This window comes from Impatiens glandulifera, chromosome 2, assembly GCF_907164915.1.
Source record: "Impatiens glandulifera chromosome 2, dImpGla2.1, whole genome shotgun sequence".
In the NCBI taxonomy this organism is placed as follows: Eukaryota; Viridiplantae; Streptophyta; class Magnoliopsida; order Ericales; family Balsaminaceae; genus Impatiens; species Impatiens glandulifera.
Genome location: NC_061863.1, coordinates 54,196,407 through 54,257,387, shown reverse-complemented (window position 1 = coordinate 54,257,387; position 60,981 = coordinate 54,196,407). Strand labels below are relative to the sequence as shown.

General features: G+C 25.1%; 1 protein-coding gene across 1 annotated transcript; it reads right to left on the bottom strand.

The window, feature by feature from the left end:
- Positions 1-21,443: 21,443 nt before the first annotated feature.
- On the bottom strand, positions 21,444-25,928 carry LOC124923740 (nitrate reductase [NADH]-like). Its single transcript, XM_047463704.1, has 4 exons — positions 24,923-25,928; positions 24,653-24,793; positions 23,895-24,127; positions 21,444-22,967 (listed from the first exon to the last, which is right to left on the bottom strand). Exons 1-4 carry the CDS (start codon positions 25,926-25,928, stop codon positions 21,630-21,632), a joined length of 2,718 nt encoding a protein of 905 aa, XP_047319660.1. The 3' UTR covers positions 21,444-21,629.
- Positions 25,929-60,981: the final 35,053 nt, after the last annotated feature.

Genomic DNA, 60,981 nt, shown 5'->3' with positions numbered 1-60,981 from the left:
ACAATTTTTTTTTATGTATTTACGTGTTTTTTAATTAATTATTATAATACCCTATTTTGTTTTGAGTTAATATTTATTTTATTGTATTTAATTAGGTATTTTATTATATTTTCAGAAATTTTGAATATTCAATTTTAATTGGTTAATATAATTGTTGTTGTTTTTTATGTTGTTAAGAATATCTGATATTTAATTTAAATTTTAATTGGTAAAATATCTCATGTTACTATGCCATATCTTTATTTCATATATAATCTATTAATTTTGTTTGTTTAACTATAAGGATGAACTGTAAATAAAAACACATTCATTTTTTAATTTTAAATTTTCATCATTTTTGTTTATTAATAAAATTTAATTTCAAATACTAATTAATAAATAAATCATAAAACTAATTTAAAATTAAAAAATTAATATATACATTTTTTTAATATCCATAACTTACATTTTATTTTTTTCATAATCAATTATTATATAACTTAAAGTTTGAAAACATCTTGTTTGAAGACGAGAGATGTATATTTAATTATAAGGATTAAATATAAATAAATAAAAATATTTTTAAAATTTTAAATTTATGTCAATTTTGTTTATTAATAAAATTTAAATTCAAATACTCAAAAATAAATAAATCATAAAAATAATTTAAAAAATAATAAATATTTTTTTAATAAATATAATTTGTTTATTTTATATTTATATATAGTTAAAATAACTTTATATATATATATAAATAAATAATTATTTATTTATCGATGTATTTTTAACTAATTATTATAATATCATATTTGCCTGGAATTAATATTTATTTTATTTTATTGTTAGAAATTTTTGATATTCAATTATAATTGGTCAATTATATTTTTTTATCTTATTTTTTCAAAATTAATATTCAATTTTAAAAATAGTTATTAATACTTAGTTCTAATTTGTATTGACATAATTATATAAGGATAATTTATATTTTATTTTTTTAATACTAAAATGATTATTATATTTAAATTTGAAAACCTCTTGTTTACAGACAAAAACAAGAGGTATATTTAATTTTAAGGCTGAACTATAAAAGAACAAAATAATTCTTTAATTTTAAATTTACTTCATTTTTGTTTATTAATAAAATTTAATTTTAAATACTCAATAATAAATAAATCATAAAAACTAGTTTAAAAGATAATAAATATAATTTGTTTATTATATATATATATATATATATTTAAATTAACTTAATATGTATATATAAGTAAATGATTTATAATAAAATATATAATTATTTATTTATCTATGTGTTTTTACCTAAATATCATATTTATTTTATTGTATTTTAATTAAGTATTTTATCTTACTGTCAGACATTTCGATTTTAATTGACCAAGATGACTATATTTTTTTATTCTGTTTTATCAGAAATATCTAATATTCAATTTTAATTAGTTAATAAAACTATTCATTATTTTATTCTATTATCAGAAATCATTCTAATCATTCTAATTTGTCTTCACATAAATATACAAAGCTAGTTTATATTTTATTTTTTTCATAATCAATAATTGTACTTATATTTTATTTTTTTCATAATCAATTATTATATAACTTAAGTTAAGTTTGAAAACATCTTTGTTTAAAGACTACCAAGTTATATTTAATTATAAGAATGAATTATAAATAAATAAAAAAGTTAATTTTAAATTTAAATTATTTTTGTTTATTAATAAAATTTAATTTTAAATACTAACTAATAAATAAATCATAAAACTAATTTAAAAAATAATAAATACATTTCTTTTAATAAATATAATTGGTTTATTTTATATTTATATATATATATATATTTAAAATAACTTTATATGTATATATAAATAAATGATTTATAATAAATATATATAATTATTTATTTATCTATGTGTTTTTTAACTAATCATTATAATATCATATTTATTTGGAATTAATATTTATTTTATTATATTTTAATTAAGTATTTTATTTTATTTCAAAAAATTTTGATATTCAATTTAATTGACTAATATAACTATATTTTTTTTATCATGTTTTATCAAAATTTCTGATATTTAAAATTTAATTGGTATTGGTTATTTGTTATTTTATTCTAGTGTAAAAATCTCTTACCCTTAGTTTTAATTTGTCTTGATATATTATATAACCAGTTTAAAAACGAATATAGGTATATTTAATTATAAGGATGAACTATAAATAATAATTTATTTTTTTAATTTTAAATTTAATTTATTTTTGTTTATTAATAAAATTTAATTTCAAATACTCAATAATAAATAAGTCATAAAACTAATTTAAAATTAAAAAAATAATAAATACATTTTTTCATATATATAATTTGTTTATTTTATATATATATATATATATATATATATATATATATAGTTAAAATAACTTTATATGTATATATAAGAAATGATTTAAAATAAAAATATATAATTATTTATTTATTTATGTATTTTTAACTAATCATTATAATATTATATTTATTTGAAATTAATATTATTTTATTCAATTTTAATTGGCCAATATAACTATATTTTTTTATTATATTTGATCTGAAATTTATCTGATATTCCATTTTAATTGGTGAATATAATTTTTCGTTATTCTGTTGTCAATTCTAATTTATCTCGATATAAATTTGTAACGATAACTTATATTCATTTTTTTAATATCAAAATGATTATAATATTTTTATTTTATATATAATCTAAATGATTTATAATAAAACTATATAATTATTTATTTATCTATGTGTTTTTAATTAATCATTATTATATTATATTTATTTGAAATTAATATTTATTATATTATATTTTAATTAAATAATTTATTTAGTTGTAAGAAATGTTAGATATTCAATTTTAATTGGCCAACATAATTATATTTTTTATTATATTTTGTCAAAAATATATGATATTCAATTTTAGTTAGTAAATATAACTTTTTGGTTATTTTATTATATTTCTGAAATATCTTATTTTGTCAACACTTAGTTTTAATTTGTCTGTATATAAATTTATAACAGTAACTTATATTTAATTTTTTTTAATACTAAAATGATTATAATATTTTTATTTTATATATAATCTAAATGATTTATAATAAAAATATATAATTATTTATTTATCTATGTGTTTTTAAGTAATCATTATAATACTATATTTGTTTGGAATTAATATATATTTTATTGTATTTTAATTAAATATTTTATTTAGTTGTCAAAAATGTCGAATATTCAATTTTAATTGGCTAATATAATTATAGTTTTTTATTTTATTTTATCAGAAATATCTTATATTCAATTTTAATTGATGAATATAACTTTTCGTTATTTTATTTTATTGTCAGAATATCTGACTTTATAATTTGTCTTGAGATAAATTTATAACGATAACTTATATTTTATTTTTTTAATACTAAAATAATTATAATATTTTTATTTTATATATAATCTAAATGATTTATAATAAAACTATATAATTATTTATTTATCTATGTGTTTTTAACTAATCGTTATAATATTATATTTATTTGGAATTAATATTCATTTTGTTGTATTTTAATTAAGTATTTTATTTAGTTATCAAAAATATCGGATATTCAATTTTAATTGACGAATATAACTATAGTTTTTTAATTTTATTTTGTCAGAAATATTTGATATTTAATTTTAATTAATTAATATAATTTTTCGTTATTTTATTCTATTGTCAAAATTCATGCTGTCAAAAATATTGACTCTCAGTTATACTTTGTCTTGATATAAATTTATAACAGTAACTAATATTTTATTTTTTTAATACTAAAATGATTATAATATTTTTATTTTATATACAATCTAAATAATTTATAATAAAACTATATAATTATTTATTTATCTATGTGTTTTTAACTTATCATTATAATATCATATTTATTTTATAATATTTTAATTAACAAATTTATTTAGTTGTAAGAAATATTGGATATTCAATTTTAATTGACCAATATAACTATATTTTTTTTTATTATATTTTGTCAGAAATTTATGATATTCAATTTTAATTAATAAATATAACTTTTTGGTTATTTTATTATATTTAGTTTTAATTTTTCTTGGCTAAATTTATAACGGTAACTTATATATATATATTTTTTTAATAATACTAAAATGATTATAATATTTTTATTTTATATATAATCTAAATGATTTATAATAAAAATATATAATTATTTATTTATCTATGTGTTTTTAACTAATCATTATAATATTATATTTGTTTGGAATTAATATTCATTTTATTTTATTCTTATTAAGTATTTTATTTAGTTGTAAAAAATGTCGATATTCAATTTTAATTGGCCAATAAAACTATAGTTTTTTTATTCTGATTTTGATTTGTCAGAAATATTTGATATTCAATTTTAATTTAATTGGTGAATATAATTTTTCGTTGTTTTATTTTGAAATCCCTGTTGTGTTGTCTGAAATCTGCGACACTTAGTTATTATTTGTCTTGACATAACGGTAATTTATATTTTATTTTTTTAATACTAAAATGATTATAATAATTTTATTTTATATATAATCTAAATGATTTATAATAAAAATATTAAATTATTTATTTATCTATGTGATTTTAAGTAATTATTATAATATTATATTTGTTTGGAATTAATATTCATTTTATTGTATTTTAATTAAGTATTATATTTAATTGTCAAAAATGTCGGATATTCAATTTTAATTGGTCAATATAACTAAAATTTTTTATTTTATTTTGACAGGAATATCTGATATTCAATTTTAATTGGTGAATATAACTTTTCGTTATTTTATTCTATGTTGTTTAAATATCATACACTTAGTTATAATTTATCTTGACATAAATTTATAATGTAATTTATATTTTATTTTTTTAATACTAAAATAATTATAATAGTTTTATTTTATATGTAATCTAAATGATTTATAATAAAACTATATAATTATTTATTTATCTATGTGTTTTTAACTAATCGTTATAATATCATATTTATTTTATTATAATTTAATTAATTAATTTATTTAGTCGTAAAAAATGTCGGATATTCAATTTTTATTGACCAATATAACTATATTTTTTTATTATATTTTGTTAGAAATGTATGATATTCAATTTTAGTTATTAAATATAATTTTTTTGGTTATTTTATTATACTTAGTTTTAATTTGTCTTGACATTAATTTATAACGGTAATATATATATATATATTTTTTTTTTTGAGAAAACAGCTTAGTGCCATTTCATTAAAAAAACCCAAAAGAGGGAAAAAAATACAAAATTTAAGATCAGATCTAGACAATTTCTAGATTTGACAATGAAACAATAATTGAATTACAGACAATAACAATAATCAATTAGCGCCTACAACGTTTTTACTTTTATTCTACTTGTGATCTTCTCAAACGAAATATCCCATATATGGCAGAGCTTTCTATTCTCTTCATTCATTTCGATTCCTCTCCAGGATTGAATGAGTGCATTTCCATCTGAAGTTATATCTCTCCAAATATCTTCAGCGGTTCTACTTCTTCCACTGTGAGTTCTTGAATTTCTTTCTTTCCAGATATTGTAGATTACTGCTCCAAAGTAGCATTTCAACATACTTACATAGAAGGATCTTCCTTTTGCTTTATTCTTCATCCACTCTTGGATTTCTTCCCATATTCTTGGAAAGTTGATGATGTTCATGTTTGCAGCATACATCCTCCAGATTTGTATTACAAAAGAGCATTCCCCAAATAAATGGTTTATGCTTTCCTCAACTCCCAAACATAGGACACAGTTGATATCAGGAATGTTTATATATTTTCGAATTCTGTCTTTTGTTGTCAACCTTTTCCTGTATACCAGCCAGAGAATAAATTGGTGACGAGGAATAATCTTTGGAGACCATACCACATTATGCCAATCTACCTCCTGTCCTCTTGTTCTAACAATTTCCCACGCCTTTCCTGTAATAAACTTCTCATTGCTTTCTGTTTTCCAGCTTATTTCATCATTATTTTCATTGAGTTTCTTCTGCCTCATTAGGTTTAAGATTCTATCACCTTCTGGAATATGCCTCAAAAGTGAATCACATCTACCTTCATATACGTCTCTAAATGAGTACTTGATGTATTCTCTTCTAACTCTGTTTCCTTGCATTTCTTCTTTGAATATAATGGGAATATTATCCAACCAAGGATCATGCCAGAATAGTACCCCTCTTCCATTTCCAATTGTGGTTTTCACCATTTGAAAGGCATCTTTTCTTGTTTTTAGGATTTTCTTCAATGACCATGCCATTCTTTCGTTGATGCTTAGTGTCCAGATACTCTGCTCTTCTTTCATAAATCTTGTATGCACCCATTTGACCCATAGGGAGTCCGCTTTTTGCTCCAACTCCCATAAGCTCTTGATGGTGAGGGCTTTGTTCCATTCAACACAACTTTTTATTCCTAGTCCTCCTTCTTCTATGGGAGTGCAAACATCCTCCCATTTGACTTTTTTTCCTCCTCTGCCTTGTGTTCCCCATATGTAGTCTCTCATGATTCTATCGAGTTCAGCCATTACTTTCTTTGGGATGACTATCTGTTGTGCCCAGTAGCCAATAATTCCAAAAATGACTCTTTTAACGAGCTCGATTCTACCTGCATAAGACAGTTTTTTCGTAGCCCAACCCAAAACAGAATTTCTAACCTTTTCTACCAGTTGTCTAAAGTGATTGTATCGGAGTTGTTTTGATGACAGGGGTACTCCAAGGTATTTCACTGGTAGTTCACCTTCCTTGATTCCCATAATATTGAAAATGTTTTCTTTCCTTTCTTCATTAACCCCTCCATAGAAAGCCTGACTTTTGTCCTCATTGATGTATAGGCCTGTAATACTCGAAAAGATTGTTAGAGCTTCTTTGATTATACTAACAGATTCAACATCCGCATAAGCCACAAAAAATAGATCATCTGCAAAACATATATGGGTTATTGCTTCTTCTTTGCAGTACGGGTGAAATTTGAAATGATGACTTCTCAGAAGCATTTTTAAAATGCAGTCAAGAATTTCCATTATTAAGACGAATAAGTAAGGAGATATAGGGTCTCCTTGCCTTACTCCCCTTTCACCCTTGAAAAAGCCTCCATGAATACCATTCACGCTCACAACAAAGTGAGGAGTGGAAACACATTGCATAATCCAATCAATGAAAATAATTGGAAAACCTGCAGCAAGGAGGAATTCGTGGATTGATCCCCATCTGATCGAGTCAAAAACTTTTTTAATGTCAATTTTGAAAGCCACATGTGGCGATATGTTTTTCTTTCCATATCCATTCAATAAGCTCTGCATGAGTAGGATGTTATGGGAAATAGAGCGTTTGGGAATAAATGCTGATTGCCCTAATCCTACAAGTTTATCAATAACTGTTTTCAAACGTTGCGAAATAATTTTTGAAATAATTTTATAAATAACATTGCAACATGAAATAGGACGAAAGTCCTGAATTTTTTCCGGAATTGAATTCTTAGGAATCAAATTCAACACTGTGACGTTCCATTGCTTCAACATTTTCCTGTTTTGGAAGAATTCTAAAACCCCTTCGCTTACATCTTTACCCACTATTTCCCAGTTTTCTTTGAAGAAGTTCGCGTTGAAACCATCTGGCCCTGGGCTTTTATCCCCTTTCATCGAAAACACAGCTTTTCTAACTTCTTCCATACTAACTATTGTAATCAATTTGTTACCACTTTCTTCACTGATTTTCCTTTGCACAATCTGTTGAAGCAATCTTCGGTTGTCCTCTATTGTTGTGCTAGTTTCTGTTCCAATCAGCTCTTTGTAGAAACTTATTGCTTCCTCATGAACTGCTTTTTGTCCCTGTAAAACATCTCCATTTGAGTTTGTGAGCCTTAGGACCTGATTTCTGAAATTCCTTGATGAACATTTTTTATAGAAGAAAGAAGTATTCTTGTCTCCTAATGAAAGCCAATTTTCTCTAGATTTTTGCTTAGCAAAACTTTCCTCTTTAGAACAGAGGTCTCTGAATCGCGTAAGAGCCTCTTTTTCCTCTTCCCTGTTATAAGGTAGATTTGGGGCTCTTAGTGCTTTGCTTTGTATTTCCTCTAGTTTCATTCTGGCTTCCTCTACTCTTTTAGGAATCCCACTATATTTTTTCCGGTCTAGTTTATTCAGCTTCCCTTTAAGTAATCTTAGTTTCTCACAAACTCTAAACATCTTTGTTCCATTAATTCTGATGTTCCAAGTTTCATTAAGGATTTTATTAAATTCTTCATCTTTCATCCAGAAGTTGAAGAACTTAAAGGGTCTTTTCTGTTTTTTCTCCTTTTCCCAAAAGAATTTCAAAGGGCAATGATCAGATATACCTGGTTGCAAAACCTGTATTTGGCTTCTTGGGTAAAATTCCACCCATTTTTCATTCACTAGGCCTCTATCAATTCTGCTCTTTCTCATGTTGTCCGCCCCTCTTGTAGTTGACCATGAAAATAGATTACCTGAGAAAGACGGTTCAATGCAGTTTATGTCTCGAATGCATTCGTTGAAATCTTGCATGTCTTGTGTTATGTCTGTCTCAGGCTCTCTTTCATTCCTGAATCTTGTAACGTTAAAATCTCCCATAATAACCCATGGTTCGTCGTCCGTAATGCTTCTTCTTAAATCATTCCAAAGTGTCTTCCTCTCTGTCCCAGAGTTGCTTGCATAAACTACCGCAAAAAATATTTTTACCCTTGTCATCAGATTGATAACCTCTGTCAAAATAACTTGCTTGCTTTCAAAAATTTTCTTGATTTCAACCCTTCTTTTATCCCATCCTACCCAGATTCTACTTTTAATCCCATCAGAGTTATGAATAAATTCCCATTCTTCTTTAAAGCAACTTTGGGCAACATTCTCTATTTGACTTTGTCTGACTTTTGTTTCAATAATTCTAAATACTGTGATTTCATTCTTCTCTGCTATTCTTCTAACTTCTCTTCTTTTTATGGGGTCATTTAACCCTCTAATATTCCATGTCATTAAGTTCATTAATGAAAAGAAGATGTTCCAGCTTTACTTCCCCTTCCTTTACTTTTTCTTCCTTTCTATTTTTCCCATATAGCAGGGCTATAAGGAATTGTATTTTCCTTAATTTTCTTACCTTCTTGTTTTGGGATTTTTGTGTTTCTCTGGTCAACTTTTTTTTGAATTGGAGATTGTACAGTTTCAATCGATTCAGCTTCCTCTTCTTTATCTTTCCCATTTCCTTCACCCACTTCCCCTTTCTTGCTTTCTCCCACACTTTCCCTTTCCACAACCTCTTCGTTATTGATTCTTGTTTCCAATTCAAGTTTCTTTGTTACCTCTTCATTCTCAGCCTTTGATTCTGAATCTCTTACCACTCTGTCTTCCTTCCCCTGTTCTTCAAAACCATGTTCTGAATTTCCTTCCTTATCTTGATCCTTCTGTTTACTCAATACTAACTCTTTAGTAACCATTTTCTGTCTTTCATTCTCAACCTTTTCCTTTTCCAACATTTCTTGTTCTTCTTTCTGTTTCTTTTCTGTCTCTATCTTTGTCTCTTTCTCGATCTTCTTCTTCCTTTCTTCTTCAATTATTTTCGGGCACTTGTAACAGACATGTTCGAATGTATTACAGTCAAAGCATCTATTCGGCCTCCACTCATATGAGATTCTCATAATTGTGGGTTCACCTTTTCTGTCTGTTACCGTCATCTGGTATGGAAGATTTGATCTCGGGTGTATCTCAATACACATCCTAGCATAAGTCATATGCTCACCTTTTTCTGTAGTTGGGTCCATGTAGAGTGGACTCCCCAATAGACTCGCAAAGTGACTTAATGCTTCAGGGTTATACATGTGGGGAGGGATGTTGCGCAATTGGAACCAGATTTGCGCAGTTTCTTTCGGCTTGCTGAAGAGGTTCATACCTTCTGTCCATTTTTCGAGTTTCATGTAGTTTTTTCTAACAAATGTGTGTCCATTGATCAGAATACTTTCGAGATCTGATCCTTCTTTGAATTTGAGAAAGTACAAGTCATGAATGTTTGATGTTACCTTTTCTAGAATGATTATATATATTCTTTAATAATACTAAAATGATTATAATATTTTTATTTTATATATAATCTAAATGATTTATAATAAAAATATATAATTATTTATTTATCTATGTGTTTTTAACTAATCATTATAATATTATATTTGTGTGGAATTAATATTCATTTTATTTTATTTTAATTAAGTATTTTATTTAGTTGTCAAAAATGTAAGATATTCAATTTTAATTGGCCAATAAAACTATAGTTTTTTATTCTATTTTGTCAGAAATATCGGATATTCAATTTTAATTGGTGAATATAACTTTATGTTATTTTATTCCGTTGTCAGAAATCTGTGAAACTAAGTTATAATTTGTCTTGACATAAATTTATAACGGTAACTTATATTTTAGTTTTTTTAATACTAAAATGATTATAATATTTTTATTTTATATATAATCTAAATTATTTATAATAAAAATATATAATTATTTATTTATCTATGTGCGTTTAAGAAATTATTATAATATTATATTTGTTTGGAATTAATATTCATTTTATTGTATTTGAATTAAATATTTTATTTAGTTGTCAGAAATGTCGGATATTCAATTTTAATTGGCCAAAATAACTATAGTTATTTTATTTTATTTTGTCAGAAATATCATTTTAATCGGTGAATATAACTTTTCGTTATTTTATTTTATTGTCACACATCATATGACACGTAGTTATAATTTGTCTGGCTGTTATAACGGTAACTTATATTTTATTTTTTAATACTAAAATGATTATAATATTTTTATTTTATATATAATCTAAATGATTTATAATAAAATTATATCATTATTTATTTATATATGTGTTTTTAACTAATAGTTATAATATCATATTTATTTAAAATTAATATTTATTTGATTATATTTTAATTAACTAATTTATTTAGTTGTAAGAAATGTTGGATATTTAATTTTAATTGATCAATATAATTAAATTTTTTTATTATATTATGTAAAAAATATATGATATTCAATTTTAGTTAATAAATATAACTTTTTGGTTATTGTATTATACTTAGTTTTAATTTGTCTTGGCATAAATTTATAACTGTAACTTATATATATATATATATTTTAATAATACTAAAATGATTATAATATTTTTATTTTATATATAATCTAAATGATTTAGAATAAAAATATATAATTATTTATTTATCTATGTGTTTTTAACTAATCATTATAATATTATATTTGTTTGGAATTAATATTCATTTTATTTTATTTTAATTAAATATTTTATTTAGTTGTCAAAAATGTCGGATATTCAATTTTAATTGCCCAATAAAACTATAGTTTTTTTATTCTATTTTGTCGGAAGTATCTGATATTCAATTTTAATTGGTGAATATAACTTTTAGTTATTTTATTTTGTTGTCAGAATGTCTGAAATATTCTGTTGTCAGAATGTCAGAAATCTGTGACACTTATAATTTGTCTTGATATAAATTTATAACGGTAACTTATATTTTATTTTTTTAATACTAAAATGATTATAATATTTTTATTTTATATATAATCTAAATGATTTATAATAAAACTATATCATTATTTATTTATATATGTGTTTTTAACTAATAGTTATAATATCATATTTATTTGAAATTAATATTTATTTTATTATATTTTAATTAATTAATTTATTTAGGTGTAAGAAAGGTTGGATATTCAATTTTAATTGACCAAAATAACTATATTTTTTTATTATATTTTGTCAGAAATCTATGATATTCAATTTTAGTTAATAAATATAACTTTTTAGTTATATTATTATACTTATTTTTAATTTGTTTTGGCATAAATTTATAACGGTAACTTATATATATATTATTTAATAATACTAAAATGATTATAATATTTTTATTTTATATATAATTTAAATGAGTTATAATAAAAATATATAATTATTTATTTATCTATTTGTTTTTAACTAATCATTATAATATTATATTTGTTTGGAATTAATATTCATTTTATTTTATTTTAATTAAGTATTTTATTTAGTTGTCAAAAATATCGGATATTCAATTTTAATTGGCCAATAAAACTATATTTTTTTTATTCTATTTTGTCAGAAATATCTGATATTCAATTTTAATTGGTGAATATAAGTTTTCGTTATTTTATTCTGTTGGCAGAATGTCAAAAATATTCTGTTGTCAGAATGTCAGAAATCTGTGACACTTATAATTTGTCTTGACATAAATTTATAACGGTAACTTATATTTTATTTTTTTAATACTAAAATGATTATAATATTTTTATTTTATATATAATCTAAATGATTTATAATAAAACTATATCATTATTTATTTATATATGTGTTTTTAACTAATAGTTATAATATCATATTTATTTGAAATTAATATTTATTTTATTATATTTTAATTAATTTATTTATTTAGGGGTAAAAAATGTTGGATATTCAATTTTAATTGACCAAAATAACTATATTTTTTTATTATATTTTGTCAGAAATCTATGATATTCAATTTTAGTTAATAAATATAACTTTTTAGTTATTTTATTATACTTATTTTTAATTTGTTTTGGCATAAATTTATAACGGTAACTTATATATATATTATTTAATAATACTAAAATGATTATAATATTTTTATTTTATATATAATCTAAATGATTTAGAATAAAAATATATAATTATTTATTTATCTATGTGTTTTTAACTAATCATTATAATATTATATTTGTTTGGAATTAATATTCATTTTATTTTATTTTAATTAAATATTTTATTTAGTTGTCAAAAATGTCGGATATTCAATTTTAATTGCCCAATAAAACTATAGTTTTTTTATTCTATTTTGTCGGAAGTATCTGATATTCAATTTTAATTGGTGAATATAACTTTTAGTTATTTTATTTTGTTGTCAGAATGTCAGAAATATTCTGTTGTCAGAATGTCAGAAATCTGTGACACTTATAATTTGTCTTGATATAAATTTATAACGGTAACTTATATTTTATTTTTTTAATACTAAAATGATTATAATATTTTTATTTTATATATAATCTAAATGATTTATAATAAAACTATATCATTATTTATTTATATATGTGTTTTTAACTAATAGTTATAATATCATATTTATTTGAAATTAATATTTATTTTATTATATTTTAATTAATTAATTTATTTAGGTGTAAGAAAGGTTGGATATTCAATTTTAATTGACCAAAATAACTATATTTTTTTATTATATTTTGTCAGAAATTTATGATATTCAATTTTAGTTAGTAAATATAACTTTTTAGTTATTTTATTATACTTATTTTTAATTTGTTTTGGCATAAATTTATAACGGTAACTTATATATATATTATTTAATAATACTAAAATGATTATAATATTTTTATTTTATATATAATTTAAATGAGTTATAATAAAAATATATAATTATTTATTTATCTATTTGTTTTTAACTAATCATTATAATATTATATTTGTTTGGAATTAATATTCATTTTATTTTATTTTAATTAAGTATTTTATTTAGTTGTCAAAAATATCGGATATTCAATTTTAATTGGCCAATAAAACTATATTTTTTTTATTCTATTTTGTCAGAAATATCTGATATTCAATTTTAATTGGTGAATATAAGTTTTCGTTATTTTATTCTGTTGGCAGAATGTCAAAAATATTCTGTTGTCAGAATGTCAGAAATCTGTGACACTTATAATTTGTCTTGACATAAATTTATAACGGTAACTTATATTTTATTTTTTTAATACTAAAATGATTATAATATTTTTATTTTATATATAATCTAAATGATTTATAATAAAACTATATCATTATTTATTTATATATGTGTTTTTAACTAATAGTTATAATATCATATTTATTTGAAATTAATATTTATTTTATTATATTTTAATTAATTAATTTATTTAGGGGTAAAAAATGTTGGATATTCAATTTTAATTGACCAAAATAACTATATTTTTTTATTATATTTTGTCAGAAATCTATGATATTCAATTTTAGTTAATAAATATAACTTTTTAGTTATTTTATTATACTTATTTTTAATTTGTTTTGGCATAAATTTATAACGGTAACTTATATATATATTATTTAATAATACTAAAATGATTATAATATTTTTATTTTATATATAATTTAAATGAGTTATAATAAAAATATATAATTAGTTATTTATCTATTTGTTTTTAACTAATCATTATAATATTATATTTGTTTGGAATTAATATTTATTTTATTTTATTTTAATTAAGTATTTTATTTAGTTGTCAAAAATATCGGATATTCAATTTTAATTGGCCAATAAAACTATATTTTTTTTATTCTATTTTGTCAGAAATATCTGATATTCAATTTTAATTGGTGAATATAAGTTTTCGTTATTTTATTCTGTTGGCAGAATGTCAAAAATATTCTGTTGTCAGAATGTCAGAAATCTGTGACACTTATAATTTGTCTTGATATAAATTTATAACGGTAACTTATATTTTATTTTTTTAATACTAAAATGATTATAATATTTTTATTTTATATATAATCTAAATGATTTATAATAAAACTATATCATTATTTATTTATATATGTGTTTTTAACTAATAGTTATAATATCATATTTATTTGAAATTAATATTTATTTTATTATATTTTAATTAATTAATTTATTTAGGTGTAAGAAATGTTGGATATTCAATTTTAATTGACCAAAATAACTATAGATTTTTATTATATTTTGTCAGAAATCTATGATATTCAATTTTAGTTAATAAATATAACTTTTTAGTTATTTTATTATACTTATTTTTAATTTGTTTTGGCATAAATTTATAACGGTAACTTATATATATATATATTATTTAATAATACTAAAATGATTATAATATTTTTATTTTATATATAATTTAAATGAGTTATAATAAAAATATATAATTATTTATTTATCTATTTGTTTTGAACTAATCATTATAATATTATATTTGTTTGGAATTAATATTCATTTTATTTTATTTTAATTAAGTATTTTATTTAGTTGTCAAAAATATCGGATATTCAATTTTAATTGGCCAATAAAACTATATTTTTTTTATTCTATTTTGTCAGAAATATCTGATATTCAATTTTAATTGGTGAATATAAGTTTTCGTTATTTTATTCTGTTGGCAGAATGTCAGAAATATTCTGTTGTCAGAATGTCAAGAAATCTGTGACACTTATAATTTGTCTTGACATAAATTTATAACGGTAACTTATATTTTATTATTTTAATACTAAAATGATTATAATATTTTTATTTTATATATAATCTAAATGATTTATAATAAAACTATATCATTATTTATTTATATATGTGTTTATAACTAATAGTTATAATATCATATTTATTTGAAATTAATATTTATTTTATTATATTTTAATTAATTAATTTATTTAGGTGTAAGAAATGTTGGATATTCAATTTTAATTGACCAAAATAACTATATTTTTTTATTATATTTTGTCAGAAATCTATGATATTCAATTTTAGTTAATAAATATAACTTTTTAGTTATTTTATTATACTTATTTTTAATTTGTTTTGGCATAAATTTATAACGGTAACTTATATATATTATTTAATAATACTAAAATGATTATAATATTTTTATTTTATATATAATTTAAATGAGTTATAATAAAAATATATAATTATTTATTTATCTATTTGTTTTTAACTAATCATTATAATATTATATTTGTTTGGAATTAATATTCATTTTATTTTATTTTAATTAAGTATTTTATTTAGTTGTCAAAAATATCGGATATTCAATTTTAATTGGCCAATAAAACTATATTTTTTTTATTCTATTTTGTCAGAAATATCTGATATTCAATTTTAATTGGTGAATATAAGTTTTCGTTATTTTATTCTGTTGGCAGAATGTCAGAAATATTCTGTTGTCAGAATGTCAAGAAATCTGTGACACTTATAATTTGTCTTGACATAAATTTATAACGATAACTTATATTTTATTTTTTTAATACTAAAATGATTATAATATTTTTATTTTATATATAATCTAAATGATTTATAATAAAACTATATCATTATTTATTTATATATGTGTTTATAACTAATAGTTATAATATCATATTTATTTGAAATTAATATTTATTTTATTATATTTTAATTAATTAATTTATTTAGGTGTAAGAAATGTTGGATATTCAATTTTAATTGACCAAAATAACTATATTTTTTTACTATATTTTGTCAGAAATCTATGATATTCAATTTTAGTTAATAAATATAACTTTTTAGTTATTTTATTATACTTATTTTTAATTTGTTTTGGCATAAATTTATAACGGTAACTTATATATATATTATTTAATAATACTAAAATGATTATAATATTTTTATTTTATATATAATTTAAATGAGTTATAATAAAAATATATAATTATTTATTTATCTATTTGTTTTTAACTAATCATTATAATATTATATTTGTTTGGAATTAATATTCATTTTATTTTATTTTAATTAAGTATTTTATTTAGTTGTCAAAAATATCGGATATTCAATTTTAATTGGCCAATAAAACTATATTTTTTTTATTCTATTTTGTCAGAAATATCTGATATTCAATTTTAATTGGTGAATATAAGTTTTCGTTATTTTATTCTGTTGGCAGAATGTCAAAAATATTCTGTTGTCAGAATGTTAGAAATCTGTGACACTTATATTTTGTCTTGACATAAATTTATAACGGTAACTTATATTTTATTTTTTTAATACTAAAATGATTATAATATTTTTTATTTATATATAAACTAAATGATTTATAATAAAACTATATCATTATTTATTTATATATGTGTTTTTAACTAATAGTTATAATATTATATTTATTTGAAATTAATATTTATTTTATTATATTTTAATTAACTAATTTATTTAGGTGTAAGAAATGTTAGATATTTAATTTTAATTGACCAAAATAACTATATTTTTTTATTATATTTTGTCAGAAATCTATGATATTCAATTTTAGTTAATAAATATAACTTTTTGGTTATTTTATTATACTTATTTTTAATTTGTTTTGGCATAAATTTATAACGGTAACTTATATATATATTTTTAATAATACTAAAATGATTATACTATTTTTATTTTATATATAATTTAAATGATTTGTAATAAAAATATATAATTATTTATTTATCTATTTGTTTTTAACTAATCATTATAATATTATATTTGTTTGGAATTAATATTTATTTTATTTTAATTAAGTATTTTATTTAGTTGTCAAAAATATCGGATATTCAATTTTAATTGGCCAATAAAACTATAGTTTTTTTATTCTATTTTGTCAGAAATATCTGATATTCAATTTTAATCCGTAAATATAACTTTTAGTTATTTTATTTTGTCGTCAGAATGACACTTATAATTTGTCTTGACGTAAATTTATAACGGTAACTTATATTTTATTTTTTTAATACTAAAATGATTTATAATAAAACTATATCATTATTTATTTATATATGTGTTTTTAACTAATAGTTATAATATCATATTTATTTGAAATTAATATTTATTTTATTATATTTTAATTAACTAATTTATTTAGGTGTAAGAAATGTTGGATATTCAATTTTAATTACCAAAAATAACTATATTTTTTTATTATATTTTGTCAGAAATCTATGATATTCAATTTTAGTTAATAAATATAACTTTTTGGTTATTTTATTATAATTATTTTTAATTTGTTTTGGCATAAATTTATAACCGTAACTTATATATATATTTTTTAATAATACTAAAATGATTATAATATTTTTATTTTATATATAACTTAAATGATTTATAATAAAAATATATAATTATTTATTTATCTATTTGTTTTTAACTAATCATTATAATATTATATTTGTTTGGAATTAATATTCATTTTATTTTATTTTAATTAAGTATTTTATTTAGTTATCAAAAATATCGGATATTCAATTTTAATTGGCCAATAAAACTATAGTTTTTTTATTCTATTTGGTAAGAAAGATCTGATATTCAATTTTAATAGGTGAATATAACTTTTCGTTATTTTATTCTATTGTCAGAAATCTGTAACACTTAGTTATAATTTGTTTTGACATAAATTTATAACGGTAACTTATATTTTATTTTTTTAATATTAAAATTAAAATAATTATAATATTTTTATTTTATATATAATCTATTATTTTATTTGTTTAACTAAAAAGATTAACGAATTAGTTAAAAAACTTTATTTATTTATTTTAAATTTATATAATTTTTGTTTATTAATATAAATAAAATTTAAATACTCAATGATAAATAAATCATAAAACTAATTTAAATTTAAAAAAAATTAATATATAAATTGAATAGTATATTTTTACTTCATATATAATCTATTATTGTTTTGTTTAATTAATAAGTATGAACATAATTTTTTTTTTCAATTTACATCATTTTTGTTAATTAATATAAAAATTCAAATACTCAATAATAAATATATCATAAAAAACTAATTAAAATTAAAAAAATTAATATTTACATTTTTTTATATATAATTTGTTTATTTATATTTTAATATATCTAGTTAAAATAATTAAATATATATATATATAAATAAATGATTTATAATAAAATATTTAATTAATAAATATATATATTCTATATAAAATTTATATAAATAATATTTTAAGAAAAAATCTATAGTTAAAATAACTCTCATATATATAAATAAATAAATAATTTATTTTTTGTATTTTTTTTAAATTAATAGAAATGAAAGTAATTAAATAAAAAAAACTTCTTTGTTTTGTATTTTAAATTAAGATAAATATTTATTATTATTAATAAAAATAATTTGGAATGCTCGTGTATAAATATAATTTGTAATAATTAAAAATAATATTTTTTATTTTCTTTTTAAATGTATGTAATCTTTTATATATTTAAAAAAATGTATATTTAATGAGAATTCATACCATTCTCACACAGATTAAAAATTTAATTAAAAAATGGAGGTGAAACTTGAAAGTTAATAATTACTTTTTAATGTTTTGTCAGTTTTCATTTCCTAGACAGACATTAAAAACATTATCTTATTGAATAAAGTTGAAGACCTATTCTCTCTCTTAATTTATTTTTTAATTAACCCTAGCTTATCTTCAGCCGCGCCGTTCCGTTCTGCCGCCACCCTCTCTCTCATCTTCTTCTCCGGCATAAAAAGTAAATCTTTCGCCGGCGGCTGTCTAATCGGTTACAAAATGGCCGTCATTGGTGCTATAAACTCGCCGAGCTCCCAAATGAGATAAGTTTTATCCAACCCTAAAAAAAGTAAAGTCTGCCTTTTTCTTAATACACTGTACACATCTCCTCGGAGGCGATTCTCATCTTCATTTCAGGATATTCTTATTTATCTGTTTAATTCATGATTATTAGCTCTTTGTTTACTTACGGATCTGTAAATAGAAAAGGTCCAGATGAACTTGTCTTCGAAAGTGTTGAAGATTGTTTTAAGACTTATAAATCTTGCTTATTTTTTATCTTATTAAATCTAAAAGTGAATTATGTGTCTCTCCACAAGTACCTTAAACATAATTAAAAGTGGTGTTCCTTTCATATATATAATTTGTTATGGAATCTAATTAAGCATTGATTAATTAAACAACCTAGGGCAGGGGGACAATAATGCAACGGTTCTAATGATTTGATGAGATAATTGGTTGTACTTTTATATATAACATAATTGGAAATTAGTCCGAGTTAATTAGGGTAGGGTGTAAGGGGGGCAAGAAAGAAATTAAAAAAAAAACATAATTTGATGGCCTTTCCATGATGGTGAAGCCAAGCAACAACATAAGAATAATAATAACCCTGCCCTCACTGGAAAAGCTCTTTACTTCTGAAATCTGATCACTCTCACTGTATTTTGCCACTTCGCACTTTGCATGCATGATTTCGGTCCCACCTTTTCTTTGTTTTCGAGCCTACCTTATCTTCTCCTCGTCTTTTGTATTTATTTCAAATCGGTTTTTGTATCATAGCTTGCTTACTACTTATATGCATGATTTCTATCTATTAATTGGTCCCACCTCTAGCTAGCTAGATTCACTGTTTCGGAACTATCTAGCTAGAGTCATTGTTTAGACAATTCAATTTCTATGTCACTTCCTTTTTTCTTTATTTTGTGTTCTTGTTAGAATTAATGACGAATAAATTAAAACAGATCTTTCCCGGCCATTCTTAAATATATAGAAGAGAAAAATCAATGAGAATGGCATGATGAATTTACATCTCAATTAATCTCATTTATGTATAATATATTTAAATGAGACAAATGTTTCCCATTGTTCCTGAAAATGATAGTGAAGATAATTAACTAATTATGAGAGAGATGAAAATAATTTAAATTAAAGAGAAACCCTTGAAAAGTCAAGCATGAAATGTGTAATTAACCAGTTTGTGATCTATCTCTCTTTGTGATTATACTTCTAATAAACAGTTTCAAAGTAGTGTAAGTGATTGATATATAATAATAATTAAATTAAGATAAAAAAACGTTATTTTCATATAGATTTGGTAAGAAATCTTGGATCCAACATATAGATCTAACATATAGATCTGGGTGGTCTTCTCACCATTAATTTTTTATTATGATGGTGGTCACTATATATTATACAAGTCCAACAACTAGGGATGAAACTGTTATTATAAAAACAGATTATATTATTGTGACATAATATAGGTTCACAAAAAAAAAAAAAATAGCTTATTTACTATTGACATAATTTATGTTGATTTATTTTTACATTAAACAATCATCCTTAATCAACATCAATTAGTTCCACATTTTTCACTTGGTAATGACTTATGTTTTTCACAATTTTATTGTACTTTTAAAAAAGTTTTACTATTTAAAAAAAAAACATAGGTTCATTTTATGACAAAAACATAAGACAAGAAATACAAAAACAAGTTATGATACATTAAAACAAAAATTTACATTAACAATTAGAGTTCAATAAAAAAAAAACCTAAAAATATCATCACCATATATGCAACCAAACTTTTGTAAAATTTCCTTTGTTTAACAACTTTCATTAAGACCAAATTTGTTGGAGCTAAGATGGAGATTGAAAACTCCAAATAAACTATACTTTTGAAGAAATAATTAAAATATCAGTACAACATGCATGACCTGTTAATTTTTCAATATATATTTGATCTTACATAGATTAAAATTAAGTTACGAATAAATACTTGACAATTAACAAAATATGGAAATTCCACTAGATAGTTTTAAAAAAAGAAATACATTGAGGTATGGTACATTTACAACCTCTTTAGGTACTCTCATACACCAGTGTAGCTAGCATGATGAATATAGATTTTCATCAATATTGTCACGATCCTATAATAACGATTTATATATTATTAGATAAACTACAACAACAACGATCTAAAACACCAACAAAGACTCCTTAACATCATATCCCATCTTCTCTAGATTAGGCTGAACCGCGAACTGTATCATCGGGGGCGGTCCACACGTCAGCGCCAAGGTATCTTCGGATGGCCCCGGGATGTGGTCCCTCACGATAGTCTCCGAGATGAACCCCACACTATGTTTCCACCCTTCCCTAACCGAGTCCTGAATCACATACCAAACCTTGAACTGATCCGAGTGCTTCTCGGCGTAACCTTCTAGCTCGTCCCACAATAGTATGTCATCCTCGGTTCGGTTAGCATATATCAAGTGCATCTCGGTCCGGTCCTCGGGGTCCTTTAGTATAGCCTGAATGATCTGATACATTGGAGTAATTCCTGTCCCACCCGCTATCATTGAAAGTTTCCTAGCGAATTTAGGTTTACCATGAACAATGAAACTCCCTTTTCCAACGTACTCAATATGCCCGGTTGGGCCTTTGAAATCTACAACGGCTCCGATCATGAGGGAATCCAAATGCTGCGACATTAACCCTCCGCTTGGAAACTTTGGATTAGCATCCTTGAAATATATCTTGACCACGAGTTCAAAGTAGCCAACCACGTCAACATGGCTAGATGGGGTGTAGGCTCGCATGCATAGTTTTTCCTCGATACGACTGCACACAAATATGTGTTTCCCAACCGGGAGCCCAAGATACTGATCATCCGACTGTAAGGCGAATTTGAAAACGCGGACGTCATGGGAAATTGAAGTCTTCTCGACGAGTTTGCATTGGATCTTTTCCCTAGGGTTTGATAGAGCGAGGCTACGGAGCGGGGAGACCTCATTGATTGGAGCAAGTTGGTTGGAGCCATTGTGGACGGAGGTGTTGGGAGAGGAGGTGGAGGAGTCAGATGAGTTGTAGCCGGTTGTGATGAGCTCTCCAATTCTATAATCCTCCAACATCTTCTTCGCTTTATCCGAGTGGATGTCGTCGAATTCTTCAGTGCAGTCCGTGCCTGCATTGATGAGGATGCTGTCGGCTCCTCCAGGGTGATCCTTGAGGAACTTGGTGCAGTCATAGACGTGGCCGTGAACCACGATCCATGCCGAGTCTTCGGAAGCATGCCTATTCACCTCCGACATTGTGAAGGATTTGGCGGTTGTGTTCATGAAGGGAGAAGATATGCTCTTTTTAAGGGCGGAGTTGGGTTCGGTTGATGAGAGCTCTAGGTGTCGCTCACGCTCCATCCACCCACCAGGTTGGTTAGCGGGCAGGGTTGGGTGTTCAAAAGTTATGCCAATTTCGCCCTTCTGTGGCCGGCATATGTTGGTCTTCACCCTGAACCAGCAGTTGTTCATCATGCCCTGTTTCACAACCATAAGCTCACAAATTAGCCTTTAGCTGGCTGCATGCAAGGCCATGCCAATTTCGAAATATTATTCATAAACTCAAAATATGTTTCTCGATCAGAAAACTTCACTCTTAAACTTAGGTTATGTTAGATTTGGTTTTGATCCAATTATACTACTAAATAAGTTTATAATTTACCTTAACACAATTTTAGGGCTTAATTGATTATTTTATAATAACTAAGGCCTTGTTTGATAAAGATTATATTTAGATTAATCAAAATAAATCCTTATCGCATTATAAATCAAATCATAATATTAAAAAATATTAATATAAGAGTTTAAATATATATTATTATAAAGCTAGGAATCAATATTAAAAAAAGCCCTAACTAGACTTTAGATGATTGCTCATAGACTTTGACCCCTTAGAAGACACGTGTCTCATCCTCTATAGTTGCATGCAGAAACCTACTCAATAGATGTCAATAGTTCAGCTCTTCCTATTATTTATTTATTTATATATATATATATATATATATTTGTTGTTGGTTTTTAACTAAGGAGTTTCTTTTAGCTAGGGTATCAAGTTGTATTGGAATTTTACCCACAGTAATAATCAGTAAAAAAAGAATTAAAAAATTCCCAAAATAAAAATAACAATAAACTAATAAAGGGTGTATTTCCATGTAAAGTCGTGACCACATTTCGACAATAACATGATCACGATACCATAAAATGGTAAAACTTTATCCATTTCTTTTTTTAAAAACTTTATGGGTAACATGGTTTTAATAATTAGGTGTCAGTCTCAGTCCTATCAAAATTTGCACTTTAATTCTATATTACATGCTATTAACTAATACTGTCATCATCTTAATTATTTATTCCAAAGTACCACCAATTAATTTAAGAAATTCATGCCAAACAAATGTAACATACCATGAGGTTCCAAATAAGTTTCTCGGGTTGTGTATTGAGCGACTCGTCCCATGCCCTAACTGCAATTTCCTTCGTAACAAGAAGCTCAACAAGCTCTATCTCGAGTGACCAGAAGCACCAACACCAATATCTTCCATACTTGTTACCTATTTCCGGGCGCTCTATGTCACAAATTTTCCACGTTTCTCCTCCATCCATTGTCACCTCCACGCGATTTACTTTTTTTCCGCCTCCTGCATAATTTAAGCAAAAATACATGAGAATACGCAATTCAATGACGAACAACTATGTTGTTATCATTAACGACAAAAATAAATAAATAAAAGGTTAAATAAAGATATACAAGTTTGTTAATTAATTCGACCGACCTAACTAAACATACAACTTTTTTTTCTTATGTTTTTAGAAAAAGGATGATCCTAAACATAGTTTATAATTATTAAATCAGAAGTCTAGCTAATTAAATTTCATATACTAAATATTCTGTAATCTCATAAATATTTTAACCAAAAATTATTATAATATAATAAAAAGTTTATTAAATCCAATATTAACATTACTATCAATAAATTTGGCAATGAAAATCACTATCAAAATAAAAATTAAAGTAGTTTACCTTTAATTGAAAAAACTTCTATAAGAGAAATGATATTTGAAGCTAAAATTGTTAAAAAAAATAATAATAATTATAATAAAGGAGAGGGAGGAGAGAGGAGAGAGGAAAGATGGGAGCAGTTATCAGCTGCATCGCGACATACCAGAGTATGCATATCCCTTCATGGTATAAGGCTTCTGAGTGGTCCACGAGTTGATTGGTATCACCTCTTCATGACAAGGCGTGGTTATAACAGAATTAGTATTAAGCTCATTGATAATATACTCCGGCTTATACCACCATGCTGCACCATACCACACTCAATCAGATCCCGTTAATTCTAATTAATTAAATATTTTAAACTAAATAACAGTTAATAGATAACTGGGTCCAATCTGCATATACCACGTGTCAAACACATTTAATTAATTACCTTCCGAGTTGGCTAGCTCGGCGTCCACATGGGAGGGTAAAACCCGATTATCTCTGTAGTGATAATAATTGTCCGATTCCTTAGTAGTAACGATGATTCTCTTTAACCATTTTACCATTCTACCCCCAATAAAACCCGGTATTATCATCCGAATTGGGTAACCATGGTCCGGCGAAAGCAACTCCCCGTTTTGCATGTACGCCAATATTATATCTCTAGACGGATCCATCGCCACCTCTTTCTTCAAACTCGTACCGTATTTGGTTACTCCGGCGGCGGCGCCGCCACCGCCCGGAAGATCCTCCTCCCCTTCGAAGCAGACGTTGAGGGCGCCCTTATTCCGGCTTAATATCCCACAACGTTTAAGAACTTGTCTAAGGGGAACCCCACGCCAGACCGAATTAGAAACCCCGGCAGCTCCCCAGTTAAATCCGATGGTTTTCTTCACCATGTTCTGTTCCTTTCGGCGGTTTCCGGCGCAGACGAGTGTCACCGGGAACTCTACGCTTGTGAAGTCGTTCACCAGCTGATTCATGGTGAACATAGTGGGTTTGGAGACGAGACCGGTTATTTCGACGGTCCAATCGTCCCAGGTTATTTTGGGAACGGGTCCGTGGTTACGGACGTAGTGGAGTTGAGATGGAGTTATGAAGCCGTGATGCATTAAACGGGGTAAGGATGGTTCGGAATTGAAAGGGTGCTTGCCTGTTAAACGGATCATGGTTGGGTTACGTTGGATCCAATTATCGGCGGTTCCTTGGTCACGAGAATCGTGAATAGGCGGTTCGGTTTCCATCTTGCCTTTTTTGATTGCTTCTGTGTAGTCGATGAGTTCCGTCTCATCATCTTCATCGGAAAGAGAGTCGTCAAACGTCGTCGGTTTGGTTACATCTAAGGTGGGTTGAAAATGGTTGGACCGGACCGGGGAGACAGAGCGGCGATTTAACCGTTCGGTAACATGGTCAAGGTAATTAAACTGGCGGTGGTGGTCGATAGAGGTTGCCATTGGCGGTGGAGAAAAAGAAAAGATGATTTGTTTAAGATAGATGGATGGCGGTGGAGTGTTGTATTTTTCACTTCATTGCATTTCCCTATGGCATACTTATATACAAGAATCTCTCTACATGTGGTCCCTACCCCTCAATATTACGTCATCCACTCTGTTAAATTTTATCACTCACGTTAAATACATTAATTGCATTTAATCTTGTTTTCTATAAATAATTCAATAAATCTTTAATACAAGAATATGGTTTAAAATACTTAAAGCCCATTAAATATGTTAAATATATATTTCCTTTTAATAAAACATGAATCCAAAATCCAATAAAATTATTAATGATAATAATGACAATCAAAAACAAGGAATTCTCTCTTGTAGGATTAACTTTTCACATATAATTCATGTCTCCAAGTTGGTTTTCCGAGTGCAATCAACTTTGTATAATTGTCCGCTTTCTTGTCTATCAAAGTAAATGAAATAAAGATGTTAGCAGCAATAATTAAATTAGTTAGGACATTTATGATAGAAAAAAAAAATTAAAAACTAAGGAGCTACATTATTATTGTTGAGTAATGATAGGGGAAGCGAAAGTTTTGCAGCGAATGTGTAGCGAACTGATGTGGAATGCTGACTAGGCGGATGATTAATTATAACTTTAAATGTTTATTTATCTCTCTCATATTTATTAATAATTTCTCTCTCGTCTCTTACTTAATAATTTATATTTTATACCTTTAATCTTTATTAATAATTTATTTTAAACATTAATAGGGACAATAATGAATCAAATAAAAAAATAGTAAAAATATATATTTTCAAATATATATTATATTTGATAAATATATATTTAAAGAATAAAAAATTAAATATAAATTTTTATATTTTTTAATTAATTATTTTTCATCCTCTCTATTTTTTTTTTATTTTTTATAATATATATTTTAAATTTAATCAATTAACTCATACGATTATATATTATCTCCTTTTATATTATCATATTGGGTTAACTAATATTGGGTTAATTATTATTATAAAGTGTTTTTTTTATTTAGATTCAACAGTAATAGTGAATAATTTGATTTTAGTTAGAGATAACAAATTCTTATATTTTTTATTATAACTTATTTTAAAAACAACAAATTCTTTTTTTTTTTTATTATAACTTATTTTAAAAATAAATAAATAAATTATCAACGCATGCATATATATATATATATATATGCATATATATATATATATATTAATAGAGAAGAGAAATAATTAATTAAAAAAATAAAAATTTTTATATTTATTTTATTATTCTCTTATATATTTATCAAATATAATATATATTTGAAAATATATATTTATTTTGTTATTAGTTTATTTCATTTATTATTGTTCCTATTTTAATTCTAATTTTTTATAAATAAAAAAGATAAATAATAAAATATATAAACATATAAAGACTGAAGAGATAAAAAATAAATTATTAATAGAGGGAAGAGAAATAAGTTAAATAAATTATTAATAGAGGAAAGAGAAATAAGTTATTAATGAATAGGAGAGAGATAAATAAACATTTAAAGTTATAATTAGTCATCCGCCTAGTCAGCATTCCACATCAGTTCGCTACACATTCGCTGCAAAACTTTCGCTCCCCCTATCATTACTCATTATTGTTATTACTCGATGATTAACATTTAGATGTACCCGTGTTTTTAACAAAGAAAATAGTAAATAAAATGTTACAAGTAAATACATTTAATATTAATTTTTTAATTTACGTGTAGACAAATCAAAAGGGTTGAAAAAAAACTAAAGAGTCTCTAAAAAAAATTCAAAGAGTCTTTTAAGATATGAGTGATTAATCTTGATTTTTGAATTTTTAGCATTAATGGTATTATAGTATTTGATAATACACATCTCTTAGTGCTCCTCAAATATGATCAATTTTTACTTCAATGTTTATCGACGACGTTTAACTTTATGTATCAAGATCAAAATCTCTCGGAACCAATGCCAGTATATTCAAGAATTTCAATAATATCTCACACACAACTTAAGAAAAGTAAAATAAAACATATAAAAGAATGAAAAATGAACAATATAGACTCTCTTAAGTTATTAAGCAAAGTTTTTATTATTCATTCTTAATAATACATATTGATTTAAAAGAGGAATCATGTCATTGGAATAGTGCTAACTTTCCCGAAAAATAAGATTGGTAAAAAAAAAAAGAAATTGCAAGAGAATGAAAAAAGGACAATAAATAGTTCTTAAGTTTATATAAAATTACTTTCGAAGTCAAAAAGGAGATTATTGCCTAATTTCCATGTCAATTTTTATTAAAATAAATAAAAAAAATTGCAATTATTGAGAACCCATACAAAAATAATAAAAAAGTTTGTTTCAAAACTTTTTGAATTTTTAAGTGTAGGAATTCAAATAATTAAAACTTAGGAAGAATCTATATAAGAAATTGAGAATACTTCTTATAAGGTTTCTTATTTATTTATTTATTAAAAAAAGGTATTTTATACACAATCAACACGTGAGAAAATTAATACAAGTTGTGTTGTTAGTTAACATCTATTAATGGAAAGAAAGAGTACAATCAAAATAAGAAACTATAAATAAAAAACTCAAAATTCTAAATCGAAATTTAGGGTCTAAAGCATATATTGAGATCTTCTACACCATTTTGGTGCACCAATCTGTCGCCAACTAAATGAGGATTGGATACGTTAGCTCAAAAAATTTGAGTCATAGATTAATATATAATTAAATATTCTTTTAATAAGTAATTTTTAATTATTTTTAACATTATCACAACTTACAAAGTCTTTCAAAACACCTCAAAGTCTCAAATCCAACAATCCTCTTTCGAAAATCCTTTAAAAAAAAGTCTGGACAAATAAAAAATGGTGGAAAACTCCATCTCGTGAACTCATATATGCTGATTTCAACCAAAAATATCATTTTCAAATGCCTTTTTATCGATTCTTAGAATTTTCTTTTAGTAAAGGGATGCCCACGTGCCTAAAACAAAATTATGTTCATTATTTACCTATTGTAAAAGAAATAGAGAAAAATAAATATTGTTAAACTAAAAATATGCTAAAAATATTGTTCAACAATGTGGAAATTAGTAATCAAATGAGTAATTCAATTTACAAAATAAAAGTGAGTGTGAGACATTTTTTTATTATTTTTTTTGGTGCGGCCACACGAAAAAGTTAGTTGGTATACAGATAAACTCAGTCTGAAATAAAACACCCTCAGTTGATTACTATGGTCAAGCATCAGATGAAATGATTATGGTATCGGGTTGTTGCATTTGGACTCTTTTTAACTTTTTTTTAATGTAATTATAATATAAAATATATACATGTTTTTTCTTTTCCATTTTTAAATGTAGGCTAATTTTGAATGTAAACAACAAATTATTAAACAAAACTTTCATCTTTCTAAGCTCATCAGTGACATCTATCTATAATAGTAAATGATCATTTTGAGCATATATGAAATTGAAAACGAAATGCTAAACTGTTTTTTCAAATTTATTTGATCATCATGTTGGTTCCAAAAATTTGGCTTGTTTGTGGTGGTTAAAACGTGCCAACAGATTTGGCACCGGGTTTTGGGCTGCCCCAGACCCGGTAGAAAAAAACACGATATTATTTTGTTACACTAGGCCGAGTTAAAAAAATAAATTAAAAAATGAGTTTTTGATGAGATTGGAACTAATAATCAAATAAAAAATCTAAACTTCTATATTGAATCACTTAACTACAATATATTATATTAAAAATTACCATAAATTTAATTAATTATCATACTATTTCTAATAAATGGGATGTCCTAAAGAGTGGGCTGTCCTAGTCCGAGGGTTTACCGAGCTTATCCCAGGGCCAGCCTTGCGTGCCAACAAAAACTATCATGCTTCATATTAAGTTGATTATTTATGTATAACGTTAGATAGAATATGGTTGAGTGTGTATATTAATAATTTATTTTTTAATGTGCAAAATTAATTTGATAATCACTTTTATAGTCTAATCTTTCACTCTCACCAAAATCAGTTATACCAAATGAATTCAATTGATAGTATTATGATTTCTTATTAGCATTTTATTTTTGTATGGACTAGAAGATAATAATAAGATAAAAATTTAACCCATAAAATAAAATTATATGAGTTTATATTGTAAAGAAGTAAATTGAAATTATATGTGTTTAAAATATGCATGGTATAGTTAAGTCCATTATATATAATGCTTGACAATTCTAAACCAACCCTTGATAAATTTATTAGGGACATAATTACAATAATGCCTTAATAAAGCCATTAGGGACATAATCAATATATTGTCAATTATCTTTGATTTCCTTTAATATTTTAATCAACAATGGGATCAGTACATAATTATTCCAAGACATATTTTTGACAGTCAATATTCTAATTAACTAATTACTTTATTAGATTATTATTGCTCTCCTAACTTTATTTTTCAAGACAATTTTTTTTTGTGGAGTCAAGGTTTTCTTTAATTTATTTATTACTTTATATGACTCTTATTTGTTTTTGTTACTTTTCTTTTTCACTCACATTTAAATCAACACCAATATTGTCAAATGAACTGTGAAATAAAATCGACCATTTCATTACACGTCATGTTCATAAGGTTATAAGTTTGAGTTCTTGCAAAAAAAAAAACATGAACATTTACAAACCGCATGCTTTAGATCTATTGGCCCTCACTCGAAATAGCATACGAATGATGAACTATTTCTTCAAGAAAGACTAAATGTTTGAAAGACCTCAACTAAATAATCTTCACATTTTCCCCTTAAGCTTTACCAATTGTTCAATGTTCCAATTCAAAGTCTATTAAGTATTCAGTTACGTACACTTGAAGATGGATTTCTCAACAATTATGGTGGCAACTTCTGTCTGGGCATGGATCGACCCTTCACATTTTTTTAGTCTTAAATTTGTTTCTCATTGTTAATAATTAATATATTCAATTCATTATTTTTCTCACTCCGGTAATGGTCACATATATATTTTTTTCAATATTTTTTAAGTCATCCTCATCATCATTAAAATTAAAATAGAGACTAAAATGAGCTTACATTAATTTAGTATAATAATTTCAAGCTTTCCATTCCTTGTTCAGTATTTGTCCGCATCATCGACACTTAGTGAATCCACGGTATTATTATATGTCAAAAGTGTATCATATATATATATATATATATATATGCTGATATATACATGCAATGTAAAGACCGGTTCCACCAGCTAATAATTATTAATTAATTAAATAATTTAGTGATCATATAATCACATTCCCTTTCAAAATCATATAATCACATTCAATATATATGTTGTAATTAACCAATATTTTCTCTCTTAAAAAATTAAACCAATTACGTTATTATAAGAACCACATATTAATTAGTTAAATTAATCAATATTGAATATATTAAGATAATTATTTTCATCATTAACCTAGCTAGCTACTAATTAATGAATGAAGCAAGTAAAACAAAAGAATTGGTTTTCTGATTTTGAATAAAAATATTGGAAGGTGAAAGGAAGGTCCACACGATCTAGAGCCATCATCTAGCATTCAACACCAACAAAATGAATTATTATTATTATTATTATTATTTTTTATTAAAGCAAAAATGTTGCATTATAATCCATGGGAAATAGCAATGTGACGCATGGGAACCCCAACGGGCAAAACCCCCCAATCGAGGAGCTCATTTCATTGTCATTGTCATTGGCTCCTATGTTAATTTTGCTTGGTATACATAATCAGGTTATATATATATATATGCTTTAGAATTTATTAGTTTGCAACAAATATTTTTTGTCTCTGTGTGTGTCACATTGGATCATCATCTGTAATTTTAATGAATAGTGAAGCCACAATTTAATTATTAGGAAAAATATTAATCATTTTATTTATAATATTTTTATCGACATTTATATATAGTTACAAGGTTAAACTATATATATATAGTGAGATTTCTAGCGAGACGTGGACTATCAAATATTACGGAAGTTTCAAATAAGCATTCTTAGTACATTCAAATTTTTAATAAGGGGACTCAAAAGAATATGAAAATCCTCTCCAAGTCTTTGATCTGCCTGCTTTATGAGGATGAGTTTGCACTTTCAATTATATGTCTTGAGATTTAGTATGTTTTCTATTTCTAAAACAAGAGTAGGGTTACTTTTATTTTTTATTTTTATATAAGAAAAACATTTTCAAGGATCAAAGTTAAAATTTTGAAAACATTGTTGAAGGAAGCTATATTTTGTGGCATTAATGTCCATATGTTAAATCCATCAGCTGATCATTTATTGGAAGTTATTGTTGATGTATGTTGTTTTGAATTTTTATTTTTAAACATTTTATCTATTACATCATTTCATATCAAATTAATTAATTAATTTTAATTTTAATTTATTTTTATTAAAAAATTCTAAAAAATTATTGTATATTAAACAAGCTCATAAAATGTTGATCAACATTAGTGTGTTTTAGTACTCATGTCAGATTCTTTTGTGACATGCAAAGCCTTTTTTTGACTTTATTTCTGATCAAATAAAATTGAAATAAGTTGGAATTAAATTTTGAAAATTAAAAATACTGACAATATAATACAACAATTCTCAAGCCTATTAATTTTTATTTCTCATTATATTTTATATTAATATTATTATTTATTAAATAAAACATATTTTCATATTTATTATTATAGTATTTTTATAAAATAATTAAATATATATAATTTATTTTGACATTATAATTTAATAATTATAAATAATTAATAATAAAATGATATATACCATTAATATTATAAGATAGTAATAATATTGTTATTATTACTATTATCAATTGTTTTGTATTCTAATTTAAATATATAGTAAATATTAGTATTTATTTATATCTATACTTTGTATTATTAAAATTAAAATTATTACTATTTTCTATTTAAATAATATTACAATTATATGTTAAATCAAAATAAATATCATTAATTTTAAAATATAATATTTAATAATGACACAATCAAGGCTTCCAAAAGATTAATTAATATATTTGAAGTGGGCGCCTAATTAAGTATTGTAAACCAATGGCAACACATACAACAATGCAATATCTATGGATTATTAATACTACAATTAATCACATCAGGATCCTTCTTATATTTAATTAAACATAATAAAGTTTTTTTTGTACATGTTCAAGCACAAAATATATTAAATTTTACATCTTATTGCATCAAAACCTAATGATGGTACACTTAATTAAACTGAACATTATCCAAATTATAAAGTACAAAAAATATATAGTGTTGCCGGGCAGGACAGGGCAGCTTGGTTGGGCAGGAAAGGGCAGCTGGGTTGGGCAGGGCAGGGCAGGGGTTGCCTGCCCTTACTAGAAGAAGCATATTGATAGGAGGTCGGCTAATAGAAGAAGGCAAAAGGCTTTTTTTAACTTAAAATCCATTTGCCCTTTGGTGAAACCTTTGAGTCAAATAACATTATCTCTCTCCCTCTCCATATTTTTCTGTTGCACCCCATGTTTTTTTTGGCTCATCTTGTATTTTTATTCATTTTAATATCATTATTTATATTAAATACTTATAAATTGTGAGAAACGTAGAATACTTTACTACTATAGAATGAACTACAACATTGTTACCTCTTTTGTTTTTCATTTTTTCATCTCTATTTGTTATTAATTAAACACAATTGGAATCAATTAATTTATTGGACATAGTTACAACAACATTCATAGAGGATGAACTATTATAAACGACACATTATTTGGTTCACACACTAAATTTTTTAAAATAAAATTAATCATAGATTTTGGTTAAAAATTAAGTTTAATTATTTGTCCAATGTTAAGTTAAGAGTTAATCAAATCAAAATTATAGTTGTATTTATTTATTTCATTCATATGAGTCCTTGTATTTCTTTAAATTAGGGTTTTGTTTGAATATTAAAATAAATTTAAACATAATCATTCAATAAAAATAATTATATGTGTTGATATATTATACAAAAGTCATTTTATTTTCATTCTTTTTGAAGGTAGAAGTTAGTATTACCAGATTACCACAAAACAAGGATGACAATGGGCGATCAGGACAAAGAATGCGTTTATACATTCTTATATTCTGTTTCGGAGATTTTTTTACTACGTACTATTAGTATCTCATTTGGTTTCGAGAAATCTCCACGGGACACCGTTATATCATATTTTGTAAAAATAAATAAATATTATTTGATTAAATTATATAAATTGATTTTTTAATATTATATATATAATAATATATTGGAAAATTATATTAAAGAAAAAAACTTAAAATTATTATAAAATGTGAAGAATAAATAAATATAACGGTGAAGTTATATATTAATTTTCGGGGTGAGATTGGGACCGACTACACAAATATCATAATGCCCCATTTCCGGTCAACTATCGGTAAAATCGGAGAAATTTGCTACTAATGAGTCAAACCGGAGAAATTTGCTCATAATGAGTCAATTCATATCGAAGACAACGGGACTAATTATAATTGACATCTCTACTTACCACCATTATTTTCACTTCCAGTTTAAGACATTTTAAACGAGAATAAATTATTATTTTTTAAAAAATAAATATAAAAAGAACAATAACAATAGAGTACGAAGGAAAATATGCCAAAATCCAAACAAAATGTTCTACATGTGGGTTTTCAATTGCTTTGGCTTAATTAAGTTATTAATGGTAAAACAGATATATATAGAGAGAAATAATTAGGCGAGGGAATTTGGTGAGGTAATGACTTGACATAATTTTATTCGCTGAAAAAATCAAATAATTTCTCTCTTTTCTCTCTTTCCTCTCACTTTTACATTTTATTAGTCGATTAAAAATGTGGAGTCAATTGAATTGTATATATAATATTTTACACAAGGAACCAATTTTGGATGGGCTTAAAAAAATTTATAATTGACTTAAAAAAAATTATGGATAAAACGAGAATAAATAAATATAAATTTTGTCTTTCTTTTAATTAGATAAAAAAATAATGTATTAAATTAAAATATTAAAAAATTAAGGGTAATTTATATTTGAGGGTGGGCTGAGCCCCTCCGTAAATCCATCTCAGATGTTACACTCTAATTTCTAACTATATATGTTGATATATATGATTTTATATTGATATTATAAGTTTATGTTTTTGTTTTCCTTTATATATATATATATAATGACAGAATCTGGTCTAAATGGAATGGCACCCTCTCCTCACATTGAGGTGATGATGACGTGATTTCAAAAAGAATAATTTTTTAATATTAGCTGGAAATTAAATAAACAAATAAAATAGATAATGTTAGGAAAAATACAAAGTGGCGGGGCCTAGGGTCATGCAGATAAAAATTGTCATTTTCCTATCAATCTATTTCTTTTCTGTTTAGTCAAAATAAAAATAAAAAAAAATCTCTCCTTTCTTATGATCTTAAAAGGAATTAGAAAATGATGTTACTAATTAAAGGTTTTTGCTGGATGAGTCCAAATGGTTGAAGGTTTTTGGACTCTTTTCAATTTGATCCATGAATAAAGATTGGAGTCCCCAATCAATTTGATCAAAAAATGAAGGAATATATAATAAACTTGAATTTGATGACTTTTAGGACTAGACTGTCTAAATATCAGAAAAGAATCCATAAAAATGACAAAGATTCATACAAGTATATCATTATAAATCTGCTAATAAATGATAAACTATTGAAGGTTCTTTGTCCACATGAAATAGATAAGCTTGTTGAAAAAGAATCACTTCACATGGAATGCAGCTTAGTTTGATACATCTTATTAACATACTTTGTATCTTATTCAATCGAGCTACTATACAATGTATTCACAATTGCAGTTTATTCGCGAAGAAATCATACGAGCACATGTGTGTCGCCTTAGCAAAAAAGGAAGAAAAAAGAAAAGAAAAGGTGTAATTATATATGTTGATTAGTACTATTAGTTTTGTTTTTACTAATAATGGAGCAATTAGAATCTTAAAGTGATTCCTGGGAATTCTATTTGTCAGAAGCCACCTCAAAAGTTTCTTTTTCAAATTGCATTCCCACTTCATTCAATTATTCATTATCTTTGAAAAACATCATTGAAGCTAAAGAATATTCAAGGAATAATGGATTTGATAGTTTTGGAGAAATATGAGATTCACATTGATTTGATAGCTTTTTTTAAGTCTTGGATGAATTATTATTGTTTTGTTATTTGAAACATACAATAACTTTTTATGAGATTCATAGTCTTTTAAAATGTAAGCTGTCTATATTGTTTGTCTTCTTCATTTGGACTACATGAATGAAAAGAAGCTAAAGAATATTCAAGGAATAATGGATCAACCCCAATTATTGTGGAATCTTGTTAGATGAATTCCCTTGCAAAATTCGATTACATTGGACATCAATAATAACAAAGGGGCATAACTTATAACAATTTTTTGAAAGGGGCATAATTTCTTTTTATTTGATAGCTATAAGACCAGGTATTATTTCAAGCCCGAATGACCATACACTTCCTTTATAGTTAACCTCAATGAAAAGCTTCATCTAGGTCTTTCTCTTCCTCCATTTCTACAATCCCATATACCACTTATTGGGAATACATATATTTAATTTCCTCCTTGATTTAAAAAATATAGGAGCAAATAAATAAAAAAAATAAAAAACAGAAATAAATAACACAATGAACACACAGTATTTTTTACGTAAAGAACTTTCTCAAATCAATGAGTAAAACCATAAAACTTTACGTTCAAATCAAGCTTCAAAATAATCAGATATTGAGTATACAATCAAGGTATAACAACTTTTTAAAAGCGCAAAAAGATTAAAAGACATAATAAAAAAGATACACTTTTTTTTTTCTAAACGAGTAAATAAAACTCAAATTGGCAAAAAAATTTAAGCCACATAAAATCAAACTTTGAGATGTTCAAACCTTGATCCGACCGTTGAAAATGTAGAAGAATGAGTTATCGACTTCTCGACAAAATCTCAGCTCAATTGAATTCCGTTTGAATCTTTGATAGTCAGTTTGATAAACACGTGTGAATTCCATTTGAATCTTTGATAGTCAGTTTGATGAACACGACTAGATGCAGACAAAAATCTGTTATATTTTCTCTCTCAATATTTTTTTACTTGTTTTTTTATAAGCAATTAGAATTAGAGGGAACTTGAATTATTAAGAATATTCAATAAGAATAATATAGTATTTTAAAGGATTATGCACCATAAGTAAACTTGAATTATTATTGGATTTTTTTTTCTAAACAAAAAATCCAACATTCCTCCAATTCACCATTCTAAGACATCGTTTTATTTTTGGCTCACTTTAAGAGGGAGATTGATGATAATAGATCGACTCAGAAAGTTCACCGGCCCGGACACTTTGCCTACTTTGTATAGGGGTTGATGAGACTATTGATCACTTTGGAATTTGCCCCTTATCAATGCAAAAAGTGAAAGTTTCTATTGAAATGTTTAAAATGTTTTTATGACACAACTATTGTCTTTACTTGAGTGCAATGTCTTTGCTTTCATGAGAATGAAAAGGATGATAGAGCAAGTTTGGAGAGACGTGGTTATTGATAAAAATGCACCCATTCATACATGGCGGCGAATCTCCAATACTGAAGACAATTTGGATGATTTGTAGAGATTGACACATCGAATTTTAAGAAGTAATGAAGACAACACTTTTCAAGGCGAGGTAGTATAACTTAAATGAAAGCAAGATTGTTATGTTTGTTTAATTTAGGATGAGTTGTTTACCAAATTAAAAATGTCCCTAATTTAACTTTTAATTGGTCAAAGAGAATTAACATTCAACACTAACCAATACAAAAATAAATCATACACGCCTTATAAACCGTTATAATGTTTATCTTAGTTAAGTTCTTATTGAGAATCTAACGTCGATAACATGTTGGGTAACTATTTGTATTCTTTTCTTATTTTTATGTTTTATGACTTTTTATTTTATCATGTCATTAAAAGACAAAGTATAAAACTCGATCCAAATAGAGCAGGAAACAAAGTTATGCTAAGTGCATCTTTAAACTATTTTTATTATTTTAAATATATATAGACTATTTTCAAAAAAATATGTTGCAATCAATATAAAACTTACACAATTAATTCATTCCTAACCCCCAATTTTCTTGGCTCACTTCACTTTTGAAGGAATTTATTAGTTGTTTTTCCAACAATATCTTTTGAGTTGTTCTTTTATTGTTTGTTGTGGTCACATCTTTTTGCAATATTTTATATGAATGTTGTATTGTTAATTTATGATAGTTTATCTAGTTCTTAAAGTAGAGTCGTAGACATTGATATAGGCCCAATAATCAAAGTAGGGTCGTTAGAGCCCAAATATGAATGTGCTGGATCATTTGTACTTGTCCATCTCAGTTTGGAACTCAATTAATATGATTTTATATTTTAATTACATAATATATTATGTAACAAATTTAAATATATTTATTTATATATTTTTGAAAATGATAAAATATATAATTTAAATAAATTATGTGTAAACTATATGATTTTAAAATTTATTTATTAATTTATAATTTAAGTATTACGTAATAAATAAATAAATATATATATATATATATATATATATATATATATATATATATATATATATATATATATATATATATATATATATATATATATATATATATATATATATATATATATAATGGAACTAGGTATGAAAAAGAATTTGTAGTTGATTCAATAAATCATTATTTATGTACTTTTTACACAAAATATTTTAGTGTACAAGGATTTTCATCTGCATGAGTAACATAAATTTTAAATGAATTAAAATAGAGATAAGATATTTGTAATCTTTAGTCCGATTGATTGAAAGTCATCAAATTATAAAATAGTCTAAATAGGGGAATAGTACTTATAACCCTAGTTTAGGGATCACAATTTAAGAAAATCGTGTACTTCTATATTGCACACCATATTAAAACTCATTATCTTCTTGTACCTTACATAATTTATGTCAATCCATCATGATTTGGATGAATAAAATAAAATTTTCTTTTCAATTTATATATGGCCAAATTAGCATTATACAGTTTTCTTTTGGGGGTGTAAGGTGAGATTTTATGTTTTTATTTTTAAAACTCACAATTTGGTATTACTTTGTTTAAGGTAGTAAAATTGAGATTTTATACTAAAAGTTTAAAAAGTCCGTTCTATTCAATTTTTAGTGGTATTTATTTTAGAAATGAATGATCTGATAACTACACTTGAGACAAAGCCGATGTATGTGGCTAAAAAACCACTTGAATTCATAATGTTTTTGAAATAGACGCTTGATGCTTGAATTATATAAAAATAACTTGTGCAGCCTCTACTCTTTTTCCTTCGTAAATAATCGTTTGGATTTGTGTCGTGTTAATTCTTACTCAAATTCGTATACTGTGTTGTACCAACTGGAGATGGTTATCGTATTGTGTCAATGATCGTTTTCATGCGTGTCATTCCGTGCTTTGACACAACACAAATGGATTTGCGAAAAGTAATATTTTGAGCGGGTCATTGCACGACCTGGCATGCATGAAAACGAGCATTAATCCGACATGACACAATTGATCTAATTAGTTAGTTACGAAATGACATGAATTGACACGATGATTATATTTACGACATGACATGACTTGATCTATTTACGACATGACTTGAATTGACGACATGACATTTCAATTGATCTATTTACGACATGACATGAATTGCCGACATAACATTTCAATTGATCTATTTACGACATTACATGAATTGACACGATGATTAGTTCTAATCGGCACAACACTATACACAAATTTGAACACGTGTTAAAATGACACGAATAAACCAAGCTAAATAAATTAGCATTACACTTACGATAAGATTGAGGATTACAATGATTCATAATAACACAAATATAAAAAAATAAAAAAAATTAGACATAATATAAATATAGGATCAAATAAGATAAAAGACTATAAAAGGAATAACATAATAATAAGAAAATAATTGGGCTTCAAAATCAAATCAAATCAAATCATGTACCTGCAAATTATGGCAATTAGAAAGGAGATTGTAAGTGTTGGTGGCGGCCAAGTGAAGGGACGTTTCATCTTCTAACTAGGCGCAAGGCCGACCCAGACAGCCTCGAAGTTTGGGGCTTATGTGAAAAAAATTGTTCTTGTTTTTTTTACTTGTTATTGTTTTTATGTTATATTATAAAGATTAATAATTTTAAATTATATTTAATATAAGTAGTTTAGGTGGTTAAATGGTATAATATTTTTAAAAAGTCTTAAGTTTAAATTTTGTTAAAGTATTTTTTAATGATTTTTTTGGGGCCCTAATATTAGGGCATCGATTGTGGGTATGGGATTTTGTAACGATGGTAAATGATGTTTGGAGAATCGATGATAAAGGGATGAGAAAATAGAACATGTTACAAAAAGAAGAAAATAAATCAAGAAGATAAATGTTAGAAATAAAAAATATAACTGCTTTTCATAAAATTAATCAAAGTCATTTATATACTAATCATTTATATAGTAATGTAATGATCCCATCAAAATTAACAATAGGGATAAGTTTTATTTTAATTAGAAGAATAATAACTATTTGTAATTTTATAAAATTTTCAGGGACCTCTTTATATATTTATTAAATATTAACGTTTTAGGTTTATGTCATTGTTTTAGTCTCATTTGCTTCTTGTCGTTTTCTCTCTTTTATCTCTTCAATCGCAACTTCTTTTAGTATTCTCTCTTTTGTCTCTTTCTATCGCAACTAAATATATCGGAGTTTTGAGCGACTATGTTCATTACAATACTCCCTCCATTTGAAGGTGGACGACCACATCGCCTTCTTTATCTCCCTTTGGTTTTCCAGTTGAGATCTGGATAATCTCTCGTAATCTCGTAATCTTCTTTATCAAGTTCGTTGTCGTTTTTTTGAACTAATATTTGATGAATATTTTCTCAGTTTCTCAAATTGAGTCTTTCTTCTAATATGGCTTTAGGTATATGTGTAAGATCGTCTATGTCCGATAGATCTGGAGTCATGAGATTATTCCCGTTTTGCTTATTTAATTGTAAGATATGAAAGACGTTGTGAATTTTAGCATTGAGTGGCAATTCGATTCGGTGCGCTACATAACTAACTTTTTCAATGATCTTGAATGACCCATATAATTTATTTATGATTAAAGTTTATGATGAAGTTCCTGAGTCATTGTAAGCACTCGATATGGGTCAACTCTCAGGTATACATTTTCTCCTACTTTCAGTGCTGAATATTTGTATTTTTTTTTATCATAGTTTTGTTTATTCTATTTTGTGTTCTCAACAGGTGAAACTTAGCCAAATTAATTGTTTTTTCACATACTTGCAGAGTTTTGTCTACATTTTCGTTAATGAAGTCCCCTATTAAGTATGGTACATAAATGGGAGGAGGGTGACAAGTTCAAATGGAGATACACCAATTGCTGAATGGAAATTTGTGTTGTATCACCATTTCGATAAAAGTAGCCACTTAACCCACGAACTTGATTGTTGTCCCACCATGAATCTAAGATATGTCTCTAGGCATTTGACAATAATTTATATTTGTCCGTCTGTTTGTGGATGATAGGATGTAGATAAAACTTGAGTAATACTTGTAGTTTTAAAAATGTTTTCCAAAACAAACTTAGAAACACTTTATCTTTACGTTTACAAAGACTTGGGACATCCCATGTAACCTGAAAATTGAATCAAGAAAAATAATAGGAATTGTTTGGGTAAAATAAGGGTGTTTAATTGGCATAAAATGTGTCATTTTTTGAACTAATATTTGGAGTGGTGAGATTATCCCGTTTGTTTCTTTAATTTGAGATATGGAAGACGTTGTAAATTTTGGCATTTGGGTGGCAATTTGATTCGGTACGCTACCTGACCTACTTTGTCAATGATTTTGAATGACCCATATAATTTATGTGAAAGTTTATGATGACGTCCTGAGTCATTGTAAGTTGCTGATATGGGTGAACTCTTAGGTATATTTTATCCTTCTTCTAGTGTTGAATATTTGTGTTTTTTATAATAGTTTTGTTTCATCCTATTTTATGCTCTTAAAAGGTGGAACTTAGCGAAATTAATTGTTTTTACTTTTAATTGCAGACTTCTATCTACATTTTTGTTAGTAAAGTCCCCTGCTAAGTACAGTACATGAACGGGAGGAGAGTGACAAGTTCAAATCGAGATACACCAATTACTGAATGAGCGATTATGGTCGTTACATAATCATATCTTGTTGGTGATTTTTTGTGACAGAATTGTCATGACCCATCTTTCATTTTGATGAGAATTAGAGGCACGCTTAAATCCTGTATTCTTCATATTAACTCTAAATCTATCTATAGTGGGACGAATTTTGGCCCTACAAACCACTTAGAAGATGCAAGTGTTCCTATAGATGCATATTGAAGATGAAAATAATTCAAGATTACAAAGAAGCATAATTTCTCCAATTATCTCCTTATACTTTCAAACTTGACCCAACAACATAAATATTATTAATTTTATATATTAAGATGACTTCCTAATCTATTATTTAACAAATAACTAATATAATCGTGACACCATTATAATATTATTAGAGAATTAACTGTCAAAACGGTCGCTCTATAGTAAAATTTTATTATATTAAAAAATAATTAATGGGTGTTTTCCAAAGAATTAATGATAAATTAGAAGAAAATGGTCACTCATTAGTCATGGGCCTTACAGTTGAAAGCCCACAAGCCATTATGACGAGTTTTTTATGCGCCCAGCAGCGCCAGAGGACACTTAAAGTAGGCTTATGAGGACTCTTTTCGACCTATTAATCCGGCCCAGATTTTAAGAATCATTCAGTTTCATTGTAGAGTGATCGGTCGGTGTTTAAGTTTTGCCGATGGATGACAACGTATCTCATATTCTTGGGAATTCGAAGGCCGAGTTCGATCGAATATTTAAAATCAGGTTCGGGGTAAAAGTTGAACATGTTACATGTGAGATGACAAAGTATCATATCGGTTTTAGGGACATGGAGTTTGCAAAATCCATTATGAATACCCGACTAATAAAAATAAAATATTTTTTATTATACATTATTTATTTTACTCTTATCATATTGCAATTCAATTTTACTTTTTTAAAATTTCCTAAAAAAATATTTTCTGTTTGTCACTATTTTCTTCAACTTTTTTTAATAATAAATATTATTTATCTCTACACACTCTTAATCTTCCATCTCTACTCTCTAATTGTGCTTAATATTCATGCTAACTTTTTTTCCAAATATAATAATAACAAAATTGTTATCTTATTCAATACATAAACACGTAGACAAAATAATGTTTTCATTTGTCATTTTGATATTTGTAATTTCAAAGTTGTTTATTAATTAATTAAGATATTTATTCTCTTTCAACCTCTACAATTTTATAAGGATTTAATTGAAGATCGGCGGCGAATCGAGGATGGGAATAAATATATAGAGATACCTCCGAGGCTCCGACGGGTAATAAATTGAAAATCAGGTTCGAGAATCGATACTTCACATTCAGACGAGTAGATGTCGATGTTATTACTAGTTTCGTCGAAGAGTCAAATAAGTGATTCTAAGGAAAATAAAAGAAAATCAGCATATGCCAATAATTCCAATTAAAACTCTAATTTGAGCTCTCCCATGCATACAAAGTTACAAACACATGGACATAATGTCGTTGAAATGGAAACCTAGTTTAAGACCTTTTGGTAATAGTGTACACTAATAATGGACTTTTCAAAAAAATAATAATAATAAAGAATAGACCTTTCATTCTTCATTTTTCTTTTCAACGTGTTTTTGACCAATTTCACTCAAGTTAAACCAAATTTTATAGTTAACTTAGTGGTTATTTTTAAATTTCAAATAACTTTATCTGATTTAAGACTTTAAGCTATTAAAATTGAGTTATTTAAAATTATTTGTGTATAAATATATTAGGATGCATTTGTTAAGATGCGTACAAAATATTTATAATATAAGTTACAAGAGAGTATAAATGTAATGTAAAATGATATAAATAGTAAAAATTATATATGTTATTACAGTATATCGCTTATCGTTTAATAAATCATATAATTAAATTATATATATTTTTTTTTATAATTTTAGGTCTGTTATATATTATAACATTTAGTTTAAAAATAAAAAGTTATTTTTTTTTTCTTTCAACTAATTAAGATAATAGTATATTAGCTTGAATTATATTATTATTATTTAATAATTAAATAAGATTTTGATTAATATATAAAAAAATATATGGAGGAGGGCACCAATAATTAATTACACATTACCATATATATTCATAAACTTATTACTGTCCTCAAGTGAGACAAATAAAATACCATTTCTTAAAAAAAGACATTTTATGTGGTGTAGAAGTTGACATAGCCATGCTTTAAATTTTGTACAAAAACAAAGAAAATAAGAAAATTTTGAGTAAATGTCCCTCTTCAATTGTACCTCATGTTGAAAATGATAATAACACCCATATAATGAACTTGTTTAATGCAAATTTCAACTTATTGCATTCAATAGGTAAGACCCACTTAACTCAAATGTGCCATCTTAATTAAATTTCAATCATTTTAAAATTGAATTTTTCACAACAACAAAACATTACATTTAAAATAAAATAAAAAATAAGTTATCGAACACGTAAGTAAATTCTCGACAAGAACGATCAACTCTCCCCGACGGGTTTTATTCACTTTTATATGATACATTAGATTAGATTGAGCTAGTTATCTAATATTGTTAATCAATTTTAACTTAGTTGACAAATGTTTCTACTGGCTAATTAGATTCCAAATCTATTTTATTATTTTTTGTAACTTATCCCGACAAAAATAAGAGTATGGTCTATAAGATTAAATATTTCCTATTAAATTTATAGCAAGAAGGTTCTGATTCAAATGAAAGACGTAATTTTAAATAAAACTTAATATATATATATATTTGGGCAAAAGATCTCCTTTCACCCTAGGTGCGACGTGAGGAGTCATCTGTTGTTACGGTCACCTCATCAACCTCGACCACTCAAGTCGTTACCCTAATTATCAAAGCTCCATAATCCATGCTCACACTAGTTTCCATCAATCTTATACGAATTCCTACCATGATGATCAATTTGATTTTGGCATGTATAGATTTGGCGGAAACAAGAGCTATCATGCTAGACATCTTAGCGAGAAATTCTAGAGGCATACACATCTTTGTTGAAATAACTTAGTACGTATCATGAATTTTCATCTTCAATTTTTATTGAAAAAATCATATTGAATTGATAGACTGTGTGACCTTGAGTTATTGTCTACATACGTACGTACTTTGTCAATGGATTGATTAAATAAAATGTAAAGACATTGAAACATGTATATTAGATAAGGTTATAATTAATTGTTTGATAATATTAATTAACAAAGGTTGGGTAAAAGAAAGAAATAAATAAAAAAAGCATGCACAATATATATATATATATATATATATATATATATATATATATATATATATATATATATATATATATATATAGTTTATGCACTCCACGTCCTTGTAAGCAGCTAGGTGCTAAGCACGTCCTTCTCACGTATACACAACACAACAAATAGCTATCCTCCATTCATATTCATATTCAAACCATTACTCAATTAATGCCTTTTATTTATTTATTTATTTATTTATTTTCTACTTTCATTCACGTGATCCTTTTTTTCCCTTCTAAACTCATTTATGTGATCTAATAGTCTCCTCTCTCTATATATTTTTTAAAATTTAAATAATAATAATAATTTAGTGATTCAAGTGTTTGTTTTTTATTCGAATATATGTTGTATTATTCGAAGGCCTATTCGACACAAGTAAAATTAAAAAAGAAAAATAAATCCAAGTTCGGCAAATGGTATAAGTGGTTGGCCTGGCCACTTACCCTAGTCATCTTCCAATATAGCCAGAAAGAGTACTGTACAAACTGTATATATATACACCTTTATCTTGTGATAAATAAATTCTAGTATTTCCAAGTTTGATTTTTTTTAATCAACTTTGTATTATAAAAGTAACAATTGTATCGAAACCTAGCTAGATTAAACAATATAATGAGTTTTATATGTATGTTTGTTTGTATCCATCTTTCAAGTAATGAACAACTTTGATCATTTTATCAGTTCAATCTCAAAATTTTAGATAGTACTGGAGGATAAGAATTTACAATTTCAAGATATATGGAGTAAAATTGAAAAGATCAAACAATTATTATGAAAAGAGCAAGATGAATGATTCCCGGGCCGTAATACGATTAAGAACATTTTTATCTGGGCGCAAAGAGCTTTGCGATGGCGTCATGAACGACATCGATCATCGTTTTAGAAAATCGTGTGATGGAATATTTTCTGAAACAAAAAAAAAAAGGAGCTAGGATTGAGATGATGTTCCATGCTCATGGTTCATCGTGACTTTTAATAAGTTTAGTTGCTTTGCTCGTAGAAATAGATTGAGTACATTTTTTTTCAACTCATGACTTTAATTCATTCGTTATGTGTTTGAATGTTTTTTTTTATTGATTTTCCGGGTTCACAAGTGTTAGATACTTTTCTTATTAGTTGTACCTAGATTAATTTTTGATTTATCATAATATGCTTTGTATTGATTTGTTTTTCAGAGCCTCAACAAAAATGATTTTTAAATAAAATAAAAACATTTTGTTCTTCTCAAAATGGATTAATTACAGATATAATAATTGTTTACAACTATTTTGTACATAACTATATATATATACATTTACATCTAGTCATTTACAACTGTTCTTACTATCCTGGTATATATAATTTACCGAACCCAACTTGGAAAAATAATCATGAATTGTGAATGATTCAATGCATCATTTGTAAGCTTTTCATACTTGTATCTCACAATGACAATATATTTTTTTGAAGTGTTCTGCCTTTATTTAATTAGTGGATGCCAATAATATTATGACTACTCCAAAGTACTACAAAGTAAATTTGGTGGGTTGACTTATTTTGAATTCAACAAGTACAAACATTATAAATATCTATGATCTATCTCACCTCCCCTACTGTTGCAACTTGGTGTCTGTAGTTTGGATATTAAGAAAAAGTATATAGATGTGAATGGAAGTTGTTTAGGTACAGGTCCTATTTGATTTCAAGCTTTGTGAAAACCTGTTTATTTTTATGCTTATTGGGGATTAATTTGTAGTACCTGAAGCTCATTTTAAAACTAGATCAATTTAAAAGTATTGAAAACCTTTTTTTATTGTATAGTTGTTTGAGGACTTTGATTAAAACAACATTTTGATTTGTGTTGAGATTTTTGTTCTTGTTCTGAAAATGATGAGGTTAATTTTCACAATCGTAATTGTTTGAATCTTGAAAAGCCATGCTTATCCAGCAACATATTAAGAATATTTTTTTTTTGAAAAAAAAAATTAATGCAATATATTAGAAAGGATAATTGTTTCAATATAACGACAAAAAAAAAAATACGAGTCTAGTTTTAGTCAAACAATATATTATAAATGATTGTATGGACAATCAAGATTAATTTTAAATTTTATTCATTGTTTTCGTTGAAAAAGCTAACTACAAAATTTAAATTGTGTAATAAACTATTTGTTTGTATCTTGTAATATGTTTGAGAGAATAAGAAAATGTAATCTATTTATCTCATTTGGTGTAAAATTAATATGATTAGCTTATTTTTTTAAGTGTCCTGAAATTTGTGTAAATGAAATTAATGTATATGACTTATTTCTATGTAAGTGTTGTAAAATAAATATATGTATGTTTTAAATATGTGACTCATTAATCTCATTAAAAAAATTGTTATTCACACAATAGGGTTTAAAATTTCGTTAATATTTATATCTTTTTGTAAATATTTAGTTATGAAGAACCAATACATTCCAATAATTATATTTTGTTATATATTATTCTAACTCAAGTTGCTTGATCTCTCATACCTTATTTATTTAAGAAGAGGTTTTCAAGATTAGTGTTCAATATTATGGTCCTTACTTGAACTGGACAATGGATTAGATTAACACGAACCGACACGATACAACAGGCTATTAGTATGGAACGACACAATACAAATTATACAATATTATCTCACTCGGATCGTGAGTTTTTTACACGACACAAGCATGAGACGACACAATCACGACACGATTATGAGTTTATACGATCGTAACACGGTCACAAGTCGACACAAACACAACATGAGTATAGACACGACACGAGTACGAGTATATACACAAAACGACATAAACACAATTAATCGTATGATCTAAGCTACTCAACTTTACATTAACATTCTCACTAAATTTATTTACATTCTCATTTAATAAATTATTTAATTTTATATATAATTAAAATTAGACATACTAAATTAAAATATTAAAAAAATATAAATATAAAAAAAATTATATGAACAATCTCTAAATATTTCTATCTGATATTACTTTTATGAATTAATTAATTAGTTAGTTTATTTTTAAAATTTTAAATTATTATAAATATATTAAATAATAAATATATTATAATAATTTAATTTTAATAATATAATAATATATTTACAATTTCTAGACATATTACATATTTAACATATTAATTAGTTTTTTAAATAACATATTTAATACATTTAACTTATTAAATTAATTTAAGTTTTCTAAATTAAAATAAATAAATTAATAATCATATATTATAACTTTTACTAACAATATAATTTAATATATATAAATAAATAAATAATGAGTGTGTCAAGACACGACATAACACCGGTTGAGTCGAAACTCTAATACAAAACACGAATTAACATGGAACGAATAAATTTGTTGATACGAATTAACACGACACGAAAAAGTATGTGGATTATAATATTTTGAGTGAGTCAAGACACAATACGATACGACACAACATGGCACGATTGAGAGTCTAACACGACTTGTCTGAGTTGAATACAGTCGTTTAAGCACGATGCCACTTTTGAATAATTAATATGGCATAATAGAGCTCTTAATTAATTATGCTTAAATATTGGTGATTAAGGCTCCAATTAAAAATTATAAGGTACCAAATGTGGAGGACAATTAATACCCAAATAAATTTCAAATAATCCTGGACGACGATTCACTAAGGAAAATTTTCAAACTGGCGACTAGATTCACATTGCATTGAATTTTGTAAGGATAAATGGTCTATAAACATTGTATCGTTGATTCATTTTCAGTTATTCATGTTTGTTAATAGTGAGAGGATGCAAGAGTGAATGATATATGTTTTAAGGCCAACAATATCCTTTTATGAGTGGACTCCCTTTTAAATGTGGTTTACATAGTATTAACTATATAATTAGAATCATACGTCGTATTTGACCCACCGAAACAGATACAGTGTATTATAATTAGAATAACATTTGCTGCTTCAATATTCAATTATATACTCTCTTTTTTTATTTCGTCTGTCCGTTTTCCTTTAGAAAAATGGTCTGGTTAAGCAAAACAAATTGACTTAGAAGTTAAATATAGTTTAGGGGTGGATGTGATTAATGTGAAAATATGTCAATTATTTGAAGTCTTACTTTTAAATCAAACCATAAAAAATCAATTTAGTTTCATGAAAAAAATTAGGGAATCTACCACAGCCATTCATAGTTATTAATTAGTTATGCTTAATCATATTATCAAAACCTAAAATATAATTGTGAAGTATCAAATTAAGAGAACAAAGTTCATTAAAAAAGAAAAAAGTACAACTTATAATCCAATTTAAAATTAATCTATTTTTTATTTGTTTCTCAAAAAATTTGGATCAATATCCAACCATGCACATCTTTATATACCAAATAATGATCTGAGCAACTCGCTCGGCCAACTACATGTTTAAACCAAACAAAAAGACAAGATATAATAATTATGATTTCCATCACATTGCTTAATGATCATTTATTAAATAAATAATCATTTAAGTGCTAAAACAGTATTATTGCATACCCACCTAAACATACTAATTAATTGTATCAATGTGAAGGATATTGCCATCATGATTAATCAAGATCATCTAGCTCCATTATAACCAAAAGAGAAAATATGAGATTTGTTTGGTTGTTTATGGAGGGTACTTAATTTTCACCTCCCCAACTTAAGTGCTATGCCTACTAATTTTCTTGAAGAAACTTAAGTGCTATGCCTACTAATTTTCTTGAAGAAATGAAAGAAATTTCAATGAAGTGGGTAAAATATTGACGAGAATGATACCCACTTTAAGTGATAACTCGGTATTTAGACTTAATAAACTCCATGACAAAGAATAAATCAAAGCTTTTAAAAATCTCGTAGTGTCATTATTGAGAACCTAAATCATTAACATTTACTTCAATCAAAGACGTTCAATCAAAGACGTTTTAAGTGAAAATTAAACTTTTGATATTTAGTCTCTTAAGAACACCTTTTCACATTTGAGTTATTAAAATATGTATCATTTCACTTTCTAGTTTTTCATTTTAATTAATTTATGACATCTTGTATTCTAAGATATATTTAACTAAAAACAATATTACCAAGAAACGTGTAAGATTAACCTACATTAGAAAGATATTTCCAGACATCATAATTAGGGTTTCAAGTTAAGTGACTTATTTTACCCATTTATTTCTTATTTAATAAGGAATCTAATAAATTAATTATTGCAAACGTCTTTCATGCGTGGGGCATTGGAAATGTGAAATTAATAATAATTGGAAATGTGAAATTAATAATAATAATAATAATAATAATAAATATTACCATATATATATATATATATAGAAAGAGTAATAATGGTGGAAAGAGGTTTGTCTCCATTAAGGCAAGCCTAATGTTGGAGAGAGGAAGGGCTTTTGGGTGACACAATGACAGCATTCACATTTAAGTCCTTATTTTCTTTTGTATTTTTCAGGTCCCCCATTTCCATGGATACTTCAAATTATAAGTTCCAACTGTCTCATCTTCATATATATATATATATATATATATATATATATATATATATATATATATATATATATATATATATATATATATATATATATATATATATATATATATATATATATATATATATATATATATAATTATTATCATTCAATTCCACCTGTTTCTGATAAGATTTATTATTCAAAAAAAAATTAGTTTATCTTATTATAATATTTTCAAGTAATTAACTAAAATAACAAGGTATGATAGAATCTAGAAAATAGTAATTAAAAAAGTGAAGAAGATTGGAGAGAAGGTACTTTCATAATTTTCTAAAGTACTCTCAAGTTGAAAGATAAATTTTCTTATTTGCTCTAATTTATTTATTTTCAAATTTAAGTAAAAGGCATTTAATAGATTTTTGCCAGATCTTGTTAAATATAAGGTTTGTTTGTTGTTATGTGTAATGTTGTTAGGTGTAATTAAATTGACAAACTCTTAAACATATTATTTTAAAAATAACTTTGAAATAATTCTATTTTGTTAGTAGTGAAGAGTTTAAATGATTTTTTTTTTTTGAAAGTTTAAAACTAATTTAGTCTTCCACTATAGGTTTTCAAAAAAAAAATGATATTATAATATATCAAGTTATGATATGAAATGGAGATACGATCAAAATCATGATTGAAAAAAGAAAAATAGGCTATATTACTGTCTTTGTAAGTAAATTTTAGAATATTATTTTGGAAATGCAAAAAACCAATCATGAAAGGGGTTGAATGTGTATATAGAAATATTAATTTGTCGACATTTGGAATATTGTGGATCCTAGTAATTAATGAATGGATGGAAGATATAAGCCATACATATATATATATATATATATATATATATATATATAAATGGGGTTATAAATGACATTGAACAGTCTATCAATAGTTAAGTGTGTGATAACATATAAACAACAACGACATAGGAGAGACAAAGTCCAAGGTGGGGAGATGGGTCACTCGTCCTCTTACCATCCACAAACATATATGTTCGATCAAGTTGTGTACATTTCATAAATAATTAGCCCCCATGTCTTTCAATTTTTCATTCAATTGTTCCGCGTATATGTCAATCTGTATACTCGATGCCCTAGACATCACACATTTTCTATCGGTTAAAGATTTTCCGATTTTAAAAGAATGTCTTTGGCCATCGTTATAATTAATCTAATATTTGCAAATGACGCGCTATGTATTTTTAGATATGGGTCCAATTTTAATGAGACTCAAAATTAATATATCGACATAGCTATATATTATATGTATATTGTATGGGAGATATTGAGACAAGCTCCTATACTTGTGATGACTATTAAATCGTTAGAGTAAATAGATATGAATAATTATGGAGATTAAAATGAAGAATAGACAAAAACATTGAGAAGAAGGAATTAATCATGAAGCCTAAATGGGATTTAGTAAATTTGGAGTAAGAAAAACTTCTTTTGATTTGATTATTATTTGTTGTCGTATTTGTCACTTTATTTTACAAGGATTTTATGTTATTGTAATTAAGAATTTTCCAATCGAATGATATTTTTCTAAATATTTAGAAATACAAATATATTTATATTGAATGATACTCCTATTTTAATATATATATATATATATATTAAATAATGTATTTTCTTTTTATTTGTTTTTTATTTTTATAAAATAAATAAGAACTAGCCTAAAATGCCCCAATTTAAATTTAAAGCGTTTTTTAAATTTTTTTCTTTATATAAGAATACATAATAGTGTTAATATGACCCAAACATCTTTTAACCTATATCTTACTACTTTCTTATTTAACACTGTTTATAACACTTTTATACACAAACTCATATGACAAATAGAATAAAACAAAAACAAAAATGTTACACTTTACAGGACAAGATTTTATTGTCATTTTAATTGTTAATTTTTTTTTTTATATTCTTAAAAACTCAAAGCGTTAACCCTAGATTTAATTGCTTTCTTTTTTATACACTTCATACATTCCTGATAATACAATATAATTTTTTTATGATTTATAGTTCTCTCTTTTGTTCTTTATAATATGTTTTGTTGATTTATAACAAATTTTATCATTTATATTTAGTTTCAATTTTTATTTAATCGATAAATATTAAATTTATAATGTAGACTAATTATAACTTAATAGTATAACAAAAGAACTCAAATATTTTTATACAAATGAATTAAAGTTTCACCGATCCAAATAACATACTAAATATGAAATCTGAAATCTGTGAGACAGCATAATAGGAGCAAAGAAAAAGTCTACTTTAGAAAGCCTATAAAATATACACAAATTCTTAATTTATTAAAAAATCCAATCCTAACAAATTTATTTAAATAAATCCTTGTTTTATTCAAATAAACTTAAAATTTCTACTAAAATTTTGTATGGAATAGGATTAATTTATTATTATTATTTTTAGGAATATTAACATTTATTTTAAATGATATAGATTATATTAAAAAATAATAAAAATTAGTTAAGCACAAGACAAAGCCATAAGTGGATGTATGTTTTCAGTCCACCGTGATTTTATTTTATTTTATTTTACGGTAAAATTGTGACATAATCTCTTAATTTTTTAAATTTAATTAATTATTCTTTTCTATAATTCGTAAAAAAACCGGGCAAAACTTACGTTTATCTATTCGTTTTACTCATAACTTTTCAATTATTCTTTTAAGTTATCCTCAAATTATTTTTAAACTCATCCTAACTATGAATCGGTCTCCGAACATGAGAAAAAAAAGTAAAAAATTATAAAAATAAAAAGAAAAAAAATACAAAAAGTTGTCTAAAAGTCTATTGAGTTTGTAAATATTCGAGAAAACATTTAACTCTGGACCGACTCATCGATTTTTCGAACGAATCTCATGATAATAATAATATAAATTATACATATTTGAACAACAAAGATATAAAATAAAAGCATATACATTTATTTGCTAAGAATATCAATTTTATTTGGAAGTCCTATTAAATTATCCTCCAACATATCACATATGTACTATGTGGAAAATGTTTATTATATGTGTATCTGTCAATTACTTATAGCTAGCTACTAGCTAGGTAACCCATTTGGCCCACACTTATCATGGAGTTTTGGAGGTGTCTGGCCATACAACAACCGATCCCGAAATTTATGGGAGAATTCTTTTAACATCTTAAACTAATTATTAATTATATATCTCATCCTATTTTTTTTCATTACTTTTTACAATAACATAATTAATTATCCTTTAATTTGCTCTCAAGCTAGCTATGTGTTACTTTTGATTCTCACACTATATTTTAAACAAATAAATTAATTGTGGTGGATATATAAGATTACTTATTGGTGGTTTAAATCAAATCAAATCAATTTATATAATAATAAAAAATTACATTTAATTAGTATCTAGCTAGCTAGCAAGCTCCTCTCTATCAAGAATGAATTGAATTGAATTGAATGCTGGTATATAATGGCATGCAGTTAAAAACAAAGTAATTTAAAGAATGATTTATTTTGAATGAATTTCATTCAAGATGACGCCAACAGTAAATAGTAAATATCTGGTGCCTGCAAGTATTGAATTCTGTAAGTAGGTAGGGTTTCTTTACTTTTTTCACTACCCAATTGGTGAAAGAAAAAAACAAAAAGAGATCGATCGATCGATCGAGATTCATTTCATTTCATTCATTCATTCATTAATGATCAGAATAATAAGGGTGGCTGTGACTGTGTCCTGCCATGGACGGCGACGCTGTCTGTCTTCTTCCGACTTTATTATTAAATGTTTGAAAAGATTTTTGTCATTTTGTATTATTAATATTTATATATAAATGTATTATTTACTACCCATCTTTTCACTTTATATATTTCTATTCACAGGCAGGCAAATTGAAACTTCGTCCACAATGTTTTCGGTCGGTTTATTTTTATACTTGGGCTTCGTTTGATAATTCATTATAAAATGTTACATCGATGATAAGTGTTAAATCCCAACTATAATATCTAATAATGACCATTATTATAATTTGTGAGGTGGTTTTTGATGTGATTTGATCCAATTTGTTTATATCCTTATCAAAAACTAATAAATATATAATATTATCAATATGTTTATTTATTTTTTTTATATTTTATTATAAATTTATTTTTATTTTTTTAAAATAATATAATTTTTTTAATGAATGAACAATATATACTATAGAAAAAGATAATTTCTTCCGTCTAGATATGACAATAAGTACCCGTATACTTTATAGTTGATACCTGTAGGTACTAGATGTTCAGGTTTTGATATTTTAAATTGAGTTCGAATTTGGGGTCGGACGTGTGGAATGAGAGAAGGTACCCAATCGAGTTCGGGGATAGAGAATATGAGAAACCCAAACCCAATACCCGATTAAATTAATATTAAAAATAAAATATTTTTGTAATTAAAAGATAATGTGACTTTTCACATGTTTAATCATGACAAATATCATAATAAATACATCATTATTCACACTCCACTTAACTTTAAATTTTTAATATTCCCAATAAAATTATTTCTCCCATGAGTTATTACTCTTAATTTTAAACCTTTTTTTATAATAAAATATTTTTTCTTTATTTTATTTTTCATTCTTAAAAAAACATATTTCTATCTTCTCATTTTTCATCTTAAGAAACTCTTTAACTTTTTTTCAAACTTTATTTTAAGTTTTTCTTCCGTTATAATAAAAATAGAATTGTTATCTTTTTAACGGTAAGTAATCGGGTATGTTATATCTTTATGTCTTTATTAACATTTGCAAAGTTATGTTCTTTTTCTGAAATTTTTACAATTATATAAATATTTAATTGGATAATAAGGTATCCGCCGAAGATTGGGTACTAGATAAATCGGGGATGTAGATAAAAATAGATATACCCATTGGTTTCAGGATTGAGGTCGGGTTGAGATCGGGTTTGGGGATGGTACTTCACTACCCGACGGATAAAGTATCCGTTGTCATCCCTACTTCTGACTTTATACACATTATTGTCATTATTATCGTTACAATTGTTAAATCTTTAAAATTAACCATGATTTTTTGTTTTCTTTAATGATGGTTCATTACTTCAATATTTTAGGATTAAAAATGTTAATATGATATAATTAAATTTGTGCGTAACTATCCTAGTTATTTTATAGTAAAATAAACGGTTCGAAAAAAATCATCAAATTTTTCATGATTGTAATTGTCCGATTCGTATTTTTCATAATACTATTATTATGACATTTTCTGATATTCGTTCTGAAAATCAGTGGAATCATCAATGACCTAATCAATTTTCTCAAGAAACAACGACTAAAATGTAAGTAAACCAGAATATGTTACATCAAAACTATTAACACTACACTAAGTATCATTCAAAAAATTGATCGTAAACTTATCCCCGCGATTAATTAGAAATATTTGCCAAAGTTTTTCCACGTAGATTAAATTTATTTTTTTCAAATTCTGTTACCCGCTAAATGATTAGACATTTTGGTGAATCAACAAAATAATCTTGATTATATTTATATCTAATCATCGATAACTCGAGACTATTTAGTTGTGATGTAAATCTATAACAAAATTTCGATAGAAGAATCATTTTTGAAGGAAACTAGATCATGAATACCTGTTTCTCTTGATCCTTTAAACATTTAACCTACATCTGAGCTCACAAGATAACAAAGCGATAAATTATAAGATGTCACTTTGTTTTGCACATAATTTCTTTTATTTTCACCGTCAAACTATTGAATAAAAAGAATAAAAATATCATATAAGTGAGCATACAAACAACACTTTTAATGAGGAATATTTATAAAATAATTAGTATTTAAGATAAAAAAAAAATAAATGTTTAGGTTTCGAGTTAATCTTAATAAATCAGATATATTTTTCTCATATTCCATTTCGAATAAGATATTAATGAGGTTGTCAAATGTTTTTAGGTTTAGAATTGGTGCTCTTTAATCAAGCTATCTTGGTATGTCATTGGTGCTAAATTACGATCCAAGATCTCTCGTGACCCAATTATCACTAAAATGAAATGTAAACTATTTAGATGAAAAATAAAATAATCTCGAAAAGTGGTCAACTAATACTCCTTAAGCGTTTGTGTCATCTATGCCACATATACAATGTTTTTATTAATTCTCCACAAGAGTGACAATGAAAATGAAGAGAATAATGTATACATTTTTATGAGAATCTTTTAATTTATCATTTTGTAATCTAGTTAATTGGGATAAGGTTAAATACTAATTTAAAATTTTAGGAGTTTGGGTATTCAAGACATTGTTTCTTTTAATAAGGATCTTCTACCGAAATAGTGTTGTAGATTCGCAACGGAGCCGAGTAGTTTTGGGGCATCGATGATTAGATGTAAATATGGTCAAAATTGGTTCGATTGGTTCACCAAAATGTCTAATTATCCAACGGAGCGTAGCATTTGGAGGAGAATTTATTATATGTGGAAAGTTTTTGCGAGCAATCCAAATTCATTAATTATGGGGATAGATCTTTGATCAATTTTTGTGATGATATTTGGTGTAGTATCAAAAGTTAGTTGTAATGTATCATGAGTTTGCTTTCATTTCTATATGTGGAAATGTCACCGTTAAAAAAATGTTTGATCTTCGATCTAGTAATTTCGTTAGACGAATTAAATATATAAAGAGATTAAATTCACATAGTAAAAGTTTATTTTTGGTAGGACGCAAATAAGTATTGTTGTCTGAACAAGACGTTACGCGTTGATAAAACATAGATAGTTTCAATGTGAGACATTGCTACAATTTGTTCTTTAAGAAGATTTCATATGATTTAGAAGTCAATGATTCCATCCAAGATCTCGTTTTTTGGATGAAGTGTTATTCATAGTGGAATTCTTACGAATGACATGTCATGATATTATGGTAAGTTATTGTTGTATGTATCATAATGAGGTTGAATTGAAAAAAACACTTATTTTTGCATTGTTAAAGGGTGGCTAGTAGTTGAAATTTTTGTAAAGTGTTATAGAGATTCACTATATAATGCCCGAGTCTCTGAGTAGTTGCTAAGAAGTTTGGATTGATGCGGATAATATGGTAAATCTATATATTTGAGTTATCATCCCAATTATTTTATAGTTGACTATATGGTTAGAGAAATCAACGAACATTCCATGATTGTAGTCGTTCAATGCGTATCATTCATTATGTTATTATTTTAATATTTTCAAATATTCGTTTCGAAAAACCGGTTAAATCAGCCATGGAGTTAATCGTTTTTCTAAAAAACGTACGAGCTCTATAACCTATTGACTAACGTTGTTATATTTTCTTATATTATTTAAACGATTTTTATCATTTTTAATATACATAATCTTTTTTAAATAATTTGTTTTTAAAAATTATCACTAAATTCGTAATATAACATACAATAAAGAGACTAAGCTTTAATTATTTTATTAAAATAGTCTAAGAAAGTTTTAAAATAATATATTTATGAAAAAATTAAAATAAATATATATATATATATTTATTTATTTAAAAAAAATAAAATAAATTACTTACTTATTTTTACATTATTGTTAAGTGACTAATATTGGAGTTTTTTGTGGAGTATTATTTTGGTTCAATGAGTGATGTGCGAATCTTTGGATAGTTACTAAAATATTTGGATTGATGCGCTGATATGACAAGACTACATATTTGGTTTACCATCCAAATTAGTTTTTAGTGGACTATCTGGTTCGAGAAATCGTTGAACTTTTAATTATCGTAATCGTCCGATTCGTATTATTTATAATATTATTATTATTGCTCTTTCTAAGATTCTTTCCGAAAAGTTAGAAGAGTATGACTTAGTTACTAACTTGATAACTTATTGTGTGACATTTTTTCCATGTAATATTTGATAATTATGTTTAATCGATTTTCATCATTATTAATATATATATATATACATTTATATATATATATGGAAAAAAAAAGTTTAAAATAATATATTACAAATATTTTATAAATGAAATAGATTAATAAAATTAATTAAATGTAATAAATTGTATTATAAAAAGTATTCAATGAGATTAATATTTAAATAATGAGGAATGATACATATCTCTACGGAGAGACAACGACACATGTAGAATTGATAAATAAATAAAAATATAATAATAATTAAGACACGCTTCATCATAGGTAAAATATTCTCTATTATCTTATTAATTAATTTTTCTCTCCTCTTATTAAATAATTTCTTTCTCTATCTCTACAAATTAATTTATCCATTTATCTCTATTTTCACGATTATTATTTTACCCATTTCTTTGATATTTATTATCTCTTATTTAACGGGTAAAATTACTCAACAATTTACAACAAGCTCTCACATTAAATATTTTAATAATATGTTTAAATAAAACATAAATCCTAAACTTTAAACCCTAAACCCTAAATTTTAAACCCTAAATTCTAAACTCAAAATCTTAAATTTTAAACTCTAAACCTTAAACCCTAAACGGTTTAAGATTTAGGATTTAAAATTTAATGTTTAAATAAATTAATTAGCTAGAGAGATGAGAGAGATAAATTAATTAATCAGTGAAAAGAGAAAAAGAGATAATTTTTTTTTTTTTAATTTCATCCAACCAAAGGCATTTATGGGGTATTCGCTGTCCCAAGTCGCGCTCTATATTATTTTTCAAATAATTATAATATATATAACCCGTTTTACCAATCTCCTCTTCCCGGCCCTAAGTTTAAAATATTTTTAGCCGACTGCGAGGTATCCTAACTCCTAAGTATCATAAGCAAACTCACAAAGTTTTAATACAAAATATCAAAATTCAACCACATAAATAAAAATAAGTTCTGAACAAAACAAACATATTTGTTTATGTGGTATTTCTTTCTCCAGTTATTTTTTTATTTCCTAAGCTTTTGTGAATTTATTTAACTATATATCAATACAAATTATACAATTATATATATATATATAATATATAATAATGCATAACTTTAATTTTTCTATAAAAAGAATAACTTATGAATTAGGTTAAATCTGTACTTAAATAACGTCCAAATTAGCCAATTTAGTAGTGCCACTCAATTTACTTTTTGACAGTAGGAGTACTTAACAAATATTTTGTACGTATTTCAATGTATATCCACATCAAAGCCTAACCATGACAATATAAAACCATAACCTAAAATCGCTTTCAAAAAAGCTAAATTAGAGCTTGTAGATATATAAATCATATGTTTAAACATATTTTATTTAAAATTTCAAAAATACATAAATATAAACTATTTATTTTTGTTATATAATAAATTATTAAAATATCAAAGCAACTAATAATAATAAAAAAATTATTGACCAGCAACTAGTAACAATAATGGCTGATATCACTAAATAAATGTAAGTTGCTTTATTTTAAATGGTTGTATTGAGTATGAAAAACAAGTGGTCTATAAACATCATTTCATTTCTTTGTTACTTTATTAAGCCCCATACATCATAAAACTGTAATAACTTGACAAATAGCTTCATATAAGAGTTGGCTTTCATGTTGGTTTTTTCTTATCAAAAATTCATATCAAATTTTTTATTCAGTCAGATAAAAATTCTAACATTCTATTTTTATCAAATAATATTTTTTTTTTTCAAAAAAAAATCTAATAAATTTTTTTAAAAAACCTACATGAAACAAGCTCTAAAAGAATATTATAAGAAAAGATGTTTAAATTTAGAAGTGTCCTTCCATAAACTCATGGACGTTCCAATACATCACAATATTGAAAGTGGACAAATCCCTATTCCACTAAAGAGAATGAGTATCAACTTTAAAATAAATA

Bases quoted from the DNA above. Each gene is read 5' to 3' on its own strand.
- LOC124923740 (XM_047463704.1), bottom strand. From the start codon at position 25,928: ATGGCAACCTCTATCGACCACCACCGCCAGTTTAATTACCTTGACCAT. The intron at 24,794-24,922 runs GTAATTAATTAA...GGTATGGTGCAG, and splicing joins CGAGCTAGCCAACTCGGAAG to CATGGTGGTATAAGCCGGAG. The intron at 24,128-24,652 runs GTATGTCGCGAT...TAAATTATGCAG, and splicing joins GAAGGGATATGCATACTCTG to GAGGCGGAAAAAAAGTAAAT.